Genomic DNA, 72,089 nt, shown 5'->3' with positions numbered 1-72,089 from the left:
CTTGTGCATATTCACGGAGAAGAAGATATAGAATGATGACAACAAATACCGCAGAAAGTCAAAATTCAATTTTAAAGGATGTTAAAGATTTTCCTATTGAAAGTTTGCTTGATTTGCTTAAAGTGGCTTCATGATCAAAGTAAAGTTGTTTCTTTAATGAGAACTATTTTGACTACTTGAGGGATGTATACATTATGTCAAGAACATGAACAATCAAAAAGTTTCTTGGTAAGATTTATTTATTTATATTTGGATATAAATAATGAATGATAAATGTAGATAAACTTCTATCATTGTTTATTAGAGATAAACACTGATTGACTATCTTTGATAGGCACAGATAAACTGCTATCATGGTCTATCGAACTGACAGAGTCTATCAGTGTCTATCTTTGATAGACACAGATAGACTTGTATCCATGGTCTATTAGACAAATAGAGTCTATACGTGTTTATCTCTGATAGATATAGATAAACTAGTATCATGGTCTATTGAAGATAGTCATTGATAGACTTCTATTAGTAACCATCTCTAACAAAGACTCATTTTTCTTATAGACTTTTTAATATTAATTGCATTTCTCGTTTCCATCTATTAGGTTGATCAATATTTGAATATAGATAATGAATGATAGACACAGATAGACTTTTATCATGAAATAATAGTGCCCGACAGTTAATGGATGGTGGATCTCGTGACTAAAGAGTTTAGTAAGCTATTCACTTATCATTGGAGCTTCAAGTTACAGGTCTATAAGGTCCCCTTGGTAGCTCAATGGATTCAAGTTGAGAATAAGCTTTTGGGTCAGTTTGAAGTGTTCAAATTGACAAGAGGTAGTTTGATTATATATGATATGATTAAACTGATTCAGTTATATATGATATAATAGATATGATGTATGATGATACATTAATTAGAGGAAAATGATATAAATATAATTTATATCAAGTAAAGGAGAAAATGACTATGGTTTAAATGTTACATATGATATGATATTAAAACTATAGGTTATAAATATAATATGATAAGTTAGTTATTATATTTATTTATAATTAAAACAATTATGAGATAATTGTGGGTGGTTTCTCCTTAATCGTGCGTGAAAGTGAGAGGTTATATTCAGTTTTCATAACAGAAGGATAAAATGAAAAATGTTTTCATTTTGGATGAGGATATCTGAATCGCTTCATTGAGTACACAACCTATCGTTCAGCTCAGGAGAGACTACACGAAAGCTTCAAGTATTTGTCTAAACAATCGTGTACACGCGTCATTATCTAAATGATAGTGTAGCATTTTACTAAACGATCGCGTGGCTAGCGAGTTTCTCTAAACGATCGTGTAAATGATCAAACATGTTTTACTAAACGATTGTGTTCCTTTCTAAACGATCAAACACCACAGTCTATACGATAGACAATATCCTTCTCCTAGTTACTTGGTCGTATAGTGCGATCGTTGTTTCCTCCTTCCCTCTACCAAATCCAATAGAGCCCACATCTCCTGGATTCTGACTCCGAGAATACCAAGGCTACTGAGTGGTGGTGTCCGAAAGGTTACTTGTTCGTGGAGAAGATTCTTCGTGATTGACCAGACGATTGGGTAGACGATCGTAGAGACAACAAGAAGTGCTGGTTCAAGTCTTCACGAGAGCGAGAGACCTGTGAAAGAAGAGATCTTCAAAGGTAAGTCTCTCACTCCCTTTTGTATTTAATTTCTAAAGAATGCTGTAATTTTGTTAGAGATGCATAACTAGTTTGTATGTTTGTGAATGCTTGTAATTCTATCACAATAAATTTAGAACGATCTTGCTTCCGCTCATGCATTCTCTTTGATAAGAGTTCCTTCAAAGGCATGATCCACTTGTATATCTTACATACATGCTTAAGTTACGTAAAATAACCAGGGATCTTAGTTTATTGGATTGAGTAAATGCTTATAAAATAACACTTATTTTATTGATAACAACATGTTTACAAAGTGTTTACAAACTACGAGATTACCAGATGAATTAGGACACCGATCTAACAATCTCCCATTTGTTCTAATGGCTCGGGAGACAAATGTACAATACAAATAGTACAATATACAATAAACTAGGGCATACTCTATACCCCAGTATCATCTCCCACTTGCCCTAGACAAGGTGCCGCATATCCCATAGACCTAGATTCTCCAGATGATCCTCGAACACTTTAGTTGTGAGAGCCTTTGTAAATGAATCAACAACGTTGTGCTTAGACGCGATTCGTGACTTGATCACCATGATGCACAATCTCCCTAATCAAATGATATTTCCGTTCTATGTGTTTTCCTCTTCGGTGACTCCGAGGTTCCTTAGAATTTGCCACAGCCTCGGTATTATCACACTAGAGTGTGATCGACAAAGACATATTTGGAACAACTTCCAAATCGGTAAGGAACCTCCTTAGCCAAACAATCTCTTTAGCAGCTTCATCAGCGACTATGTATTCGACTTCCATAGTGGAGTCCGTGATGCATCCCTACTTGATGCTTTGCCAAACTACAGCCTCTCCATTCAGAGTGAACACTATCCCTGATGTCGATTTTTGAGAATCTCTATCAGTCTAAAAGTCAGAGTCTGTATCCTGTATGGATCAAATTCTTAACTCCATACACGAGTATATAGTCCCTCGTTCTCCGAAGATACTTGAGGATCCTTTTGACCGCCATCCAATGATCTAATCCTGGATTGGACTGATATCGACTGACAATCCCTACTGCATAGTAAATGTCAAATCTAGTACGTAACATTGCATACATAAGGCTACCAACAGTCCATAGTGAATCCATCTTATTTCCTCAACCTCTTGAGGTGTTTTTGGAAATTGTTCCTTAGACAAAACAATTCCATGCCTGAAAGGTAATAAACCCCTGTTGGAATTCTGCATCTAGTACCTGATCAACATCTTGTCAATATACGATTCCTGAGATAAGGCCAACCTTTTGTTCTTACGATCCGGAATAATCTGGATCCCTAGGATAAACCACGCCTCTCCCAAATCTTTCATTTGGAATTAGGCGACTAGCCACTTCTTGATGTCAGTCAGAAAACCCACATCATTCCCAATGAGTAGGATATCATCCACATACAGCACAAGGAAAGCTACTGAATTGTTGATGGTTTTCTTGTAAACACAAGGCTCATCAACATTTTGATCAAAGCCAAATGATTTGATCACACTATCAAATCGAATGTTCCAAGATCTAGATGCTTGTTTTAGCCCATAAATGGACTTATTAAGCTTGCAAACCTTTTGCTCTTGATTTGGATCAATGAACCCTTCTGGTTGAGCCATGTAGATGTTTTCCTCATAATCATAAAATGTGGCTATGGACAGAAGAATTATGATAGACTTCAACATGACAACAGGTGAGAAAGTTTCCTCATAGTCCACTCCCTTGACCTGGGTATAACCCTTTGCCATGAGTCTAACCTTAAAGGTCTACACCTATCCATATACACCTCTTTTCCTCTTAAAGTTCCATTTACAACTTATAGGTTTTACCCCACCAGGCTGATCTACAAGTTCCCAGACGAAATTGAAGTACATAGACTCTATTTCCTGATTCATGGCTTTTAATCCACTCATTTTTGCCAATATCCTTCATTACTTGCTTATAAGATAATTGATCCTCAACTCCATCATCATATATGATGTTTTGGGCTTCAGTCAAACCCATGTAGCGTTCTGGGGGGTTCGCAACCCTCCCACTACGTCGAGGAAATCTCAACTCTTGAGATTGTTGACTAGATCAACCGACATTAACAACTCTTGTTGATCGATCAGTCTGTTCAACAAATCTTGTTGAACTCTCAGTAGTCTCATTAGAAATCTCATTTAAAACAAGCTTACTTTGTGGCTTATGATCCCTTATATGATCTTCTTCTAAGAAGATAGAATTTATCGAGACAAACACCTTGTTCTCACTTAGATGATAGAAGTATCCACCCCTCGTTTCTTTGGGGTAACCTATAAATAGACAAACTTTTGAACGAGGTTCCAACTTTTTAGGGTTAGCCACAAGCACGTGGGTCGAACATCCCCAAATCTTGAAGTGGCGTAAACTACCTTTACAACCTCTCCATAACTCAAAAGGTGTTTCAAAAACACTTCTTGAGGGAATATTGTTCAAAATGTAAACTGCATTCTCCACTGCAAATCCCCACAACGAGTCTGGAAGATGAGCATAACTCATGATAGACCGAACCATGTCCAACAGGGTTCCATTTCTCCTTTCTGGTACACCATTCTTCTGAAGTGTATCTGGGGCCGAGAGTTAGGACGTGATTCCATGTTCTATCATATAGTTCTAAAATTCGAAGTCCATATACTCTTCACCACAATCAGATCGTAGTGTTTTTATCTTTTTACCTAACAAGTTTTCAACTTCAATCTTATACTGCTTGAACTTTTCAAGAGCGTCAGACTTATGTTACATTAGGTATAGATACCCATATCTTGAATAATCATCTATGAAAGAGATGAAATATTCATACCCACCTCGAGCTCTAACACTCATCGAACCATAGAGGTTTGAATGTATAAGCTCCAAGGTTTCCTTGGCTCTATAACCTTTTCCAGTAAAAGGCCGTTTGGTCATTTTGCCTTCAGAGCATGATTTACATGCCGACAAAGAGTTTTTTTCTAAACCATTTAGAAGTCCACATTTTACCAACTTCTCGATCCTATGGAGATTCATATGACCTAATTTTAGAAGCCAAAGATGGGCGTTTTCTTTAGGACAAACCCTTGGTTTTTTTGTAGTTGTTGCTGTTCTGAACATTTCAGTATTAAGCAAGGCTTTTATGACTAACAACCTTAGTACATACAAGTTATTTTCCATTGAACCAAAACCAATCTTCATATCATTCTTGAAAATAAATACTTTATTTTCAGAAAATGAGATGGAATAACCTTGTTCAATCTGACAAGAAACTGAAATTAAGTTTATCTTGATATGAGGAACTACATAAACGTTATCTAGTAACAGATAACATTTCTTGTCCAAAAATAACTTAAGCTTGTCTATAGCAACAACCGAAACAACCTCACCATTACCGACTCGAAGAGTCATCTCTCCATCTTCCAACTTCTTCCATGAACTAAATTCTTGATGGGAAGAACATACGTGGTTGGTAGAACCTGAATCAAGTATCCAGGCAGAATCATCATTCTCTACCAAACACGTCTACAAGAAAAATAAATCACATTTATCATTTTTAGACTTCTTCCTCTTCTGAAGAGTAGTGGGATCAGTATTAGAACCTATATAAGCTCCAAGTTTTATTTTAGAGAACAATTCTCACCGATGAACTTCATTAGAATCAACAATAATTGCTTTCTCTCTTAGTCCCTTAACATTCAAGAAATACTGGAGATTATCTTTGGAATTGACACTACTGGTTTCTTTGTCATCAATCCCATTTTGCTAAAAAATAAGAACTGTCATTCAAACAATTCTTGCAACGAGTCTATCATCTCACGTGCAATGACCATGTTCTCAACCCTTTTGGCAAATGCATCAGGTATGCTAGCCAAAATGTGAAGTTGAGCCAACGTATTAGCCTTCATCCACATCTCATATGCATTACGAACATTTTGCGGTGCATCAGGAGTCGGAACTTGAGGACACTCCTCAATCATGAAAAACTCAAGGTTGTTTACCACGAAATATGTTTTAAGAGAGTCTTTCCAATGTATGTAATCGGTCAAATTGAAAAAGGCAACTAACGAAAAATCATACAATGACATGTTGCTAAAAAAACAAACATATTGATTTACATTAGATTTTAGAAAATACTCTTGAAAACAAATCCAATATGGTTTAGCAAAATCTAATTGAACCCTATGTGACATCTAGTTTTGCAATGATGTTTTAGGACAAAAGCCACTGAAGGGTAGTCAATTTATCCCTCCTTTGAATTGAGACATTCTCAACCAATCATTACACCAGAACAACTCTTGTTCCAATGACGACTAGCCATCATTGATTTGGTCAAGAAATCATTAACTTGCTTAACAATTTTTCATAAGTGTGACCCTTCATTTTAGATCTTAGAGTTCCACCCCAAGCAGCTAATCCGAAGGGAAAAAAAATTCGATTGGGGAAAAAACTAAAGCGACCCTTTCCATTTCTGGAGTTCACCTTGAAATTGACCAACTGCACAAACCATCTGAAGAGGGATGCTCCCAGGGCCCCACGAGGTCGTGTAAGAAGATCTCATGGTGCAAACCAATGAAGGAGACCGCAAGACATGTTGACACACATCCTTCACCCACTTACTATAAATACTCTATTCATTCACCTTGATATTGACTCATGCAAACACCATCCAAAGGGGGATGCTCCCAGGGCATCACAAGGCCAAGCATGAATCTCAGGGTATGAACATTAAGGGAGAAACGTGAGTGGAATTGACATATCATATATATATTTTCCTCCCACTGAGCATTGTAAGAACCTAGGGTTTAGTTTGCTTAGAAAAAACACGGCTAAATACTTTAACTAAGTGACTGTTTAGGTTTGCCCAAAAGTAACTCTTACTTTGGAAAGTTGAAGAACTTTTGATCATCATTCTTTAAACACTTTAACGAACTCTTTGATCAACTTTTGCATGCTTATAGTAAATCTATCTAATTCACCTTTCCAGGTAGGTTCCCAGGTAGGGGTGTTCCATTTTCGTTAGCTTAAATATCCCAGCCTAGCTAGAACCCGCCTTAGACAAAAGATCCCTTATAAATAGATTTATTACAAATTTAATCTTTTATGGAAATCAGTTTAATCCTATTAAACCGATTTAAAAGATTAAACTTAGGTTTCTAATCTCATTAGAACCATGAACTTAGATTTATCTCAATCAAATTTTAAAACCTTTTTAAAACATGATTTTACCTAAGTTTGCATGCAACTCTTTCTTATTGATTTTAGTTTTGATTTCCATTGTAACCCTTATAAAAGAAAACAACTAAAACCATCCACAATGCGAAGCAACACATTCTCAAGGCATTTATAACTCTTATAAATAAACCCAAGTGTCATGCTCCATGCATTATTCATTTATTACTACTTTTATATAACTCCTATATAAGAAAGTAATGAATCAAGCATACATGTTCTCATTCACTCTTATACTATAACACTTATAATATAACAATGATGCATGAATATGCTTAATGCATGCATACATGTAACTCTTATATTATATGATGCATGAGCATGCTTTCTTGTGATTCAATCATGCAATCCACCATATTATAACACTTATAATATATGATGCATGAATAAATGCATAACCTAAAGTGGGTTTTAAAACTATATGTCATACATTATGGCATATAAACAAACATACATCTTATATACATTTCAAAACAATGATGGATCGGGATAATATGCCTCAAAATCCAAAATAAAACTAACTAATACATTGAACCATCGAGTCGATTGGTTCAAACAAGCGAGCCGGGTCTAGAACCGCCCGGGTGAATCCTTGTTCCACTGATCGTGTAGCTTTTCCTTGTGATCATTTAAACTTGGTGCACTGCACGATTGAGTGGCCTTCATGCTTCATCGCATAGTCAAAGGTACTCGATCGTTTGCTACACGATTGTGGTTACTCGACCAACATTACTAGACGATCGTTTAGTGCGCACGCCTACCATGTAAGGGGTATCATAGACTTTATGCTATCGTTTACCCCATCATTTACACGATCGAGTAGCCAATGCAAACCGATTGAGTAAACACTTTACTCGTTCGTTTAGCATCAGCCATATGATCGTTTAGTAAATACTACACGATCGAGTAGAACTTTTCTACACGATCATTTAGTCAGATTTAAACGATTGTTTAGCCTGAGCTATACGATACGACCAACGCTTGGTCTTCTTCTTTCTCATTGAGAACAACATCTCCATGCTTCTTTAAAACTTCATTACGAACGACTCAAGACACTTCAAACACTTTGAATACAGACTCGATATCAAGTTAATTATGCCAAAAAACATAGGGGCCCTTACAAATTAACTTTAAAATGTAAAAGAAAGCTTTAAAATAGAGGCCATCATCCCGAAACATCCATTAGCCATCCACAAACACATTTAACTCTTAAACGCATTGTAGAAACAAACTTAAAACCCACCATAGAAGTTTAATACAACAATGGAATTTGGAATATTAGAACAACGTGGCTCTGATACCAATTGAAGGAAATCTGAACATAGAGATCCTGTGAGCGGAAGCAGATCATTCCAAATCCTATTGAGAAAGAATACAAACAATTACAGTTTAAACGTAAATGAACAAATTATGCATAAACAGAAAATTATAATTGAAGATACAAGGGATAGAATATGAAAACCTTTGAATAACTCTTTTTCACGTATCTCTCGACCGTTCAACAACTCGTTCAATCAGAACGAACTTGAATGCAATGATCAGAAAACGATCTCAACGAATGTCTAAATGAACCTTGATCCCAATCAAGTCCAACTCGATCCTCAAACGGAATTAGAACACCACCACAATTGTTACCTTGGTATTCTCGGTGTGAGAATCCAGAAGTTATGGGCTCTGTATGATTTTGGATTAAGGAAAGCAGAAGGTAGACGATCGAGTGTGTTGGAAGGTACCAATGTGCAGTGGAAGAAACCAGGATCCATAAGCACTCTAATTCATTAATTTTGACAAAAAAAGAAAACATGCTTCAACAAAAATTAAATTAGTTTCATGACATATCTTTGAAGAACTTCCCCTAAGCTTTGATTTAGCTGCAAATTTCCACAGAATCTTGTTGTAAACCACCCCAAGATCTTCCCTACTATCCTCTTGGAGCTCAAGATTGAGTAGTGGGACTTAAAATAAGCTGGAACTAAGGCAATTTGGAGAAGCTCATAGCAGCAACCAAGTAGAAGAACACCCTTCTTCTCTCAAATTTTTCTCAAAATTTTGTTCGGTTGCAATCCCTCCAAAACACTCCAAAATCTTCTAATTCATGCAAGAAAGTTTGCTGCATGAGATGCACCTCATGCTTGGAGTTAATGAAGAGTTCAAGTGGGTTGTTGGTGAGCTAGTAGAAGAAGACAAAGGAAAACGATTTTTCCACTTTTTGTGTTTTTCTTTTCTTTTTTAATTTTATCTAAATTAATTTCATAAATAAGTTTTAATTAATAAAACTAAAAATATTATTAATTTTACAAAATTAATTCCATAAATTAATTTTTTTAATAAAAAATAAATAACTTATTTAAACAATTTAAATAATTCTAATTAATTTAATATCAAATATTAAATTAATTTTTAACACAATTCCATCTTCAAATATTTAAATCATATTTAAATATTATTTCTCCAAATTCATTTAATTCTAATTTGAACACTTCAAATTAACTTATCACACTATTCTAGAGCTTATCCACTTACGAGCTAGTATGGGCACCTCGCGGATACAGATCATGGGCTCCAACGATCCGAGATTAATCGGCTAAACTCATTAGACCGATCTAACCTCCATTCGTTAACTAATGGGTGATTCTACTAAAGCCCATAGCTGACTCCCCTTACTGTAGATATATTATGTGCATTCGATATAACCATGATTAGTAAGTTAACCCTTCATAAATTGCTTGTAATAATGGTTGGATCGAATCTCTATTCAATTGATTTGTGATCCAATCAACAAATCGAATCCCTCTCAGGCCATGAGAGGGTGAGGCCTCTTGTTCAAGATCCATAATCAGTACTTAAAGCAAACAATCTCTCCACTAACCCTAATTAGGTAGAAGTGAATTCCCTCTTGCACCCTATGTTCCCAGCTATTCATTTGGTCTTATCCCCAAAATGGTAAGCTTATTGAGTAGAGGCAATAGGTCTACTCTCACCGTTTGCAGATCAAAGGATAATCCCGAATAAATAGGAGTTCATAGTTAGCTCAGGATTAAGGTTAAGTTACCTAGGTCACCGCTTTGAAATACCTAGTCTTAAATAGTAAACAACGTTATAAAGTAAGAGTGACTGGTTTTGTGGTTTGATCTTGCACAAAACTCATTTTCATCGGACACCCCCACTCCTCATGTCTCCACATGCACGAATTAGGATCATTTCGTATGTAGAACTTTACAACTCTTGCTAACAACTACAGAGTAGGCCGCATCCAACAGTGTTACCAGAATAAGGTACCCAACCTTATTCGTATACTATAGATCATTTTGACTATTTACTCGAACCTGATCCACTTCTATGTCTCCACATAAAGTTCAAGTACTCATATAATAGTCAAGGGACTTGGGTTTATTGGATTTCTAAAAAATAATATTTCCAATAACAACTTTATCGAATTCTCAGAATAAGTTCTAATGTTTACAAAACCACGAGTTTTAGGACATAAAACCCAACAGAGTAGACAATCGAGTAAGTGGGAGAAGGATATTGTCTATCATATAGATGAAATACTTGATCGTTTAGTAAACGGAAGTTTATCGTATATACTTTACTATCCGATCGTTTAGCAACAAGTAAATGAGTAACTACCGTATAGTCAACTCGTAATTCTATTGTGTATGCTCTGTATGCTATCGTTTAGTAAAACCCTTTTATACGACAGCCTTTTGTGAGATTATATCGAATGAATCATCAACAAATCAATTAACCAATATGTCAAGAACTTGATTTTTGGGAAACGATTTTTCTTTTATCTCACAGTTACCATAACTTCCAATAACCTCCCACTCAATCGGTTATTAAAGAAAAAGAATTAATTATCATATAATTAATATATTATAAATAAATATGATAACCAACTTATCATATTATATTTATAACCTATAGTTTTAATATTTCATCATATGAAACATATACACCATAGTTCTTTTTATATGTTATGGTGTTTAATATAAGTCATATTTATATTAATTCCTCCAACTAATGTATCTTATACATCAAATCAATTATATCACATATAATTGAATTAATATAATTATATCACATATAATTAAACTTCCTCTTGTTAATTTGAACACTTTAATCTAACCCAAAATCTGATTCTCGACTTGAGCTCATTGAGCTACCAAAGGGACTTATGGACCTGTAATTTGAAGCTTTAATGAAACGTGAATAACTGACTAATCATGAGATCCACCATCCGTTAACTGTTGGTCACTCCACTAAAGACCGACAGTTGCACTCTTCGCACTACAGATATATTTATGTGTCCATTGGATATAACCAATCAATAGTGCGATGACCCTTCACAAATCGCTCGTAAGTACATCTGAACCAATTTACCGTTTTGCCCCTATAGTTACATCTAACTCCTTAACTACCACTGATTCCTCTAATTAACAATAAGTCATAGTCCTATTACGACTGAGTCTTTTCTTCCAAAGAGAGGGTGTGGCCACTATGTTCATGTTGGGATTGGTGTCCTAATTCTCCTAGAGTCTCGTTGTTTTGTAAAGATACACATTGTTCAATGAATAAAATAAGTATTATTTAATTTTGGCATTTACTCATATCCAATAAACAAAGCTCCTTGGTTATCTTATGTGAACTTAAACATGTATATGTGATAGACAAGTGGATCATGCCTTAAGTGATAACCTAAATCGGTCTATAGTATAAAGATTAAGGTGGGATACCTGATCCTGGTGACACTACGGATACGGCCCGCTTTGTAGAGGTTTGCAAGTGTTGTAAACTACTACAGATGATAGATCCTAACCATTCATGTGGAGACGTGGAGCGGGGGTATCCTATACAAAGATTTTGTATAAAACTTGTATATAACGTCGTTGATATTAGAGACTTACATCTCACCTAAAGGACCATAGATGACACGACCTCAATCCTGAGTGTTTTGAGAATTTCTGCCTTTGAGGGCAGTCCTTTGATTAGCATGGGTGAGAGTGACCAGATTGCCAACTCAACATGCCTACCTTTTTGGAGACTTGTTTGATCTGGGAGCTGGGAACTCAATCCACAATATAAAATTCACTCCTTTCCCGAGGCAGGGATAAATAGAGAGATTGCTCCCTTAAGGGCTGATTCTGGGGGTTGAACATAGTGGCCACAACTTCTCTTTGGAAAAGAAGACTTAGTCATAGTAGAACTATGGCTTATGTTCATTAGAGGGATCAGTGGTACTTAAGGAGACCGATGTAACTACAAGGGCATAACGGTTATTGGCCCAACTGTACTTACGAGTGATCTGTGAAGGGTTGTCGCACTGCTGATTGGTTAAGATGGACACATAATATATCTGTAGTAAGAAGAGTTCAGCTGTCGATCTTTAGTGGAGTGCCTGGTAGTTAACAGATGGTGGATCCCATGACTAAAGACTTTAGTCAGTTATTCACGTACCGTTGGAGCTTCGGAGCTACAAGTCCATGTGGTCCCCTTGGTAGCTTAGATTCTGTTGAGGATTAGTTCTTGATGTTGATTTGAAATGTTCAAATTGACAAGAGGTATTTTGATTATATATGATATAATCGATATGATGTATAAGATACATCTAGTGGAGGATTGATGTAAATGAGATTTACACTGAGTACCATGAAATAGAAAAAGAACTATGGTTAATATGTTTCATGAGATGAAATATTAAAACTATAGGTTATAAATTAGTATGATAAGTTGGTTATCATTTATGTTTATTATAATATTAATTATTGGATAATTAATTCTTTTTCTTTTAAATAACCAAAGTAGTGGGTGGTTATTGGATCATGGTAACCGTGAGTTTAAAAGGAAAGTGGTTTCCTATTTTGAAAATAAGTTTTTACAAACATTTGAAAAGGTTTTTGAGTTTTCTCTCGGGTAAAAAGAAACTCACGAAGTCGTCAAGTAAATTCGAATTTACTAAACGACGGCTGGGCGAGCTAAACGATCGTGCAGGTGCGAACTAAACGATCGTGTAGTGTTTACTAAATGATCGCATAACTTTGTTAACCGATCGCTGGCCCAAGGTAAACGATCGTGTAGAGTCTGTAGGCGACAAACCAAGTTAAATGATAGAGTTAAACAATCGCATAACTTTTGCTAGACAATCGCATAGCTTTATCTAAACGATTGGACATCGACCTATACGATAGGTCTCAGCCATCTCCCACTTGCCCAGTCGTGTACGCGATCGTTGTTTCCTCCATTCGTCTGCCTCATACCAAGTCTGAACAGAGCCCACCCTCTGGATTCTCACACCGAAAATACCAAGGTCGCCTTGTTGGTGGTGTCAGACTCAACTCGACACCGTCGAGGTTTTCTGGAGGCCATTCGTGGTGCTGTGGAGGCCACTCGTTGTGCGGAGGAGTTCGTGACAGAGGAGATCATTGAGGACGAGCACGAAGTGTTCGTGCGGTGTTGCGGTCGTGTAGATCGAGCGTTCGTGGTCGCTGTTGTTCGATCAGAGTGGCACATCAAAGCGTGGATACTCTTCTACCTATGTGTGTAGAGTTTTACTCTCTATTCCTTTATATTTTCCATGCTGTAATTTCTGTATGAATTGCATAACCATTTGTTTGAAGTCGACTGTAAATGATTTTTTTATTCATGATTGTAATTTGGAATTATCGTTCTTCCGTTGCTCATTGAAATCTCGCTTCTGACTTCCTTCAGTTCAAGACTCGGAATAAGCCCTTAAGGGAGTAATTTATTTACTTATCCCTACTTTGGGGAAGGAGTGAATCCCGTCTTGTGTAGCTGAGTTCCCAGCTCTCCAATCAAACATATCCCCAAAATGGTAGGTTTGTTGAGTTGGCAATCTGGCAACTCTCACCTATACAGATCAAAAGACAACCCTCATGAGTAAGAGTTCCCAACTCACTCAGGATTAAGGTCATGTCACCTATGGTCATCCTACTGAGATGTAAGTCTCAATTATCAATGACGTTATATAAAGAGACTAATCATCTCGTGGTCTGGTCTTATACAAACTCTTTGTATAAGACACTCCTGCTCCTATGTCTCCACATGAATGATCAGGATCATACCATTTGTAGCACTTTACAACACTGTAACATCTACAAAGTGGGCCGTATCCGTAGTGTCACCAGGATAAGGTATCCCTCATTTATCCTTATACTACAAATCGATTTAGGTTATTACTTAAAGCATGATCCACTTATGTCTCACACACATGCTTAAGTTACATAAAATAACCACGGATCTTAGTTTATTGGATTTGAGTAAATGCTTCTAAAATAACACTTATTTTATTAATAACAATATGTTTACAAAATTTTTACAAACTACAAGACTACCAGAAGAATTAAGACATCAATTCCAATAGTTCTTTTATTTATATGGGTGAGAGTGGCCAAATCGCCGACTCAACAAGCGTACCATTTTAGGGATTCGTCTGATTGGGGAGCTGGGAACTCAGCTGCACAAGATGAAATTCACTCATTCCCAGAAGTAGGGGTAAGTAGATAAATTGCTCCCTTAAGGGCTGATTCCGGGTCTTGAACAATGTGGCGCCACACCATCTCTTGGTTCGAGAGGAGTTTAGTCATAGTGAGACTATGATCTATTGTTCATTAGAGGAATCAGTGGAACTTAAGGAGTTTGATGTAACTACAGAGGCAAAACGGTAATTTGGCCCAAATATACTTACGAGCAATTTGTGAAGGGTCATTGTACTATTGATTGGTTATATCTAATGGACACAGAAATATATCTGTAGTACGAAGAGTGCAGCTATTGGTCTTTAGTGGAGTGCCTGACAGTTAACGAATGAGGATAATGTAATTAAAAGTTTAATTAATTATTCACGTATCGTTGGAGCTTCATGATACAGGTCCATAAGATCCATTTGGTAGCTCGAAAGAATTTAGTTGAGAATCAGTTTTTGGGTTAATTTGAATTGTTCAAATTAATAAGAGGGAATTTAATTATATATGATATAATTTAATTGATTCAATTATATATGATATAATGGTTATAATGTATTCGATACATTATAGTTTAATTGGAGGAAAGAAATATTTGACTGAGATTCAAATAATTGTTAATTTTAATACAAATGTGATTTATTTTAAATGCCATAAAATAGAGAAAAAGAACTATAGTTTATATTATATATGATGCAATATTAAAACTATAGATTATAAATATAATAGGATAAGTTGGTTATTATATTTATTTAAATTAATTATTATTTTGAATAATAATCCATTTTTTCTCTCCAACCACCTTAGTGGGTGGTTAAGTGGTTTTTTGTGGCAAATGGGATAAAATAAATTATTTTCTATTTTTCCCTGACTGGTCTATACGACAAATAACAAGACCACACGAAAAAGAAAGTCTATACGATATGCTTATACACTACACAATTGAGAAGCTTTCTATACGATAGTATTCTTCCTCAATATTCTTCCTCCTCCAAACTCAAACTCCCTTCTTACCAAAATAATCAGAGCCTACAACTCCTGGGTTCTCACTCTGAGAATACCGAGGACTCCCTGTGGTTGTGTTTACAAACTTTTGGTTCGTGATTTTCTTGAAGAGGGTTTTCAAGTTCTGTTGCTGTTTGTAGAGTTTGTGATAGCTCGAGGATTTTATGAGAAGAAGTATTCTTCAAAGGTATAATCTTTTAAACTCTATTTCTTGTTTAAAAAGAACGCTGTAATTTTACTTAGATTGCATAATCTGTATGTTTATTGTAAATTCGTGTTTTTAATCTAAATGGAATTTGGACGATCCGCTTCCACTCATGGATCTCTTGTAAACGAGTTCCTTCAATTGGTATCAGAGACAGGTTGTAGTTTTGATTCAAAATTCCATTTTTGTATTGAAATCGTTTGCAGTATTGGTGGGTATTAAGTTTCTGCATTGTGTTCAAATGTTGAATGAATATGGATGGTTGTTTATGGATGTTTCGGGGTAGTAATCTCTATTTTTGGCTTTTTGTTTACATTATTAAGTTTATTTGTAAGGGCCCCTGCGTTTTTGGGTATTAAACTTGCAATCGAGTCGTACTCATTTGGTTTTGAGTTGTTCATAAAGCTTTAGAAGAAAGGTTACAGTGCATTTGGATGGAGAAGACGAAATGATGGCTGCATCGTGGAGCTAGAGCTAAACGATTGTTTAGATTTTGCTATGCGTTCGTGTATAATTTTCTATATGATTGTGTAGCATCTGCTAAATGATCGCATAGCTAATGCTAGCAATCGTGTAAAGTTTGCTACACGATCGTGTTGCGTTGGCTGTATGATCGCATAGGCGCTCGATGGGTAGATGATTGCGTGGTATATGATACTCGACGCAAGGTATGCGTGCTAAACGATCGTGTAGGCTATCATGCTCATCGCATAGTCAGTAGCTACACGATCGCATAGTATACGATACTCGACACTTGCTATACAATCGTGTAGACTATCATGCTCATCTCATAGTCAGTAGCTACAGATCACATGGTATGCGATACTCGATGCACGTTGCACGATCGTGTAGACTTTCATGCTCATCGCATAGTCAAAAGCTACACGATCGTTTATACTCGACGCCTCGTTACTCGATGATCAGGAGATTTGTTACACGATCAAGCTACAAAGGTTTTTGTTGGAGCGGTTCGTGGCGAGTAGTTCAAGACTCGGTTCACTTGTTTTGAACCGGTGGACTCAACTTTTGTAATAGTTTAGCATTTTATTTTTGGTTTTAAGATTATTTATCCTGGTCCATTAATTTTATTTAAATGTACATGTGATGTATGTTTATTTTATATGCCATAATGTATGTCATAAAATTTTAAAACCCACCATAGGTTATGCACTTATTTTCATGCATCATTTTATATTATAAGTGTTATAATATATTAGTATGCTAATTAAATTACATAAAGCATGCTCATGCATCATATAGTATAAGAGTTATAATATATGTATGCATGCATTATAGCATATCCATGCATCATTTATATTATAAATGTTATAATATAAGGTAGAATGTTTGTATGGAATGTATGCTATAGTTTAATTCATTACTTGTTTATATAAAAGTTATATATTAGTAATGAAAGAACATTGCATGAAGCATGACACTACATTAGGTTTATTTATAAATTTAATAAATAACTTATATATGTCTAGCTTGCAATGTTAGTTGGTTTTAATTGTTTCATTTCTTATAGATATTATAATAAATGAAATTAGAATTAAAATCAATAATAAAGAGTTCCATGTAAACCTTAGACTTTAACCATTTTTTAAAAGTGTTTTAAAATTTGATTGAGATAGACCTAAGATTACGTTTCTAATAAGATTAGAAATCTATGTTTAATCTTTTAAATCGGTTTAATAGGATTAAATTGATACCTAATAAAAGATTAAATATGTAATAAATATATCTGTAAGGGACCTTTTGTCTAAGGCTGGTTCTGGCTAGGCTGGGGTACTTAAGTCGATGTAAACGTCACACCCCTACCTGGGAACCTACATGGAAAGGTGAATTAGATAGTTTTGTTATATGCATGCAAATTTGATGAAAGTCTGTTAAAGAGTTTAGACTTGAATCAAAGTTGTTTAATCATAAAAAACAAGTGTTGTTTTTAAGAAAATTAAACAAATCGCTTAGATAAAATAAGTAGCCGGATTTTCTAGGTTTATGAACCTTAGGTGGAACATTCAGTGGGAGGAAAATAGAGTATATGATACTTTACTTTTACCTCTACACGTTTCTTCCTAAAAGTTCACACCGTGAGATCTATCCTTTGCCTCGAGGCACCATGGGTGTCCCCCTACGGATGGCATTTGGGTAGTCAATACCAAGGTGAATGGAGAGAATGCTCATAGTAAGTGAGAGCGGTACATGTGACAACATATCCCTTGGTCTCTCTCATTAGGTTGGATAAAGTTTTATGCATCGCCTCGTGGCATCGTGGGTGTCCCCCTAAAGGATGGCAATTTTGCATAACTCTTTATTTGATCTTCAGAAATGGATAGGGTTGCTTTAGTCTCTTGTTCTAATCGGCTATTTCCTAAGGTTGGCTCATTAGGATGGGACTCTAGCACCTAAAATCATGGGTTACACTTACACATAATTGTTATGGATGTTTACAAATTCTAGACTAAACAATGGTGACTATTAGATTCAGTTACAAGGAGTTGGTTTTGTCTAATGGTTGAAAATGTCTCATTTCAGTGAAGGGGCACTTGATCACCCTACGATGACTTTTTTCCTGCCTCACTGAAGCATCATTGCAAAATAGATGTAACTTAGGGTACACTAGACTATTTTACTAAAACATGATTGGTTTTCTAAAAGCGGTTTAATGCAAGTAGACTTAATTATGTTTGTTCTATTTTAGCAATTTTAATATGGACTTCTGTTTATGAGGGTTGTCCTTTGATGTGTATAGGTGAAGTGACTCGAGTCGCTAATTGAATAATGCTACCATTTTAAGGAGATGTCTGAGTAGGGAGCTGGGAACATAGCTACATAAGATGAAATTCATTCCTTCCCACCTTTAGGGTAAGTAGGTGAGTAGTCCCCTTAAGTGCTGATTTTGAGTCTTGAACAAAAGGTACCTGCCCTCTAACTGGCCTGAAGGGACTTGGTGCATGGTGGGACCATAAACATATTGTTCCTTAGAAGGATCACTGGTACTTAAGGAGTGAGAGGTAATTATTGGATTTAAATAGTAATTTGATCCAACTGTAATTATGAAAAGCTCGTGAAGGATCTACTTACTATAATGGTTAAGTCTATGGATGCAAAATATTCTACATTACGAAGGGTACAATTGCGGGTGTTTAGTGGAGTGACCCACAGTTAATGAATGTTGATTAATATAATTAAAGAGTTCAATTAGTTAATCTCGGATAATTGAAGCTTCTAATCTGTAGGTCCATTAGATTCCCTGCTAGCTCACAACGAGTAAGTAAGGACCGTTAGTTTTAAAATAATTTGAATTATCCCAATTAATTTAGGGAATTTACATTAGTTATATATGATACAATTAATATAATGTATATTGATATATTATAATAAAAAGTAAGGTTAATTTTGAATAAGATTCAAAATTAAAATATGCCAAGAAAATGGTAGGAAAGATCCAATGATGGCATCCCAACACTGTTTATGGAAAATTTATGTTGTTGTGGAGTTTCGTTTGAGAAGAAGAAGAAGTTATTGGATCACGAGAAGAAGGGTTCTTCAAAGGTAAGTTTCTTCTTCTTCTTTGTAGTTTTTATTATTTCATAACCTATACTGCATTGTGGATGCATGTTGTATTTTCCTTTCATGTCTTCTAAATCTCTGAAACAAAATCAAAATCACAGCGATCACTCGCTTCCACTGCGGGATTCGATCCTTCATGGAGGTGATCTTTAGTGAAGTTGGTTATCTAAGGTGAATATTGGTGTTGTCTTTAGAGGTGGTTGCCGAACACCAGAGTTTCTCACACGAAGGTGGTCGTCAGAATTGATCGTCAAAGTGTGACAGCGGTAGTCGTCGGTGGTAGTCGACGGGTGGATCCATTAAAAATATTATAGGGAGGGAGAGTTCGAGCAAGTTGATAAAAATAACCAACTCAACTCCACCGACATTTAAAGTTGGTGGGCCAAACATTGAGTTGATAATTTTTACCAACTCAATCTTACTCATGTTGGTATGCCAAAATCCCTAGAAAAACTATTGCCAATTATAATTATTATATTTTATAAGGATGTGAAAGATTTAAATATTATTATTTTTTCAATGAAAAGAAAAAAAAAAACAGTTCTAATTTAAATTTCTATATTTTAAATGGAACTGGAAAAAAAACTCTTGGCAATTCTTTTTAAAGCAAACAAAAGATAAAATGTAAAAGAAAAAACACAAGTTTCTCTATATTCTCTCTTCCTTCTAAATTCTGGTCATATTTTTCTTTTTTCTCCAAGTTTCATAGTTTAAATATAAAAAACTTGAAAATATTTAATAATTTTAAGAAATGCTCCAAATTTTTCTCTAGAAACAACAACAATATATAACAAAGTAACTCCAATTTTACTGTGTGTGTGATGTGTGAAGAATCCTTAGGATTTAAGTTCGGATTGATATTCAACTGGTCAGTCCAACATCTATTTTATTGAAGATGCACAAGAAGTTAAATGAAATTATACTATTATCCTTCATATTTAAAATATCGATGTTCACAAAAATATCGATATCCTAATTTTACGAAAATTTCGATGAAAATATCGATAAAAGTCATTTTCAACAGATATTTCTGGAAAATTTATAGAAACAAAAATTCAAAAAATAAATTTAAATTAGTTAATAGTCTTAAATGGATAAAATAGTCTTATGAAGGTCCATTTAGTGTCAAAAATTGATTTTTACTTATTTTGGTTGACTTTATGAACTTTTGTAGGAGATTTAAACTGATTTAAAGAAATTGTGCACCCGCATCGCCTGAAGTCAATGTGCCTGCATCAAAAACCCCAATTTCTGAAATTTTGACCAGCCATTTGAAGATGATATTCTCGTGATCTATAACCATTTTTTCAACACTGGAATGGCCTAGTAAACCTTTGGAGCACCATTTTTTTGCCTCCTCTTAACCGACATGGGCTACATAAGGATGAGAGATCTCCTCTTTCAAGGATCCACAATTTAGCCATGAAATTAAGCCACCCTGGGATGAAACCTCACCTTCCCCGTCTAAAAACTTCAAAAACGAAAGTTTCTCTAAAATTTAGTACCTCTAGGTCATCTCTACCCATGAAGACGTGTAGAGAGATAAGTTTCATCCTTGAAAAAGGAGAATCTATACTAGAGAAAGATTAGAAGAGCGAGAGAATGTCTCAAGAAATTCTCATATTGTATTTCTAGCATTTCCTTTGTTTATCTTTGCACTTTTCTATTTTATTTTCCTTTCATTTGTTGAAAATTCATCTTTTAATCATGGTTATTGATATAATGAAAATTTTTCATTTGTTCTTACACATGAGCTGAATTCTCTAAGGGGTTCAGTTATGTGAATACCCTACGAGTTTATGGCTTGAACAGTGCTGATGCTTCATACCTCTTTGATATATGCATTTCCTTTAGTTTATGAAAAAATATTGTTAAGTTAAATTAGCCACTTAATTTAGCAATCTAGTGGAGTCTCAATACTGAGAAAGTTAGAATATAAATGGATTTCATAAAGGAATATGAGACTAAGAACCTAGCAATAGGATTGTCACGCAGCTTTAGAAATAAAGTGTTGGGATTGATTCTCTAAATATAGTGGGTTTCGTAGTTTTTGAATTTTTGTACATAACTTATTTTTTTAATAAAATAAAGTGTTATTTTATTCGACATTTAGTCTATATTAACCAAATACAATAAACTAAGTACCAAAGTTATTTTATGTAACTTAAATATATATGTGGTCGACAAAAAAATGGATCATATTTAAGTAATAACTTGAACGGTCTATCTTATTGACACTATGGACACGACCCACTTTGTATATGTTACGATAATTGTAAAGTGTTACAAACAATTTGATCTTAATCGTTCATGTGGAGACATATAAGTGGGGGTATCTTATACAAGACCAGATCATGAAATGATTAGTCTCTCTTTGTAACATTGTTATTTGAAGAGATTAACATTTTACTAGGATGGCCATATGTGACTTGACCTTAATCCTGAATGAGTTGTGAACTTCTATCTATGAGGGCGATCCTTTGATCTATATGGGTGAGAGTGACCAGATTTGTCGACCCAATAAGCCTATCATTTTGGGGATTTGTCCAAGTAGAGAGCTAGGAACACAACTATATAAGATGAAATTCACTCCTTCTTGTCTTGAGGGAAAGTAGATGAATTTCTTCCTTAAGGGTTGATTTCGGATCTTGAACAATGAGATGCCTCACCCTCTCACTATCCAGAAAGGGGTCTAGTTTATAATTAAACTATAACTAATTGTTCATTAGAGGGATCATTGGTACTTAAGAAGTTAGATGTAACTACAGAGGTAAAACAATAATTTGACCCAGCTGTAGTTACGAATAATTCGTGAAGGGTCAACTAACTGTTCATTAATTATATCCATGAAGATAGAAATATATCTACAGTGTGAAGAGTGCAACTGTCAGTCTTCGATGGAGTGCTCGGCAAATAATGAATGTTAATTAATTTAATTAAAGAGTTTAATTAATTAATCTTGTATCATTGAAGCTTCTAATCTCTAGGTCCATAAGGTCTCTTGCTAGCTTACTTAGCTTGGGCCATTTTATCCTCTATTCGTGAGTTCTATGTTAATCTTCCAAATTCGTTTGATGATCCGAGTAGCTCTAAATACAGAAAAGTACATGTTAGAGGTTTCTTTACTATATTTTAATGAATTTCTTGATCGTAGTGATAGTCCCGCTCTTGGTGCTCTACACCCTTCGACTAAAACCTTGGTGTCTAGGTTAATTGAAGGAACCTACTCTTAGCCTTCATCTGGTCAAATATCTGCTATCACATTGAGTGTCAAATATGATATTCTCCATAAATTCAGTATTGCAAATTAGTGTCCCTCAAACACATGGTTCTCAGGTATCTTCTACGATTGTCAACCTGCTTTATCAAATTGGAATAGGTTCTCGATTTAATTTCGGTGTTTTTGTCTATAATCAAGTGTTGAGACATTCAATTCGCTATCCAACTACCTATTTGCTTCCCAAATCTTCTGTGTGGTATAATGCTTAGTCAGTGCCTCATCATTCTTACTTGATCTGATGCTTCTGGTCCTATTGCCAAGTGTATCAACTTAAGCTACAAACTTTTTTAAGGCTTCCATGTGCCTTATATGATGGAACGAACACATGCGCAACGGAAGAAAAATGGATCTAAAGTACTCAAATTCGGTTAATTACAAAGGATAAACATGCAATTAAATCAAATAAAAAGGGGAAAAGAATTCAACCTTGTAGACTTGAATCTTCTCCAAATTAGCTCCAATCTCTTCACGAACAATTCGTAGACCACCATGAGAGTCTTCTCGACTATTCTACGGCCTTAGAATGGGATGGTGAAATCCAATGAGTGACTAATTTGGAGAGGAAAAGGTTAAGTCTTTGAGAGAAAATTGTTACAAGATTATTGAAGGAACTCTTAAACAAGAGTTTCCATGAGTGCATTTGGATCTTTCCTATTTCATTGTAACCGAAAGCCACACACACATTCTAACAAACAGGTATGCATTTTAATACTAATTATAGGCATGCTTTAATAATTACAATACAACAGACTGGGTAAAGCATCACTTAACAATCAGTTGCCTAGCAGCACCATGATTGTCTACACGAACGGCAGTGCATGAACAAACAGCAACCGGGGACGACACCACCACTTGGAGCCCTTGGTATTCTTGAAGTGAGAATCCAAAGAGTGGACTTTGATGGAATTGGTAGAGGGAGGAGGAAAAGGACAATCGTGTAGAACGATAAGCAAGTGGGAGAAGGCTATCGTATAGTGGGTGCTTGTCGCTTAGAGAAAGTACACGATCGTGTAGGTTTTACTAAGCGATCATCTAGTAAAGAGTAAGCGATTGTTTAGAAAAGCTCGGTGCGCTAAGCAATCGTTCAGAGAAGGTGAGCGATCGTTTAGTGCACAGATGTGCGATCGTTTAAGCGATGGGCACTATCGTATAAGCTCACAACTAAGCGACCGTGAAGTTTCCACACCATGAGCAAATTTTCGAACTCTTTGCAAAATGAAAAAAAATTTCATTTTATTCTTCAGTTACAATAATCGGAATTAATCTTCCCACTTTTGCACGATTTAGGAGAAATTTCCGGTTAATTATCACATAACCAACTAATTAATTAATAAATGAATATAATCATATTATATTCTTAACCTATAGTTTGATATCATATATCTACTATAGTAATTTTCTCCTACTTGATAAAAATCATATTTATATCCAATTTCCTCCAAAATAATGTATTTCATACATTTAGTCAATTATATCATATAAGTAACCAGTTCAATTATATCATATATAATCGAACTCCCTCTTGTCAATTTGAACATTTCAAACTGACCAAAAAACTTATTCTCGATTTTATCCAAGCTACCAAGGGGACCTTATGAACTTGTGGACTTCGAAGCTCCAACGGTATGTGAATAGCTGACTAAACTCTTTAGCCACGAGATCCACCATCCGTTAACTGCCAGACATTCTAATAAAGACCGACAACTGAACTCTTCTTACCACAAATATATTTTTGTGTCCATCAGATATAACCAATCATGAGTACGATGACACTTCACAGATGCTCATAAGTACAACTAGACCAATTTACCGTTTTGTTTCTGTAGTTACATCTCACTCCTTAAGTACCACTAATTCCTCTAATGAACAATACAATATTGTCCAACTATCTGTGAACATCTCTCAGGCCAAGAGAAGGTGTGTGGTGCCACATCGTTCAAGCCCTGGGATCAGTCCTTAAGGGAGCTATCTATCTACTTGCCCCTACATCGGGGAGAGAGTAAATTCCATCTTGTGTAGCTGAGTTCCCAGATACCAAATCAAACGATTCCCCAAAGTGGTAGGTTTGAGTCGGCGACCTGGCCACTTGCACCCATGTAAATCAAAGAACTGCCCTCAATGGCAGGAGTTCCCAACTCACTTAGGATTGAGGTCATGTTACCTATGGTCATCCTATGTCTCTGTCATGAACGTGTTATATAACGAGACGTTAAGACTTTGTAGTCAGGTGTTATACAAACTCTTTGTATAGGACGTCCCGCTCGCATGTCCCCTACACGAATGATCCGGATCAAACCATCTGTGACAAGTCACAACATTTGTGACCATTCCACAAAACGGGTCGTATCCGTAGCATTACCAGGATAAAGTTTCCCTCCTATATCCATCTACTACAGACCATTTTGGTTATCACTTAAGACATGATCCACTTGTATGTCACCACATACATGCTTAAGTTACATACAGACAACCAGGGATTTTAGGTTTATTCGTTTGTGGTAAAGCAAATAAAAAAAACAACTGAGCAAAATCAAGAAGTGAAGTAAAATATCATATATTATACATCACGAGCGTTCGTACAAACTGTTTACAAACTATAGGATACGAGACTTTAGGGCATCAACCCCAACAATCTCCCACTTGTCCTAAAGTAAAGTGGGATGTACAAAAACTAGTACAAAGCAATAAACTAGGGCATAAAAGGCCAGTACAAGAAAATCTCCCACTTGCCCTAGTCCAGCCACGGGCGATCCTATAGACCTATGCTCTGAAGATGACTCTCAAACACTATAGCTGTGAGAGCTTTCGTAAACGGGTCAGCAAAATTGTGCTCCAAAGCGATCTTCGTGACAATCACTATCTTGCGGATCAGATGATACTTTCGCTTTATGTGTTTGCTATGCCTGTGTCTCCTAGGCTCCTTGGAGTTCGCCACTACCCCATTATTATCACAATAGAGGGTAATAGACCTAGACATATCTGGAACAACTTCTAGTTCTGTCAAGAACTTTCTGAGCCAAACGACCTCCTTCGCAGCTTCGCAAGCCGCTACGTACTCTGCCTTCATAGTGGAGTCGGCGATGCACCCTTGCTTAGTGCTTGGCCACACTACAGCTCCTCCGCTAAGAGTAAATACTGACCCTGAAGTGGACTTGCGAGAGTTGCTATCAGTCTGAAAGTCAGAATTAGTGTATCCAGTAAGAATTAAATCCCTAGATCCATACACGAGCATGTAGTCCCTCGGTCTCCGAAGATACTTGAGAATGTTCTTCACTGCGGTCCAGTGACCCTGGCCTGAGTTAGACTGATACCTACTGACTATGCCCACAGCGTAGCAAATGTCTGGTCTAGTACAGAGCATCGCAAACATCAAACTGTCAACGAAAGACGCATATGGGACCCGTCTCATCTCCTCAACCTCTTGAGGCGTCTTAGGACATATGTTCTTAGACTTAGTGACTCCATGCCTAAATGGTAGTAGGCCCCTCTTGAAGTCCTGCATCAAATACTTGAGTAACATCTTGTCAATGTACGGTGCTTGAGACAGTACTAGCACTTTGTTCTTACGATCCGAAAGATCTGTATACCCAGAACAAACAGAGCCTCTCCAAAATATTTCATTTGGAATTAGGTTGCTAGCCAGTTTTTAACTGCAGTCAGTAGACCTACATCATTCTAATGAGTAGTATATCGTCTACATACAACACTAAGAAGACTACTGAAGTGTTGATGATCTTCTTGTAGACACAAGATTCATCAACGTTCTGGTCAAAGCCATACGACTTGATCGCAGTATCAAATCGTATGTTCCAAGATTGAGACGTCCGTTTCAGCCCATAAATGGACCAATTCAACTTGAAAACCTTTTTCTCTTGACCTTGGGTTATGAATCCCTCGGGTTGCACCATGTAAATGGTCTCCTCAAGATTGCCATTCAGAAAGGCCATCTTGACGTCCATTTGCCAAATCTCAAAATTATAATAAGCTGCAATGGACAGGAGGATGTAGATCGACTTTAACATGGTAACAGGCGAGAAAGTCTCCTCATAATCAATTCCCTCTACTTGGGTATAACCCTTTTCCACAAGTCGAACCTTGAAGGTTTGCCCTTCCCATCAACACCCCATTTGTTCTTGTAGATCCATTTACAACCTATAGGTCTAACCCCATCAGGCTGATCTACAAGATCCCATACTGAGTTGAAGTACATTGACTCCATCTCGAAATCCATGGCCTTGACCCATTCATCCCAGTCAACATCCTCCGTTGCCTTCTGATAAGATAACATATCCTCAATGTCGCCATCCGCTACGATAGCAAGGATTTCCGTGAAACCCAGATAGCAAATGGGCAGGTTTGCAACCCTCCTACTGCGTTGAAGTTCCCTCAACTCTTGAGGTGGAACCGACCTACTAGATGAACTACATCAACAAATTTTGCTGATAAAACAGGCTCTTCAACAACTCTTATTGAAGTTTCAATAGTTTCATTGGAAAGCTCACACGACACGACTTTACTTCTGTATTATGGAGGGAACTAATGGCTAATGGCCTTAGCACATACAAGTTACTTTCCAGACACGCTGTACAAATATTAACACCATCTTTATGAATAAACTCTTTAACCACATTAATAGAAACAGTGTATTTACATTGTAGCAAGCACTTTCATAGAAATAAGGTTCCTCTTAAGTTCAGGAACAATATATACATCATTTAAAATAAGAAACCTATTATGTAAAGATAACTGGATCTCTCCCACTGCTACAGCTGAGATGACGTGCCTGATGTCTCACCAGCCTCTAGCTGTTGCCAGGATCTAATCCCCTGAAAAGAAGAATAAACATGATTATTGGCGCCCGAATCAATTATCAAAGCAGAATCATCATTCTCCACTAAACAAGTTTCAAGTATAAATAAATCATATCTACCTTTATCTACCTTAGCCTTAGTCTTGGTGGCCTTCCTTTCCTTCAGCCAGCGAGGACAATTCCTTTTCCAGTGTCCATCCTGGTTGCAGTGGAAACATGTTCCCTTTTCAACTGGCAGCAGACGCCTTCTTGGGGCGACGGACGGCAGGTTAGCAGGTGCCTTCCCTTTTCCCTTACCACCCTTCTTCTTCTTTCCCTTTGCAGAGTTAGAAGTAGAAGGTGCAGACTTTGTTCCTGATGTTGAACCTCTATGGAACATCCTGGAAGATGAAGCAACATTTTCCTCAACCTTCTTCCTCTTCTTACTATTTAGTAAAGATTGGTAGGTCTGTAACTCGTTGAGGAGAGTTGTAAGGTTGTATTTCGCTTCGTTAAGAATCACATTGCTAACAAAGTGCAGAAAGTGCTCTGGCAAAGAATGTAGGATTATGCTAATATGGCTGCCCTCATCGATGGTAGACCCATTCAACTCCGTCACATTGAAGTAGGCCACCATGTTAAGTACATGTTCACGAACAGAGGTGCCTTTTTCCATTTTTGGAGTTGAATATATACTTAAGAGCCTCGTGCATGAGTTGTTCAGATGGTTGTCCAAACATTTCCCAGAGACTCCATGATCTCACGCGCTAAGACCATGGGCTCATGCTTCTTGGCCAAGACTTCACTAAGACTTGCCAAGATATAGGCTCGGGCCTTCTCCTTCACCCGTGTCCATGGCTCATCGCTCATATCCCAAACATTTTGAGCGGCATTCAGAGCTGGAATAGAAGGTCAGGCCTTTGTAAGGGCAAACATGAGATTCTCAATGATCAGTATTGTCGTGATCATGTATTTCCATGTCGCCAATTAATTTCTCGGCGCTAAGCAAAGCTAATGTGGCTGTGGCCATTTCTCAAAAGATTGTTGCTGAAAAACAAACAAAAACTTTATTAGATTTTGCTAAACCACATTTTAACTAATTAATTTTGCAAAACAGTTTCAAGTACTCTAAGTGAAAGACTTCTATTTTGCAATGATGCCCCAGTGAAGCAAGACAAATGTCACCGTTGGGGTGATCAGATGCCACTTCACTGAGATGAGACCTTCTCAACTATTAGGCAGAACCAACTCTTGGAACTGAACCTAATAGTCACCATTTATTTGGTCCATAACTGTTAACTTTTAACATTTCTGCGTAAGTGTGACCCCTCGCTTTCGGTGCCAGAGTCCTGCCCTAATGAGTCCACTGTAGGGAAAAAGCAGATTAAGACGAAAGACTAAGTAACCTTATCCTCTTACAGGAGATCAAATAAAGAAACGCGCAAAACTTCCATCCTATAGGGGGACACTCCCAGGGTGTCTGAGGCGACGCGCAAAAACTTTATTCAATCCAATGAGGGAGACTGAGGGATATACTATCGCACTTCCCGCTTCTACTTACTATGAACACTCTCTCCATCCACCTTGATATTGACCTACCCAAACACCATCCTTTAGGGGGACATTCCCAAGGTGCCACGAGGCTGAGGGTAGATCTCATGGTGTGGACTATATAGAAGAAATGTGAAAGGTTTAAATGAAGCATCATATGCTCCAAGTACCTCTCACTGAATGTTCTACCTAGGGGTTCATTAACTTAGACAATCTGGCTACTGATTTTAGTCTAAGTCATCTTTTTAAGTCCTATAAACAACTTTTGTCTATGAATTATGAATAAGTTCAAGTAGTCACATTTAAACACTTTAATGGACTGTTCTTAACTTGCATGCATGCATCAAATATATCTAATTTACCTTTTCAGGTAAGTTCCCAGGTAGGGGTGTTACATTTTCGTCAACTTAAATACCCCAGCCAATAGAACTCGCCTTAAACAAAAGGTCCTTTATAGATAGATTTGCTACACTTTAATCTTTTATTAGTCAATTTAATCCTATTAAACTGATTAAAAGATTAAAGCCTAAGGGTTGTTAATCATATTAGAACCATGATCTTAGGTCTATGTCATCCAAGTTTTAAATATTTTAAAACAATAAATTAAACCTAAGTGAGCATGCATGTTTTTCTTATTACTTTTAGTTCTAATTTCTCTTTAACCATTAAAAGAAACAACTAAAACACATTGCGCAAAACTAGGTGTATATAGCGCTTATAAAGAAACCTATGTGTCATGCTTAATGCAATGTCCGATTATTACTATACATAACTTTTATATATAAGCGTAATAACCAAGCAAACATGGTTTCCATATAACGCTTATAAAGATGATGCATGTCAATGCTTTTTATATATGCATAAATATAACTCTTATATTATATGATGCATGAGCATGCTCTTACATAATTAAATCATGCTTCTCTAAATTATAACATTTACAATAAAGAGATGATGCATGACCAATGCATAACCTAAGGTGGGATTTACTATATGTGCATATCATATGACATATTAATAACCATACATCTCATGTAATAAACCAAGGATTAATGGATCGGGATGAACTTTTACAAAACAGGAATGAAATAACTCTATCTATTACATTTTCCATCGAGCAAACCAGTTCATAGGCGAACCGGGTCTTGAACCACCAGAAGAACTCCATCGTTTAGTAAACGCCGCACGTAAACGATCGCTCAGCGCACACTAGACGATAGCGCACAAGCTAAACGATCGCTTAGACGACAATGAGGCTATGAAGCCTGATTGTCTAGGCAATCACTTAACGCGACGAAAGGTAAGCGATTTACTATGCGTTACTCCGCGATCGTTTAGTCAGTTACTAAGTGATGAAGCTTGTTGAGCTAAACGATCGTCTAGTGTGCGGGTGCGTTAAACCTGTCTCTTATACACATCTAGATGTGTATAAGAGACAGGCAACAACCCTTGCTTTGAACTTCTTCACGAACGACTCAAAACTCAAACTAACTTTGAATTACATACTCAACATCAATTAATTATGCCCAAAAACGCAGGGGCCTTTACAATTAACCGAAAATATAAAAGAATTAATCAAACTGAGGTTACATCTCAGAAACTCCATTAATCAGCACATCCACAAACAATTTAATAATTAAATAGAGAGCAGATATGCACCTGTCTCTTATACACATCTAGATGTGTATAAGAGACAGCGACGAAAGGTAAGCGATTTACTATGCGTTACTCCGCGATCGTTTAGTCAGTTACTAAGTGATGAAGCTTGTTGAGCTAAACGATCGTCTAGTGTGCGGGTGCTTTAAACGATACCCAAGCACTGTCTCTTATACACATCTAGATGTGTATAAGAGACAGATGTAAAAGAATTAATCAAATCGAGGTTACATCCCATAAAACTCCATTAATCAGCACATCCACAAACAATTTAATAATTAAATAGAGAGCAGATATGCACCAATCGCAAATGTATATGCAATTTGTTGCATTAATGAAATTGGAGTATTAGAACCTGGCTCTGACACCAATTGAAGGAACTCTTAAACAAGAGTGTCCATGAGCGCATTCAGATCTTTCCTATTTCATTGTGACCAAATTACCATACACACATTCTAACTAACATGTATGCATTTTAAAACAAATTATAGGCATGCTTTAACAATTAAAATACAACAGATTGAGTAAACGTACCAGTTGAAGACTATCTTCAGTCGAACTCAATCCAGCAGAAGCGACTCCCCTACAGTTCTTATCGCCCAGTAATCAATTGCCTACCAACACCACGATCGTCTACACGAACAACAGCGCACGAACAAGCAGCAACCGGGGACGACACCACCACTTGGAGCCCTTGGTATTCTTGGAGTGAGAATTCAAAGAGTGGACTTTGATGGAATTGGTAGAGGGAGGAGGAAAAGAACGATCGTGTAGAACGATAAGCAAGTGGGAGAAGGCTATTGTATAGCGGGTGCTTGTCTCTTAGAGAAAGGTACACGATCGTGTAGGTTTTACTAAGTGATCGTCTAGTAAAGAGTAAGCGATCGTTTAGAAAAGCTTGGTGTACTAAGCGATCATTCAGAGAAGGTGAACGATCGTTTAAAAAACACGTGCGATCGTTTAGGCGATGGGCACTATCGTATAGGCTCACAACTAAGCGACCGTGAAGTTTCCACACTGTGAGCAAATTTTCTAACTCTTTGCAAAATGAAACCAATTTTCATTTTATTCTTCAGTTACAATAACCTGAATTAATCTTCCCACTTTCGCACGATTTAGGAGAAATTTCTGGTCAATTATCACATAACCGACTAATTAATTAATAAATGAATATAATCATATTATATTCTTAACCTATAGTTTGATATCATATATCTACTATAGTAATTTTCTCCTCTCCAAAATAATGTATCTTATACATTTAGTCAATTATATCATATAAAATCTAACTCCCTCTTGTCAATTTGAACTTTTCAAACTGGCCCAAAAACTGATTCTCGCCTTTATCCAAGCTATCAGAGGGACCTTATGGACCTGTGGACTTCGAAGCTCTAACGGTACGTGAATAAGTGACCAAACTCTTTATCCACGAGATCCACCATCCGCCAGACATTCCATTAAAGACCAACAATTAAACTCTTCTTACCACAGATATATTTCTGTGTCCATCGAATATAATCAATCATGAGTATGATGACCCTTCACAGATGCTCGTAAGTACAGCTCAACCAATTTACTATTTTGTCCCTGTAGTTACATCTCACTCCTTAAGTACCACTGATTTCTTTAATGAACAATACAATAGTGTCTAACTATGTGTGAACACCTCTCGGACCAAGAGAAGGTGTGTGGTGCCACATCGTTCAATCCCTATAATCAGCCCTTAGGGAGCTATCTATATACTTGCCCCTGCATCGAGGAAAGAGTGAATTCCATCTTGTGTAGCTGAGTTCCCAACTCCCAAATCAGATGAATCCTCAAAGTGGTAGGTTTGAGTCAGCGACCTGGCCACTATCACCCATGCAAATCAAAGGACCGCCCTCAATGGCAGGAGTTCCCAACTCACTCAGGATTGAGGTCATGTTACCTATGGTCATCCTAGTGAAGTGAAGTCTCAGCCATGAACGGAGTTATATGACGAGACGTTAACACTTCGAGGTCAGGTCTTATACAAACTCTTTGTATAGGACGCCCCCGCTCGCATGTCTCCTACACGAATGATCATGATCAGACCATATGTGATAAGTCACAATACTTGTGACCATTCCACAATGCGGGTCGCATCTGGAGCATTACCAGGATAAGGTTTCCCTCCTATATCCATATACTATAGACCATTTTGGTTATCACTTAAGACATGATCCACTTGTATGTCACCACATACATGCTTAAGTTACATACAGATAACCAGAGATTTTAGGTTTATTGGTTTGTGGTAAAGCAAATAATACAAACAACTAAGCAAAATCAAAAAGTGAAGTAAAATATCATATATTATACCTCACAAGCGTTTGTATAAACTGTTTACAAACTATAGGACACGAGACTTTAGGGCATCAACCCCAACAATTATCACATAATTTCATTAATTTCCACTATGGCCAAGAGTTTTCAAAATTCATTAAAAACTCCCTTTTAAAGGCCATTACATGAAAATCATGCAACTTTGAGTTTGATGAGAATTTGACACTGAAAAATCCACTAATTCAATGTGGGATTTAGTGAGACAAGTGTCTTCAAATGAAGACAACACTTAGCCATGCAAAAGTTGGCATTTCCCACTCATAAATGTTTGATCTTTTTACTAACTTGGTCAATGGTCAAAATTTTGATTCTCAAAGTCCAAAGTCAACAAATTTTACTTTTCGACTTTCATGGTCAAAAGTCAACAAATTTGACTTTCAATGCAATTTTGACCAATTCCATTTAATTTCAAAATTAATTCTAATAGTCAATTTTAAAATTAAATTAATATTAAAGAATTAATTAAAGAATTTAATTAATTTAATTTAATATTAAATTCAACACTAATCCCAATGAATAAGAATCCTTATTCATAATCTTGATATTTGAATCTTATTTAAATATCTCTTATTTTCTCTCTCTTTATGTTTAATTCACAATTAAACATTAGGTTAAATATATCGTATATATTTATCGCTTTGCTCCAAAAACCGAATTTGAACACTTCAAACTCGTTTGTCACACTACTCTAAGGTTTAGTCTGATATGAACTAGTATGGGGACCTAATGGACCTACAGATCATGGGCTCTAACAATCCGTGATTAACCGACTAAACTCTTTAACCTAATTAATCACCATCCGTTAACTACCGAGTTATTCCACTAAAGCCCAGTAGTTGAACTTCCCTCACTGTAGATATATTATGTCCACTTCTTATAACCATGATTAGTAAGTTAACCCTTCACAGGTTGTTCGTAATAACAGTTGGGTCAAAAGCTGTTTTACCCCCGAGATTACATCTTGCTCCTTAAGTCCCATTGATCCTCTAATGAACAATTGGTTTATGATCCAATCACTAAACTGAGCCTCTCTTAAGCTAATGAGAGGGTGGGGCCTCTTGTTCAATATCTGAAGTCAGCACTTAAGGGAACAACCTCTCTACTATCCCTAAAAGTGGGTAGGAGTGAATTCTGTCTTGCATTCTATGTCATCAGCTATCTACCTGGTCTTACCCCTGAAATGGAAGACTTATTGAGTCGATGCTGTTGAGCCAACCCTCACCCATGCAAATCTAAGGATCATTTAAGATAAACAGGAGTTCATAGTTAGCTCAGAATTAAGGTCAAGTTACCTAGATCATTGCTTTGAAATAGTCAATCTTAAATAGTAAACAGTGTTATAAAGTAAGAGTGACTTCATTCTTAGTCCGATCTTATGAAAACTCATTGTATAAAATGCCCCCACTCCTCATGTCAATACATCAATGAATCAGGATCACTTCATTTGTAGCACTTTACAATAAATTGTAATAACTACAGAGTGGGCCGCATCCAATAGTGTTACCAGAATAAGGTACCCAGTCTTATTCATATACTATAGACCATTTTGGCTATTTACTGAACTTGATCCAATTTTATGTCTCCACATAAAGTTCATGTATTCAAATAATAGTCATGGATCTTTAGTTTATTGGATTTAAACTTTACAAGTGTATTAACATATTCAACAACAATTTTATTGAATAAACATCAATGACATCTTTATTGATAATAAAATATGTTTAACATTACAAACGGTGAGTTTTAGGACATACAACTCAACATGATATTATGCATAACATTCGTCCACCCAAGACTGATGACGTACATGTACCTGATGATCTTCGTGCTCCTGAAGGTGGTCTCTTAATTCCCATTGATCTTGAAACTCGTATTTTACAAGTGTCGACCTTTGAATCACAGACCTTGAGTAGCATCATTTGATCTCTTACTGATCGTCGGGCGATTGTTGATACTTTAGTTCAATTGTTGAGTTTACTTTGCCTCTAGATGAAGCTCCATCTACTTCACATCATTCTTCATCTCTACATGTTTAATTTTCTTCTTATGGAAATCAAGGGGGAGTAGTATTGTGTTGGGGTTGGTTTCTGTGTGGATATACTGTTTTGTTGGCTTGGCTTTTGTTTTTATGGGTTTGGTTTCTTTGGGTTCAAAACTGTTTTGTTGGTTTGTTTTGTTGGCTTGACTGTTGGTTTTGGTGTATAGGTTTGGTTTGGGTTTATTTTGTTTTGTTGGTTGGCCTGCAAATTGTTGTGTTGTTGTTTGGTCTATGGTTTTTTTTTTTTTTTTTTTGGCTTCTTGCTCCTCTTGTCATCACATGATTGCCAATAAAAGAAAATATTTCTGCCAAAAGGGAGCTTGTTATTACTTTATTGGCACATAAATTTTCTTTTATTTGAATGATGGATCTTTTTCGGTTGACTTCGGGTTAGACCGTTTCGTTTTGCTTTTAGAATGTTTCTTCTGCTTACCTTTTTTTGTATTGACGTTGGTTATCTTGTCTGTATCTTCCTTTTAGAAGTTGTTATAAAAAGAAGTTTTAAAATATAGATTAAAGGTAGGTTTTTGATTGACAGATTTTGTATCTTCATGTGCGGCTGTTACAGAAAGAAGAAGAAAGAAACGCTGCCAAATTTTCATAGGCTGTGTGTGAATCTTGAATTATTAGAAGATCGAACAAGTCAAAAGCTTCTGACTCAGGAGTCTGAGTTGTTACAAGAATTTGAGATAGGTAATATTAGAGGAAGTATAAACTAAATACCTATTTAAGGTTTACTGTATTACTTGATAGTAGTTTTATTAGATAAGTGGACTTTCTTGTAAACCTTTTGAATATTATTATCTTCTTTTCAATTGGGTCCTGAGCCGCCTAGACGTAGGTAAGGTTATATCGAACTGGGCTAATATATTGTGTGTTATTTCATTCTCTACTTAGCTCTATGTTGGTCACGTTGTTAGCATCATTGTGTTCATCAACGTTCCTTTTATTTTGATTACATGTACTTCTTTTTCAGATATAAAAAACTTGAAAATCTATAATAATTTGAAAAAAATGCCCCAAATTTTTCCTTTGGAAACAACAACAATATATAATAGAATAAATCCAAATTTTATAGTGTGTGTGATGAATCCTTAATTTTTTCCCATGGTCAATCCAATATTTATTTTATTAAAGATGCATAAAAACATAAATGGAATTACATTATTATTTCAAAGCCAAAAGCACTAGCTAGTAATTTTTGTCTAGAGATATTGCATTGCATTAGGAAGGGTCTCATGAGGCACATCGGGGCATGAAGCCATCTTTGCTGGCGGTATGCTTTGCTCATGTCGAAAGAAGTTAAATGGATCCACTTTCATTTTCACTTCCACCAACCTTTCAAAATTATTCCCAAAATATGGATGCCCCCAAACGCCTGCTTCCTCATAGCTGGTCGGGATCCCGTCCTCTTTGTTTGTTCCAATGTCAAGGTCTTTATAATTAATATACGCACCTCTCGGTGATTTCGATACAAAAGGAGTCATGTAATCGTGGAGCTCTTGAGTCCATTTCAAGTGTCTCAAATCAGCATCGGGATCTTGCCATGTAACGTAGTAGCCGATTTGTATGGGATATCCAGCTCGATATGCAAAAGGGGTTTCTGTTTCAGAAATCTCATTCATTTTACCTCCGAAAGGGATCAACATGAGCTGCACTGTTTCTAGTTCTTCAATTTTGAACCTTTCCCACATACCTTCGAGGGCAGTTTTTGAGATGGGCTTAGTTGCATAATCAGATTTGGTTTTGTATCTGTCGTTGCTTAGTGGAGTTCTATCGAGCAATAGCTTTACATTATTTGCAGAAACGAACCCACTTGCCATAAAAGCCATTGATTCAATCCAACTCATTTCTAGACAATCTTCTTTTTTAAGCCCCAGCTCTGGGAAAGTCTTCTGCATAAGAGAAAGAAGCTTGTCTGCTTTTCCAAGAAATAAAGAGAAGAATGAAGCCTCCATAATTCTTCCACCTTCTTTGCTTGAATTTGAAGCTGCTAAGATTTAATGGTGCTTTTTTTATTAAGCATACGACAAATGGGATAGACGAAAACACTTTGTCACTATTAGATGACATTAACATGTATTATATGTGCTAAAGTGAGCTTAATTCAATGATAATTGGCATGACCTTCGACTCTAGAGGTTAGAGATTCAATTCTCACCCCACAATTGTTATACTAAAAAAAACAAGGGTGAAAATTATATTGCAACTTATTTTTTAAACTATTTTGAATGTAGTTTAATTTTCACTCAAATGATGGAACATATCATTGATAAGTATGTGATTCTCACATGTATTTTTGTTTATTATAAATTGAATTGTGATCTAAAAAGAAATTAGAAAAAGACTTAAAAAATGAAATGGAATGTAACAGATTATTTTTTAAAATAGAGTGGATTTAAAAGAAGTTAAAAGGTTGACATATCTTGAATAAACCAATTCAACACAAAAAGAGAGCACAATTATTTATTTAATAATGAGTTTCTTTAAAAATGCATTAAATATAATTATAAAGAAAGGTAGAATGTATGTTATATGAACTATTTATTTTTCTCATTTAGGAATTTTCAAACCTCCATTCAATAACTATTTTGTTTTTAATTTTTGAAAATTAAACATATAAATACCCGTTCTATGTATGTTTATTTTTTAAGCTCCTTTTGGTACCATTTGATTTTTTATTTTTGTTTTTTAAAATTAAACCTATTTCATCCAATTTTTCTTGTAATGATTTGTAAGTTTATTAAGTACAATGGTTGAATTCTTAGTTAAATTCCAAAAACAAAAACAACTTTTTGGAAGCTATTTTTTCAATTCCCAAAATTTTGCTTGATTTTTTAAAGCATTCGTGAAAAGAATATAACAAATGAAGAAATTTAGAAATGGTAGTAGTGTCCATAGCCTTAATTTTCTAAAACAAACACCAAAACCAAAATGGTTAGGCCCTGTTTGATAACCATTTCGTTTTTGTTTTTGTTTTTAGAAATGAAGTTTATTTCATCCACATTTCTTACAATGTTTGCATCTTTTTTAAGTACAATGATTGAATTCTTAGTCAAACTCCAAAAACAAAAACAATCTTGTGAAAGCTACTTTTTTAGGTCTCAAAATTTGATTTGGATTTTTTAAATCATTGGTAAAATGTAGATAACAAAGGAAGAAATTTGGAGGTAGTATAGTGTTCATAAAGTTAATTTTCAAAAGTAAAATACAAAACAAAATGATTACTAAATGGGACCTCGTTCTATTTGCCTCGCTAATTCATTTTTTCTTCGATTAGTATGCTAGTACTATTTCGTCTTTCTCAGGAAAACTTTCCAATGTCATCATCTCTAACTCTATTGTAGCCATGCTCCGTTCTCGAACACCACCACTGTTTGCTATCTCCAGTTAAATAATTATCCAACCATAATTTGCCACGTGCTAAACTTTTGTATTTCTTTTGTTAAATAATTTTTAGAGTTTTCATGTGGAGCTTAAGATGCAACCAAATATGGTTCTTTTTATCTAAATAATTAGCCCAAACTATTCTAAGACATGTATGTCAAACACAGTCAAATATTACTTTTACTTTCAGAAATTAAGCAAACCTGTGACCCAAGCGGTGATGAAAAGATCTTCATCTACCTCCGGCGCGACGTATTGCCAGCGATGGATTAAGTCAGCCGCGTTTTGGTCCCAAGTTTTATGGAGAGCAAAGGATGTAACAATGGGAGGGACTGGAACCAACTTCAACTTCCATGCCAACACAATCCCAAAGCTTCCTCCCCCACCTCCTCTAATGGCCCAAAACAAATCCTCTCCCATTGAATGTCTATCAAAAATTCTCCCATTTGCATCAACAACATAAGCATCCACCACATTATCTACAGCAAGACCATATTTTCTAACCATCATCCCAAACCCGCCGCCGCTCAAGTACCCCCCAACTCCAATAGTCGGCGCGAACCCCGCAGGAAATCCAAGGGTTTGACTTTTCTCGGCGATTCTATAATAGAGTTTACCGATAGTCGCCCCAGATTGGACCCATGCACTCTCGTCCTCAGTGTCAATGGTAATTGAATTGAGGTTTATCAAATCAATCAACACGAATGGGACGTTTGCGACGTAAGAACGACCTTCAAAGTCGTGGCCACCACTTCGAGTTCGGATTTGGAGGCCATGGCTTTTGCAGCAAATGACTGCAGCTTGGACATGGGAAGCGTGTGATGGTGTGATGATGGCCACTGGCTTGGGAGTTTCAGGTTCGGAGAATCTAAGGTTTCGAATGGAGAAATTTAGAACATAAGAATAAGAGGAAGAAGATGGAGTGTGGATGAGGGTTGTATTTGAGTCATTATTGTTTGAGGAATGAAGAGAAATACAGTGAACAAAATCTTCCCCATTGTCACCCCAACATCCCAATGTTGCTAATGAAAGAAGAAGAAGAAGAGATATGAAGCTATAATAGGAGCTCCAAAAATATTTCATTCTCTTTAAATTTTTCTGCTTTTAAGATCTTATGCAATTGTAAAACAAAATGGTTCATTATTTATAAATATAGTAGTAGACTCACATTATTGCGAATTAACATCTCTCTCTTCTAATACAATATGAGAGGGTATATGCCCACATCCTATATGGACCCATTTTGGAGGTCATTATCCTATTTTACCGATTTTAATTGTTTGTGGGCCCATTTTCGGAACATATCATCTCAGTATTTGAACATACTCGATCAGAATTCTCCAGACATCAGAATTTTCCACATTCTATATCATCTCAGCACCCTAAACAGCTTTAATATTTTACAACATCTACTTGTTGTGGACCATCAAAGAACCCTAGCTATAAAATATTTATTTGTTTCACACCAACCGAGCATAACATCATGGATAGGATTCTAATTGATAAAAAGAGAGTTCAATTTTATGATGAATTGAAGATTTAGAAGTGCTTTATGTTTATTGCAAAAAAAAAATTGTTCCAATACAATTTCCGGTATGATTTGAGATCAGAATTAATGTTTTTTTTTTGTCATAAATGTTTATTGTTTAATAAGTAAGATTGTTTTGGTTTTTATAATTATAAGTTTGAATAAGTTAATTTTAGTTGTTGGTTTGATTGATTTGATTTAATGTGATAATTCATTACTTTTGGAAAGTTTGTTGTCTTGTTTAAAGATTTGGATATGTTAGGTTTAGTTGTTTGTTTGATTAGAATAATTTGATGTGTTAGTTGAATAATTTTTTAAAGGTGAGTTTAATTTAGCTCCCGGTTGGTAACGATTTAAGTTCTGTTTGGTAACCATTTAGGTTCTGTTTGGAACCATTTGGTTTTTTTATTTTTGTTTTTAAAAATTAAGCATATTTCATCCATATTTCTTACAATGATTTACATTACAATGGCTGAATTTTTAACCAAATCCCAAAAATAAAAATAATTTTTTAAAAGATACTTTTTTTAGTTATCAAAATTTGGCTTGGTTTTTTAAATCATTGGGGGAAGGTAGATAACAAGGCAAGAAATTTAGAGGTAAAAATAGTGTCAGAAGCTTAATTTTCAAAATAAAAACAAAAAACAAATTGGTTACTTAATGATGCTTTAGTTTTTGGGTTATTTTTTAAAATTAGGCCTATAGACACTATTCTCACTTTCAAATTTCTTCCTTTGTTATCTATTTTTTACCAATAGTTTAAAAAACCAAACCAAATTTTGAAAACTAAAAATAGTAGCTTTAAAAAAGTTGTTTTTGTTTTTGGAATTTGACTAAGAGTTCAATCATTATATTTAAAAAAGATACAAATCATTGCAAGAAATCGGAAAGAAAGACTTAATTTTCAAAAACCAAAAACAAAAAACGAAATAGTTACCAAACGGAACCTTAATTTTTATACTTAGAAATTTGGTTAAGTTAATAGTGGTTTGTTTAATTAGTTTAATTTAGGGGACAATTCATGACTAATCAGTTTTTAGTTTTTAATTTTCAAGAAATAAGCCGTTTCGTATAATTTTCTTTTTTTTTTTTTTATTTATTTTGAAAAAGTTTTTATGAATGTTAAGAGAATAAAAAATCATTTCAAAGAAACGGTTTTTTGTTTTCTCAAAAACATGGATGGATTTATCATTTTAAATTACCTCATAATTCTCAAAATGAGTATTATTTAATTAGTACAGTGCTTGTACTATCAACTTCAAAACTAAAAAAATCAGGTTCTCAAATATTTCTGGATTTTGTCATAGAATTTTTTTTTTTTTTTTTTTTAAAGCAATCTTAAAATGCAAAATAATAATAATAATTAAAAAAACAGTTAGAAAATTTTTTAAATAAAAATTAGTTTCTGAACGTTGAAAAACACACAAAAAAAAAAAAGTTAATTAGAGAAAATTTTGAATGTCTTTAAAAATAGTTTTCGAAAATGATTTAGAAATGGAAAGGAATGTTAACTAAAATCAAAATAAATTAAATGAACATCTTTTATTTTCAATAAATCTTAAATTTAATTCTCACTATTAATCATCTGTTGTTGATTTTTTTAAAAAGAAATTATTATATTAGTTTGGAATTACATGCATTGCATGTGTATCATAAATTTTAAAATAAAATTTCAACAAAAAAGTTAAAATGTGACTTTTATTAGATTTGATACAAAAAATAATTTTACTATTACAATTATTTTTTAATACAACAATTGAGAAGTGATGGATTGATCCTCCGACCCTCTTAGATTGAAACACATACTAATACCACTGGACTAAACTCACGTTGACATAATTGCTATAGAGTTGATATTATATAATCTTCATTTTTTATTTGCTTATTTGATACACTTTTCAAATGCTATCTCGAGAGAGTCATTTCTATAAGTATATGAAATGGAGTACAAAAACTTTTGGAGATTCCAAAATTTTATTTTAAATTTTTTAAGAAATCTTTAAATTTTTATAAATGAATTAAAAAATTTATATTAAGAAATTTTATACATGAATGATTCTTTTTATATTCCACATTTTTTCCCTTTTTTTATTATTTTGATATATATTCCCCTTTCTTACTTTTGTTTTCACCAACAATTATTGTTGTATTTAAATTATTTTTAACTCAATCTGATTTTCAATCAATAATAATTGTCATAACGGAAACGTTTTTTCTTTCATAATTTATGTTATTTAATTCCATTAATTGATAATGAATAATTGTATGGCTTAAGGATACTTGGTTAAGAGGGAATATAAATTATTATTGCCGTATTTAAATTATTTTTAACTCTAATATATTTTTCAATCAATTATAATCTGTCTATTACAATTATAAATTATTCAACAAATTATCAATTTATTTTTATTTATTTTCAACATTTAAAACAATGAGTGGAAAAAAATCCATATGTTTAGTGGTATGATGAATTGAGGGTTTCATCACTTTTTGAAATTCGATACTACTGATTGTGTGATGAGACCTTATGAAATTAAAACTTTTCTAACTCTTTACTCTCTTTCCTTGTTAATAAATATGAGATAACTAAAATATATTTTAACTTATTTTAAATTATAATTTTTATGGTAAAATTTAATAAATATAAAACTAATTTTAATTATTTTAACATTCAAAATTGTTTAACATAGAACAAACCGTTAATTCAATCTCAAATAAATAAATTTGAGGAATTGAAGTAAATTAAATTAATACTACGCGTCACAAGTTGGATACATTAATTTATATTTTTCTTGATTTTTTCTTCAATAATCGTGGAGAGTTCTCTTTTGTTTTCTTTGGACGGATCCATGACTTTGACTTTCGAGAACTTGTTTATCTCCTTTCTCAAATCTTACTCTCATATTTCTAAAAGAAGGATAGTATTATGCTAATTTACTTTGTAAATATAATGAAACCAATAAATCTAAAATTTAAAATAACATAAAGATTAAAAAAATATTGAAATATACTTTGAGTCAATTTCTTTATTCAAAGAAGATTTTTTTTTTTTTTTTTTTTTTTAACATTACATCTCCTTACAAATGCATGAAACGAATAGAAGATATCTATAATAATGAATTATTCCATTTTTGGGTATAGAATATTAAAAGATGAATAATTATTGCATTATTTTGAAAACTTTTTATATTCCCCTTTTTAAGCAAATGCCCTTCGTTGAACCCTTTCAACTTTTTTCTTTTTAATAGGAAATATTATAATACAAAAACAAGAGGGATCCCACAGTCCGAGATCAAGGCACAAACACAAAAATAGCACCTATAAAGATGCACAGTGGCAAAAAAACATAACCAACAAAAAGGTCAATACAAACAAATAACCAAATATCCAAAAGAACAAAAAACACCTCACAATTCGGGGACCTCAGAAATTGGACAAACAGGGTTAAAGCATCCAAACAAAGAATGAAGAAATCAGACAAACTAGATAAGTCCATAAAGATCAATCCGCCACGAAGCAGCATGCGCATGAACCATAGATACAATAAGCTGAAACACAATAAACGCCAATTTTGACTGACCGCCGTGTAACCGACGATTCCTCTCTTTCCAAATATAGTAAATCGATGTACACTAGAAGACTTTAAATAACTTACTCCTCACACCCTTACCAGACCCCACCCAACACACCCAACTCAACTCCACATCCTACCCAGCAACACGATGAGACGAACCCAACAAGCGTACCAAACCCTCCCAAATTTCATGCCCAAACACACAGACAAAGAATAGATAATTCCTGGACTCAATCTCACCCAAACAGAGCAGACAAGCATTATCCACCGATTGATCCCATCTCCTAAACCAATCCCGAGTGCCTAACGTATCTTTCACCAGCAACCAGACATAAAATGAATGCCTTGGAATATTACCCCAGACCAAAGCAGACAAACCCAAGCCACCCTAAAACGTCTAGTACGCAAACTCTCCCATACACAGCAACAATGAAACTAGACCCTTCAACTTGCTATAAAATTATTCATTATCAATTAATGTAATTAAATAACAAATGTTATGAAAGAAAAAACGTTTCCATTATGACAATTATTATAATATAAAAAGAGTAATAAGTAACTTAAATCATTCATTATCAATAAATTATTGGTTAATGCTATATATAAATTGAAAGAAAACAAAAATTGAAAGAAAACACATCATGTTTACGGGACTGTATAATAACTATTAATAAGTAATTCCATAACTAAATTAAATAAGAATAGCATTAGGAATACATGCTAGACAATCTCCAACCATCGACACTTCTATTGCATCGTATCCTATGAAACACAGATACTTCATGTGAGGCAAAAAATGTGTATCAGACATGTATCGGATATCGATACTTCTAGATATTTTCTAGATACGTATCTGACATGCAATTTGACTTATCTATTTCTACGAGTACTTTTTTTTTAAAGAAAAAAGACAAGCAACTCATTTAATCTTTCACAATCTAAAACTAGGCAACCTATTTAAAAAACTTACTACTTAACTCCAAAACTAAAAAGAAAAAAATAAATAAAAGACCAAACCCTGGAATCATCTAATCTTCATCTTCACATTTGAGTCCCCACAAAGTCCACTAAAATATAAACTATTTGGATATCTTCAACAACTCAATGAAGATGTTTTTCGTTTATCTTCATACTTCTCTCTCTAATATTCTTCTTCTTCTTTGTAATATGAGTCATTTTTCTATTGCATATTATTAACTATTGTACTTCAACATCTTAAATGTTGCTTTTTTTATATTGTATTTCAGTGTTTGTATTCTATGTTGTGCTATTATTATTATCTTGTATACTGAATTTATCCATATTCTAGATTTTTTTAAGAAAAATAAAATGTATCTTCAATGTATCAGTATCCTCGTTTTTTAGAAATATATATATTAAAAAATGTATAAAAAATGACATATCCTTAGATGTATCTTTAGACGTATCCGTATCTTAGTTTTTTAGAAATTGACGAATCACCGTATTCGAACATATCCATATCGTGTAACCATATCTGTGTCTGTGCTTCATAGATCGTATCTTTTGGTATTATTAACATTGCTATTTTCTTCTACTATCTTAATCTCCACTTACTTATTTTTAAGTTTAAAGAAATTTCTACGAACATGACCCTCCATACGACAGTAAAAGCACTTCTTACCTTCTCAGGCAGTTAGATGTGGCTATTTAACTTATACACAAGCAATGCAACATCCCATAGACAGGCGTTGCTACAGCCTTTCACCAAGCAAAGAGGATTAACTCACTATACTCGCACAACACACACCTCTCGATGGGTTGTTTCATGCGTCCTATCTCTAGGCTACACGATTAAGCATGCGATTGTCTTTGATAAATAAACGTTGAAGATAAACTATGATAGAGATGTAGATGATGAAGAAGACGGCAATGAAGGAGTTAAGATTTGCATTGATTATAAAATATCTTAATAACTTAAGCTAAAATGTAATACAACACAGAGATTAGAAGAGAAAGAAAGGACTCTGCATCAAGGCTCCCGGTGGTGCCATGGTTGAATGGTGGAGATGTCTCTCTCGAGCTCTATCTTCGGCGAATGCTCCGATCGTCACTCGATCTGGGTTGTGAAGATGAAGAATTCTTACTGAAAATCTCTTTCAAGCTCTCATCTGTGATCATAAACTTCTGCCTCGGATGTCTTTTAATGAAGGTCCCAAGGGCTATTTATAGAGTTTGGACACCGACAGCTATAATGATGACGGTATGGCTCACTGCTGCTTTTGTCGTGGTATGGGCATTGTCACATCGCCTTATCTTATTGATACTCCCAAGGTATACGTCCGAGCTTAATTTAGCTGAAGTTATCAATGCTTCTACCCATCTTGTGATCTTCTATTATGGCTATCACTCTGTGGTCGCAATCTCCATTTGGTTACCGCAATTCCCATGTGTTGGACTCATGCGATTACCGTAACTTCCATGCGTTGGACGCATGTGAATACCGTCTGCAATTTCTTAGCTCATGCGTTTATTTTTGCAATCGCCTGGCTTCAGCGCATGCGTTTGTCTGTGATAGCTTATTTCAAACGCATGCGTTTGATTCCTGCAATAGCTACAAAAGTAGAAACTTTGGCATGGAGTAACGCATAATATTGGGGTCAGTGAGGATTTAGGTGCTAATTGACGCAAAACTCAATTTTTTGCAAATTCTAAGTATTATCACCGCGTTTTCTACTTATTAGCCCTCATGATTCTAAATAAAAGGCTTATAATAACGGTCATTTCTGCCAGTTATCACCCCCCAAACTTAGAATCATGCTTGTCCTCAAGCATGCGTTATACTTAAAAAATTCTTAACTCACCATCCGACGTCTCTTTGCGATGACCATCTTCTCAGAATATAATTTACTTGTGCCTCTAACTATGGATGCAATGCTCTCCTCTACTTCGGTTTCTTTTTTAAATTGATCTTTTCTATGTTAAATTCAGCAAGCCTTTACTCAAAAACTTTTTATTCATTCTCCGCAACTTTGTGTTTAGCTCATGAGAATGCGTTCGTTCAAAACAATTCAAGCTTATGCGTTTATTTAATCTAACGCGGCGTTGAACCTGGTTACACTCTTCGTTTTGGCTTACCCCCATGTGTGTCATGCGGGCATCCAACTTCGGTTCTATTCCATATTCAACTCAACTCATGTTTTACTTAATTTAGCTTGCGCCAAACAGAGGAGTTGCACTTTTGTGTTGATCCTGGCGACTTATCTTCGTTTTGGCTTGCCCCCACGGGTGTCATGCGGACATCCAACTATGGGTAAGTGCCTTTCACAGCTCAACTCTTGTTAACATGGGTTTCCCCCATTGTGTTGGCAGTGGAGTTGTAATTTTCAAAAGCTCTTTCTTTTTTTTTTTCTTTTTTTCTTTTTTTTTTTTTTGAAGGAAATGACCGCAATGTTATGAACACAATTCTCCGAGACCGCTGCCACCCCCCCAAACTTAGAGGGTGGCAGCATTCTCACTGCAAGCTAAAAACAAACTCAACAAGAATGTGATAACAAATGTTTGAGCAAGGGTTTGCACACAATAAAACTATAGACTTTCACACTTGAAGAAGCTATTAAAAGTAAGGGGTGCCTTGCAATACTAGTTAGAGGATGCGGTGAATTATTTGTACCATTATAGATGCATCGTAAAGAACCGCAGTCAGACAAAGAGAATTTCAAAAGGATAAGGCATAAAAGATAACAAAAACAGAACCTTAAGTAGAAAAATGCATGCGACAATGCGTTGGAGTTCATGTGATTGAAGACATGCGTTGAAGGATGTAGAGGATTCTTCCGTTGTAACTGTGCACCGAGGAGAGTTATTATCGCACCTACAAGGAGCAAACGCACCACAACCAAGGAAGCAGCCGCATATCCAAAATAACAATAAATAAAAATAATAAACTAAACTAAGAAATCAATGTAAAAGATAGAGTAGAAGACGTCCCTGGAGAAATTGAAGTGTTGTCACCACAAGGAGTCTCCTATGCAGGAGATGGTTCTCAACTGCTTGGGTCAAGGGGGCTCGCCCTGACCATTGGAGCTTCTAGCAATTGTTGGGCGTATGATGGTTGACATGCACCTAAGACTGCTTCCAATTCATGCGACAGATAGCCTTTCTATCTCGGGGTCAATATTTGACTTTCGAGCATCGGTTATACTTCAAATATTGTTTGCATCTTTATCGCACAATCTACAATACGCCTAAGATTGAAAGGGTGCCTGCGAAAACACAAAAACTTCACAAAACATTAGCTGCCAAGTCTCCAGTAACGGTGCGAAAAACTTGTTGATATTTAGGAAACGATTTGTTTTATTTATTTATTATGGACGGATGGGGTTGTACATGAATTCATGCGTTAGACATGGCTTATGCGTTTACACCCATGCGTCTGAGGTCATGCGTCAGAATGAAGATGCGTTAAACTAATATGCAATGACCATGTGTTCCTATCACAAGTTTTCTTACGCTCGCGTCAAGTATAACGCAAACGCAAGTTTCTTGGGTAATCCGAGGTCAAACACAAGGACTTGTCACTCAATAATTCTTGTGAAGCAATGTGTTTGAGGGGATGAAAAGAAAAGTAAAAAGAAGTTGAATGGATGTACACACTATTCTTACTCCTAACTAAATAGATTGAGCAATAGAAGATTTGCAATGAGAATAAGTAGAGACACGACAACCATTAACGTATAGTAATGTTTATTATCTTAAATCGCCCGAGTAATCCCAGCTCATTGCACTAACGCGTCGCACACCTCTCGGTGGTCAGCTGCATGACTATATCTCTATAATGCATGCTTGCATCGAGCATAAGATTGTGTCTATCTCTAGGAACAATGTGAACTTTGCTTTAGTGCTTTCCATCTCTTACCTTCTCAGGCAGTTAGACGAGGCTATTTAACTTATACACAAGCAATGCAACATCCCATAGACAGACGTTGCTACAGCCTTTCACCAAGCAAAGAGGATTAACTCACTATACTCGCACAACGCATACCTCTCGGTGGGTTGTTTCATGTGTCCCATCTCTAGGCTACACGATTAAGCATGTGATTGTCTTTGATAAATAAATGTTGAAGATAAACTACGATAGAAATGAAGATGATGAAGAAGACGATAATGAAGAAGTTAAGATTTGTATTGATCACAAAATATCTTAATAACTTAAGCTAAAATGTAATACAACACAGAGATTAGAAGAGAAAGGAAAGACTCTATGTCAAGGCTCCCGGTGGTGCCATGGTTGAATGGTGGAGATGTCTCTCTCGAGCTCTATCTTCGGCGAATGCTCCGATCGTCACTCGGTCTGGGTTGTGGAGATGAAGAATTCTCACTGAAAATCTCTTTCAAGCTCTCATCTGTGATCACAAACTTCTGCCTTGAGGCAGAAATTCGGATATCTTAAAATGAAGGTCCCAAGGGCTATTTATAGAGTTTGGATGCCAACAGCTATAATGATGACAGTATGGCTCACTGCTGCTTTTGTCACGGTATGGGTATTGTCACATCGCCTTATCTTGTTGATACTCCCAAGGTATGCGTCCGAGCTTATTTAGCTGAAGTTATCAACGCGTTCTACCCATCTTGCGATCTTCTATTATGGCTATCACTCCATGGCCGCAATCTCCATTTCGTCACCATAATTCCCATGTGTTGGACGCATGCGATTACCGCAACTTCCATTCATTGGACGCCTGTGATTACCGTCTGCGATTGCTTAGCTCATGCGTTTGTCTTTGTGATCGCCTGGCTTTAGCACATGCGTTTGTCTGCGATAGCTTATTTCAAATGCATGCGTTTGATTCCTGCGATAGCTACAAAAATAGACACTTTGACATGGAGTAATGCATAATATTAGGGTCAGTGAGGATTTAGGTGCTAATTGACGCAAAACTCAATTTTTTGCAAATTCTAAGTATTATCACTGTGTTTTCTACTTATTAGCCCTCATGATTCTAAATAAAAGGCTTATAATAACTGGCATTTCTGCCAGTTATCAATGAATAATGCGGAGGACGAAAACTAGAATTAAACAGACCTAATTAAGCATGTTTTCCTAACAGTTTAGAGAGGATGAAGGGATTAAAGGATCACCTACCCTTGAAGACCAAAATTCTTCGTGAATCCTCTTCAATCCACGAACAATTCGAATTTGAACTCTTCCTCGAATTTATGAGCATAGCGATGGAACTCCAAAAACTGGACATGACCATAAGCGAATCCTTGTTATTCTCTAGGTAGAAAATCACTGAGAGTTGTGGGGTTCAGTGATTAATTTTTAGTTGAGGGAGAGTTTATTTGTTAGAGCAAAACATAGAGAACACATATAGCAAAAACCTGATATCCAAAATTAAGAAGAAAATTATATTCTCTATCTTATTTTTGTTTTTTCGAAAAAAAAAACCCAACTTCACGTTAGTATATGAGAGAGTGGGTTGAGGGGGTTATTATAACTCCCTCCCCATAATTTAAATTTCGAAAATTCAAAAAATGAAAATTTGAATCTTAATTAATATTTATATATATACTAATTTAATATATATAAATATTAAATCATATTATATTATATCGCATATAATATAACCTATGGTTTATTATCTCTCATATAACCTATAGCTTTTATATGAATCACATTCATATAATTAATAAATGAAACATATTAAAATACTTATTTATTTCATTAAAACTTTATATTATAATGTATCATATACATTATATTAATTATATCTCATATAATTAATTCTCTTTAATTAATTTGAGCAATTCAAATTAATCCAAAAAATTAATTTGATTTTTGTTAATTCTTATTGAGCTAACAAGGAGGCCTTATGAACCTATAGATTGAAGTTTCAATTGTATTTCATTAATTAATTAAACTTTTTAATTAAATTAATTAACTTTTATCAATTGTCAGTCACTCTACTAAAAACTGACAGTTGCACTCTTCGTACTATAGATATATTTCTGTGTCCATTGGATATAACCAATCAATAGTGCATTGATCCTTCACAAATTGCTCGTTAGTACAACTAAGAAAATTACTAGTTTTCCCCTGTAGTTACATCTAACTCCTTAAGCACCACTGATCCCTCTAATGAACAATTAGTTATAATTCAATTATAATCAAACCCCTATCAGGCCAAGAGAGGGTGTAACGCCACATTGTTCAAGCCCTATAATTAGTCCTTAAATGAGCAATTTCTCTATTTACCCTAACACTAGGGAATGAATGAATTCTTTCTTGTATAGCTGTGTTCCCAGCTCCCCAACAGACAAATCTCCAAAATGGTAGGCACATTGAGTCGGCGAATATGGCCACTCTCACCCATACAAATCAAAGGACTGCCTTCATAAGCAAAGTTCACAACTCACTCAGGATTCAAGTCAAGTCACCTACGGTCATCCTACTATAGACTATTTAGGTTATCACTTAAACATGATCCACCTGTATATCTCCACATACATGTTTAAGTTACAGTTGAAACCTTGAATATTATTTATTCATTTTTATGGGTTAATGAAACTTAATTTTGAATAAAATACTTCTTATTTTATTATATAAATAAATTGTTTGTATAAATACAATTAAAAACTACAAGACCAAAAGATTTAGGCATCAACCCCCACAATCTCTAACTTGTCTTAAAGATAGTGGGGTTTACATAATGAAAGTACAGACTAGTATAACAGTACACAAAAACAAGAAACTAGGGTATACAATACGCACCAAGTAAAATCTCCCACTTGTCCTAGACTAGATGAGACCTGTCTCGTAGACCTAGACTCTTCAGGTGACCATCAAACACCTTAGATGTGAAAGCCCTTGTAAACGGATAAGTAACTTTGTGCTCCAAAATGATCTTTGTGACGACAACGTCCCCTTGATGCACAATCTCATGAATCAGGTGATACTTGCGCTCAATATGCTTTCCACACTTGTGGCTCCTGAGCTCTCCCAAAATATGTCACAACATCGTTATTATCACAATAAAGATGATGGGCATGTCTAGAACATCTTCCAGATCAGTCAAGAATTTCTTGAGCTATACAGCCTTCTTAGCAGCTTCATAAGTCGCTACATATACTGCCTCCATGGTGGAGTCAGTGATGCACCCTTGCTTGTTTAGGGATCAAATCTCGAGCAAAAGTGTGAGACGACTTGCATTCATTTTTTCAATTTAAAAAGAAATTAAAGATAGCAAGCATACTGAAATAGAACGAAATAGGATAAACATTAAACTAAACATGCATTGTAAAGGAGAAACAAAGGGATGAACGATTCTTACTTTTCATAGATTCCCATACTTCTCGAGATTCCTCTTAGTCTTCATACGAAGGTCTTCTCAATGATCACTAACACTACCACAAGAATAACCTTCTTATTCTCTAGTATTCGAAGAGTTTGATGAGTAGTCTCTAGCCCTTGGAAGAGGAAGAGGTAGAGAGATTTTAGGAAGAGTGTAAAGAGGAATTGTCTTGGAGGCTAGGTTTATATTTGCACAAATGAATGATTGCCCTAAATGGGCTAATATGATGAATTTATATGGAGAAGGGTTTATCCCTTTGTCCCTTCTCAAAGTATTTTCCTTTTCATCATTGATGCCAATTAATTAAATAACTCCTTATTTAATTAATTGGTACATTAATTAAATAATCATATATTAAATCTAATTTAATATATAGTTAATTAATTAAAATATAAACACCACATGTTTATATGCTTCCCACCTCTCTAACATTATAATTAATTAAATCTTCATGAATCTAATTCACATGAATTAAATATTTGAAACTCATTCAAATATTTCTCTCTAACATAATTTAAATTATAGATCATATCTATAATTAATTATATATTAATAACATTAATATACAATTTTATTAATTGATTTGAACAATTCAAATCATTTCTCATAATATCCTTTAGTGAGCTAACAAAGGGACTTCGTGGACCTACATAACAGAAGCTCCAACGATATGAGATTAATTGGCTAAACTCATTAACAAATTTCGTTAACTGTGGGTACACTTCACTAAAGATCCACAATTGCACTATTCTCACTGCAAATATATTTATGTGTTTATGGATATAGACCAATAACAGTAAGTTAGTCCGTCTCGATTGTTCGTAATGCTGGTTGGGCCAAATTATCATTTTACCCATGAGTTACCTCTATATTCTTAAGTACCAATGCTTCTCTAATGAACAACCTGTTTATGGTCAAACCATTAAACGGAAATCCCTCTCAAGCCAGTGAGAGGATATGGCTCTTTATTCAAGTCTCAGAGACACCACTTAAGGGAACACCCATCTACTTACCCTAATGTTGGGAATGATTGAATTCCATCTTGTATTATTATGTTCTCAGCTCCCAACTCGGTCTTCTCTTCCACATGGTAGGCTTATTCAGTCGATAAACTGATCATTCTTACCCATACAAATCAAAGGACAATCCCTCGTAAACAGGTGTTCATAATACATTCAGGATTGAGACTAAGTTACCTAGAGCATCCTATTCAAATAAAAACCTAATTAGTCAGTGGCGTTACATCTAATGGTTACTATTTCGCAGTCCGTTCTTATGCAAACTCATTACATAGGATACCCCTACTCACATGTCACCTACAAGAACATGGTGGATCATTGTGTTTGTCTCCACATACAGTTCAAGACTCATAAGATACCAGGATAAGATATCCAACCTTATCCCTATACTGTTAACCCTTTAGGCTGTATCTTGAACGTTTATGCTTGTATGTCTCCACATACAGTTCAAGACTCATAAGATAGCCTAAGATGTTAGTTTATTGGACTTAGAGCTATTAAGACAAAATAGAATACAACACAATCAATAAAATTTATTGAAATAACATTGATAACTCTTTATTTAAGATAGTCAATTATTTACATTTACTATCTACGAGTTTTAGGACATAAAACCCAACAACTTAGTGTTTCTGCAAACTATAGCTCCTCCATTAAGAATGAATACTAATATTGAAGTAGATTTCCTAGAATCTCTATCAGTCCGAAAATCAAAGTCAGTGTATCCTGCAAGAATCAAATCCTTAGACCCATACACAAGCATGTAGTCTCTCGTTCTCCTAAGATATTTGAGGATGGTTTTAATGGTTGTTGATGCTTGTATTTATGAAGTGGAAATATGGATGTTATACGTTGATGGAATTGCGTTATGCACTCAAGTTTCCCCAGTGGAATCCAAGTGTAAATTCCTCTGAGTTTCCTGGTAAGTCCAGGGTCAAACACAGGGACTTGTGAAAACCGAATGTGTTGGTAATTTTTATGACAACTTTGCGGTAACCAAGTAAATAAATAAGTGTTGGGTTTGTTGTTTGCATTGATGAAAAAGAAATAAATTAAAACGGCGGATTTGAGAAAGGACAGTTGCGTTGATAGATGCAGTGAGTATGCAATGAACGGGTTGTGAAGATCTTTAGCTAGCGTTACTCGGAAATGCGTCAGACAATGCGATCATGTTACAACCATGCATAGCAAGTCATTTTCCAATGTAAATGCAATGCTCCTAAATCTAGGACACATGTGTTGAATGCAAAATCTACATAGAGCTCATTCTTAAGTTTCTACTCTTGTCCTTATGCGATGATGAAAAATGCATGAAAGCAAGGTGACCGCATACAAATCATATCCTATCTCTAGGATGTATGCGATACGTTGCTAACAAATAGTGCTCATTCCTAAGCGCCTATCTCTTGTTTATGCGTTCTAATCTGGCTCTTCCGAGTCTAGATTCTAACCTGACCTTCCCAAGTCTAGATCCTATCCTTAGACTACCCTCCCGAGTATCTCTAATGAACGAATGAAGCATACATAAACAAGATAATTGCAAAGAATGAAGATTCCCTAGTTGTGCTAGCTAAATACTTTTCAACCCATTCAACTGATCTAGCTACTCATGCGTGAATAACAGAACGTGAACAAATACAGAGAAGGAAATTCCATTTTCATAAATGAGTTGAGTACAAAATGACAATGGAAAGTAAAGGTAGAGAGCCTGGTAGCAATTCCTTGCTAACCGAGGCTTTTTACATTGAAATCTCTATTCTGATCTAAAGATGTTCCCCCTTCCACAGGTGTTGGCCTTCTCTCAGCCCTTGGAGCTTCTGACGCTCTCCCAAGCTTACTAGAACGATCTACCGGCACAACTTTCTCCCTCGCGTCCGCCTTAAATGAAAGAAAACTAAGAACAAAGACGTGCGAACTGATCAACTAGTTAACTCTTTCTTTAAAGAATGCCCTTGGTATCTATAGAGCATCCGCGGTGAAAGACGACTTCTCTCTCCTAGTTGTACAGATGGGACAACTTTAATTCCTGATTGATGCGCCGAATAATTATCACTGATAAAGCTTAATGTACTTTGTGACCGTTATCGGCTGTCAACTTAATTTGGATTCGACTGTCATCAGCTTTCTATCCCATCGCTCTTAATTGGCCTTTCAGCCAGATGCGCCCACCTTGTTGCACTGACCAAGTTGCTGCAATCCTTCTTAGGCGAATGTTTGCGAGCACGATCAACGCAAAGCCTTGCGGTGAAGTTGCGTTCGACCAATGAATTCTTATGATCGCAATCTTTTCATTACGTTAATGCATATTATGCACAAAAATACAAAAATCAATTGTTCTAATGCGTTGGACGCATGCAACCGCAATATTAAGAAACTGATACTTAATGGACGCAAGTTAACATATTTCATCAATGCAATCCAACATTATTTAAGAACTTAGCACTATGATAACGTGCATTTCTGCCCGTTATCAGTTGTCCAGTGATCTAACCTTTGATTAGACTTGTATCTATTGACTCTCCCCATTATATAGAAAATGTCGGGCCTAGTACATAATATTGCATACATTAGGCTGCCAACAACCGATGCATAGGGGATTTGTCCCATCTTCTCAACTTCTTGAGGTGTCTTAGGACATTGTTCTTTGGACAAGAAAACTTCTTGCTTGAAAGGTAGCAAGCCTCTCTTGGAGTTTTACATCAAATACTTGACAAGCATCTTGTCAATGTACGATATCTGAGATAAGGCCAGCGATTTGTTCTTACAATCCCTAAAAATCTGAATGTTCAGAACAAACTGCACATCTTCCAAATCTTTTATTTGAAATTGAGCTGCCAACCACTGTTTTATATTTATCAGTAGACCTATATCATTTCCAATGAGTAGAATATCGTGTACGTATTGAAGGAACCCATTTTAAAAGAGATCCTTGAGCGGAAACAGATCGTCCAAATTCCATTTTGACTGAAAAACAAATTTACAACAAACAAATAGATATGCATTCTTAAATAAATTACAACATGCTTTTAATTAAGAAACAGAGTCCAAGAAATTATACCTTTGAAGAACGTTTCTTCTTGTATATCCTTCGATCTATCACGAACTCAAAGCCTGCAACAAACTTGAAGACCCTCTTTAAGAAATCTCGAACTAAAACAGAAGACATAACCACTAGGAACCTTCGGTATACTCAGGGTGAGAATCCAAGAGTTGTGGGCTCTGACTATTTTGGTTAGGAGGGTGAGTTTAAGTTTGAAGGAGGAAGAAGATTGAGGAAGAACACAAAACCTGTTCTTTATCATATAGTAAACTTCAATCATGCAGTGTTTATGGACCGTGTGGAAGAAAAGAAAACTATTTTTCATTTATTCCAAAATTTTCCCAAAAACTAATTAACCACCCACTAAGGTGGTTGGGGAGAAATTAGAAAAAATAATAAAATAAACATAAATAAATATGATAACTAACTTATCATATCTTATTTATATTAAACTATATGTTATATCAAATATAACACATAATCTATAGTTTTAATATTGTATCATATATAATATAAATTGTAGTTTCTTTTTCTCTATTTTATGGAATTTAATATTATATAAATCATATTTATATTAAATTTAACAACTATTTGAATCTCATTCAAATAGTTATTTCCTCCAATTAAATAATGTATCAAATACATTATAACAATTATATCATATATAATTGAATCAATATAATTATATCATATATAATTAAATCCTCTCTAATTAATTTGAACAATTCAAATTAACCCAAAAACTGATTATCAACTAAATCCTTTTGAGCTACTAAGGGGACCTTATGGACCTGTAGTTTGAAGCTCCAACAGTACGTGAATAATTAATTAAATTCTTTAATTACATTATCCTCCATCCGTTAATTGTCTGGCACTCCACTGAAGAACGACAGCTGCACTTTTCACACTACAGATATGTGTCTATTGGATATAACCAACCAACAGTACCATGACCCTTCACAAATTGCTCAAAAGTACAGTTGGGCCAAATTACCGTTTTACCCATGTAGCTACATCTAACTCCTTAAGTACCACTGATTCCTCTAATGAATAATAGATCATAGTCCTACTATGACTAAACCCTTCTTAGGCCAGGGGAAGGTGTGGCACCACATTGTTCAAGACCCAGAATTAGCCCTTAAGGGAGCAATTTATCTACTTACCCCTACTTCGGGGAAGGAGTGAATTCCATCTTGTGTAGTTATGTTCCTACCTCCCCAATCAAACGAATTCTCAAATGGTAGGCTTGTTGAGTCGGCGATCTAGAAACTCTCATCTTTATAAATCAAAGGACCGCCCTCACAAGTAAGAGTTCAGAAACACTCAGGATTAAGGTATTGTTACCTATGGTCATCCTGGTGTAATGAAAGTCTCTATTATGAATGATGTTATATAATGAGACTAAACATTTCGTGGTCTGGTCTTATACAACCTCATTTGTATAGAATATCTCCATTCGCATGTCTAATACATGAATTATCAAGATCAGATCATTTCTAGCACTTTACAACAATTGTAATACCTACAAACCGGACCATACTCATAGTGTCACAAGGATAAGGTACCCAACCTTATCCATATACTATAGACCATTTAAGTTATCATTTAAACATGATCCACCTGTATGCCTCCACATACATGTTTAAGTTACAACGATAACCTTGGATGATAGTTTATTGGTTTGTGGTTAATGCAACTAAAATATCACATATTTTATAGACAAAGTGAATAAAAATATTATATATTATTAATCACATAAGAGTTTGTTCATACAAAGTTTACAAACTATAGGACCCTATGAGATTTAGGGCAGCAACCCCAACACGTATAACATTAAGAAAGCTACTGAACTGTTGATGATTTTCTTGTAAACACCAAGCTCATTAACATTTTGATCAAAGTCATAAGATTTGATCGCAATATCAAATATTATATTTCAAGATTGAGAAGCTTGTTACAGTCCATTAAAGAACCGATTAAGCTTGCAAACTTTTTTCTCTTGACCTTAGGTTATGAATCCCTCAGGTTGCTGCATATATATGGTCTTCTCAAGATTACCATTTAGAAAGGCAGTCTTGACGTTCATTTGCCAAATCTTATAGTCATAATATGCAGAAATGGACAGGAGTATCTAGATAAACTTTAACATGGCAACAGGTGAGAAAGTCTCCTCGTAGTTAAGTCCCTTAACTTGGGTTTAACCTTTTGTCACCAGCCTAGCCTTAAAGGTTTGCACCTTACCATCTGTACCCCTTTTTCTCTTGTATGTTCATTTGCAACCTATAAGTTTTATCCCATTAGGTTGATCTACAAGATCCCATACTGAATTGAAATACATAGACTCCATTTTTAGATCCATATTTTTGTTCCGGTCATCTTTATCACATCCTCTATTGTCTGTTTATAAAACAATGGATCCTTAATGTCACCATCAGATATGACTATTAAGGTTATAGGCAGGTTCACTACCCTCCCACTACGTCGAGGTTCCCTCAACGATTGAGGTAGATATGACTGAATAGATGAACTAACATCAACAACTCTTGTTCGTGTACTTGGCTCTTCAATAACTCTTGTTGAAGATTCAGTAGTGTCTTTGGAAAATTCATTTAGTACTATCTTACTGTGCGGTTTATGCTCCCTAATGTTGTCTTCTTCTAAAAATATAGCATTTATCGATATAAATACTTTATTATCTTTAGCATCATAGAAACAACCACCTCTCGTTCCCTTAGGGTAACCTACAGATAGGCATCGTTTTGAACAAGGTTCCAATTTCATAGGATTAGCCTAAAGCATGTATGTTGAGCAACTCCAAATCCTGAAATGGCGTAAAGTACCTTTACGTCGATTCCATAAATTCCTAAGGTGTTCCAAAAACACTTTTGGATGGAACACAGTTCAAAATATAGGCTGCAGTCTATGCTGCATAACCCCAGAGTGGATCAGGCAAATGGGCGTAACTCATCATAAACCGAATCATGTCCAACAGGTTTGATTTCTCCTTTCTAATACACAATTTTGTTGAGGTGTACCAGGTGTTGGGAGTTGGGATACAATTTCATGTTCTATTAAATAGTCTTGAAATTTCAAATCCATATACTCTTTTCCTCGATATGATCGAAGTGTCTTTATTGTTTTACCTAATGAATTCTCAACATCTGCCTTGTATTCATTGAACTTTTCAAGAGCTTCAGACTTATGTTGCAATATGTAAACATACCCATACCTTGAATAGTCAAAGGTGATGAAATATTCAAACCCTCATCTTGCCTTAACTTTCATAGGACCACAAAGATCCGAATGTACAAGTTCTAAGAGTTTTTTGGCACTGTGATCTTTTCCAGCAAAAGGTCTCTTAGTCATTTTACCTTCAAAGCATGACTCACATACTGGTATAGAATTTTCTTCTAACTCACTTAGAAGTCCTTTTTTTAATCAATCTCTCAATTCTGACCTAATCTTAGGTGCCAAAGACGAACATTTTCTCTAGGGAAAACTTTTTGTCTTTTACTTTGAGTTACTGCAGTTTTGAACATTTTAGTATTAAGGAAGGCCTTAGATGCTAACACCCTTAACACATAACAGTTCCTATACTATAGATCCTTTAGGTTGTATCATGAACATTGATCCCTATATGTCTCCACATACAGCTCAAGACTGATAAGGCAGTCTTGGATGTTAGTTTATTAGATTTAGAGTTATTAAGACAAAATAGAAAAAAACACAATGTCATTTATTGAATTAAGATCTATAACTCTTTATTGATGATGATTAATTAATAACACTTACTATCTATGAGTTTTAGGGCATAAAACCCAACGGACTGCCACTTGAACTAAAACTCTAGTCAGTGGGTTGTACATGATATCATAATCCAAAAGGCAGGATTATAGTAAATAAATACAATAAACTAGGGCATCCATATACCCATTACACATCTCTCACTTACCCTAGATTATACAACTTACATGTCTCATAGATCTAGATTCTCCAGATGACCCTCAAACACTTTAGCCGAGACAGTCTTCGTAAATGGATTAGCAATTTTGTGCTCTGTGGCAATGTTAGGTTTTATGACCTAAAACTTGTAGATATTAAGTGTTATTAATTAACCGCCATCAATAAAGAGCTATAGATGTTAATTCAATAAATGTTGTCATGTGGTTTTCTATTTTGTCTTGAACTATATGTGGAGACATACAGGGATCAATGTTCAAGATACAACCTAAAGGGTATATAGTATAGGGATAAGCCTAGGTACCTTATCCTTGCAACACTATGGATACAACCTACTTTGTATTTAATACAAACACAATGAGCCAACGCGTTCATGTAGGTGACATGCGAGTGGGGGTATCCTATGCAATGAGTTTGCATAAGACCAAACCACGAAATAGTAACCACTAGTTGTAACACTTTTGACTATTTAGGTTTCTATTTCACTAAGATGACCTAGGCAACTTAGTCTTAATCTTAAGTATATTATGAAATCCTCTTTATGAGGGATTATCCTTTGATTTGTATGGGTGAAAGGTCAGTTTGCCGACTCAATAAACCTATCATTTTGGGGACAAGATCGAGCGGGGAGTTGGAAACATAATAATACAAGATGGAATTCACACCTTCCATTAGAGGAGCACTGGTACTTAAGAAGTCAGAGGTAACCCAACGGTAAAACGGCAATTTGACCCAGTTGGAGTTACGAACACTTGTGAAGGACTAACTTTTGGTTATTGGTTTATATCCGTGGACACAGAAATATACCTATAGTAAGAAGAGTGCAGTTGTGTGTTTCTAGTGGAGTGTACCCATAATTAACGAATATTGATTAACTTAGGTAATGAGTTTAGCCAATTAATCTCATATCGTTGGAGTTTCTGATCTACAGGTACACCAAGTCCCCTTGTTAGCTCACTAAAGGATATTAAGGAGGAATGATTTGAATTATTCAAATCAATTTGAGGAAATAGTCTATTAATATGATTAATATGGAATTAATTATGGATGTGATCTATAATTCAAATTAAGTTGGAAAGAAACATTTGAATGAGATTCAAATAATTAATTCAAGTGAATTAGATTTACAAAGAATTAATTAATAAATAGAGAGATGTTGCACATAGACATACGATGTTTATGATAATTAAATATATATACGTTAAATTGGATTTAATATATAAATAGATATTTAATTAATGTGCAAATTTTTCCTCCTCACCCTATTGAATCATCACTCTATACGTTAAATTTTTCCTCCTCACCCTATATGTTAAATTGGATTTAATGTATAAATGATATTTAATTGGATTTAATGTATAAATAGATATTAATTAATATATAAATAGATATTTAATTAATGTGCAAATTTAATTAATTCAACCATTTTTTGTGCAAATTTTTCCCTAAAACAAAAAAAGAAATCCTCTCTACTCTCCAAAGGTTTTTCCTCCTCACCCTCTTCCAATAGTTGGATATCGCCTATCCTTCTATTGGAATCCTTGAGAATAACAAGGTTATTCTCATGGTCGTGTTCAAGATTGTTCGAGGAGACATTCGTGTTCAAGATCATTGGAATATCGAGAGGAACGTTCTAGGAGCTTGGGAATCTATAAAGGTGAGAATAGTTCTTTCCTTTCTCTAAAGTATGCTATTTCACATATTTATTCTACACATATTCTGTTTTAGTACACTGATTTTGTTTATGTAAAATTCGATTTGCAGGATGCAACACGCTTCCATTCAAGATTCGAATCCCATAAATCTTTATGGTCAACTGAACAAACAAGAGCACCATTCTTGTAAATAAACACTTTATTTACATTAAAAGACAGAGAATAGTCTTGTTCAAGTAAGCATTATACAAAAATCAAGTTTCTTTTCAAATCAAGAACTATATATACATTGTTTAATAATAAATTCAATTTATGTAAAATTAAACAAAGTCCTCTCACTGCCATAGTGGAGATGACGTGCTCAGTTCCGACCCGTGTAGTCATCTCCCTAGTCTCCAGCTGCTGCTAGGAACTAATTCCCTGAAAGGAAGAACAAACATGGTTAATGACCCCTGAATCTATTATCCAGATTGAATCATCATTCTCCACTAAACAAGTTTCCAGTACGAGTAAATAATATTTACCTTGTTTGGCCTTCTTATGTTCTGTCAAATACTTAAGACAATTTCTTTTCTAGTATCCCTCCTGGTTACAATTGAAACAAATTCTCTTTCCAACCTTGGCCTTCTTGCCCTTTTAGACAGCAGCGAGATTAGCTTTCCCTGACCTCCCTTCTTCTTCTTCCACATTTTGGTGCCATAAGAAGAAGGTGTAAACTTTGTCTTAGAGGTCGAACCTCTTTAGAATTTCTTGGAGGATGAGACAACATTTTCCTTACACTTCTGTTCCTTGACTTTCATCAAAGACTCGTATGTCTACAGCTTATTGAGTAGGGTGGTTAGGTTGAAGTCAAGCTTGTTCATAACAACGTTGCTATGGGATTAGAGGAAACTCTCATATGGAATTTCCAAAATGAAGCTAACCAGATTGGCTTCGTCGATGACAAACTCGTTCATCACCGCCACATGAAAGTGGACAATCATGTTCAGAACATGTTCACGAATAGATGTGTCTTCTTTCATCCGTCCATTGAAGATGTATTTTTAAAGCATTATGGCAGAGCTGTGTGGACGGTTGTCCAAACATTCCCCTCAGGGACTCCATGATCTCACGGGTTGTGAGAATCTGCTCATGCTTCTTGGCTAAAACTTTAAATAAGTTGGCTAAGATATATGCTCGGGCCTTTTCATTCGCCTTGACCCATTGCTCATATGCCTCACGAACATCTCAGATTGTATTAGCAGCTGGGACTTGAGGACACCTTTCAACAAAGATGAATTGCAAGTCATTGATTATCAGCACAGTATTAATGGTATTTTTTTTTCAATTTATGTACTTGTCGTCATTAAGTTTATCAATGGAAAGCAAGTTAAATGTAGTGCTCATCATAATGAAATTACTGAAACTATACAAATATTAGTTATACATGCATTATCCAATTGAACAACTAATCAATTTAGCAAAAAATTCTAATGTACCCTATGTGACATCTATTTTGCAATGGTGCTTCAGTGACTCAGAATAAAAATCATCGTAGGGTGAACAGTTACCCCTTCACTGAATTGAGATCAACTAATAATTACATCTGAGTAACTCTTATTCGTATAATTATTAGTCACCATTGTTTAGTCCAGAAATTGTTAACTTACTTAACATTTTCTTGTAACTGTAATCCCTCATTTTAAGTTATAGAGTTCCGCCCCAATGAGCCAACTTAGGAAAAAACTGATTGGGGCAAATATTAAAGCAATTCTTTCCATTTATAGAGTTTGAGTAAAAATTCATGTAGACACCATTCGTAGGGGAACACAAGCAAAGTTGCCTCGAGGCCAAACATGAAAGTTTACTACAAACTAATGAAGAAGACTGTGGAATGTGTTGACACATGTCCCTCTCCCACTTACTATATATACTCTCTCTATTCACCTTATTATTTACCTATGCAAACACCATCCGTAGGAGAAGTAAAGGTGTCTCGAGACCGAGTATAGGTCTCATGGTGTGAACTATATAGGAGAAACATGAAAGGAAATTGAAGTATCATATACAACATTTTTCTTCCACTTAGTATTTTACCTAGGGTTGAATAACTTAGAAAAATTTGGCTAATAACTTTTATTAAAGAAAATAAGTAAAAGTAAAACAAGAATTGAAATGAATTTTTGGTAATGAGAGTAATGAGAGGGATTATTAAAGAAATTTCAACGGAAAAAGAATCTTGGGGATTTTATGTAGATTAACCTAATTCTATCATAAACTTAATAGATTTCATGCAATTCAATTGTTCCATAGTTTATTAAAGTAAGCCCTAATGCCCTAATTGACCAATTAATCAATTAGTCATAATTTAGTTCATAATTGCTTCCTAAACACATTCCACAATTAATCTCTAAATTGCATTAATTCCTTCGGTTTTCTTAACTATGACATTCTTGAAATTCAAAAGATTGAAAAATAAAAAATGATTATATGAATGTTCTAAACTAGTGGATTCTTTCAAGAAAATAGGAAAAGAAGTCCAAACTTTCAATCAAGATCACTAGTTTTTGCAATCTAATTACAATTTTGCTTTAGAGCCATGTAACTTTGCATACAAAAATCAATTAAAATTGAGTCGTCAGTTCATTTTTAACTAATTTTATTAAAATTTACAATAAGAACATTCAAGAACAACAAAATACAAGAAAAAAATTAAAGAAAAGCCTCAAGAACTAGCTAATCTAACATAATCCCCAATAAATGAACTTACCTACTCATGGAGAGGGAAAATCTTCAAGAAATTCATTGAATCTTGCAGAATTCGTATAAAGATTAAAGAAAAATGATAGAATCTTTCAATAAATCTTTCAGAGAAAAGCTCTTCATTTTGTCTAGAAGACATGGAAATAAAAGTATTGTTTAAAAAATTTTGTCTAGAGAAGATATGCCTTATTTGCAAAATGGAAGACATATTGATATAGTTTTCAATCCATTAGGAGTCCCCTCACAAATGAATGTAGGACAGATATTTGAGTGCTCTCTAGGGTTAGTGGGGAGTTTGCTAGATAGACATTATCGAATAGTACGTTCGAATCTCTTCACAAAAATCTGGAAAAGCTGAGTTTTTATTAATTGAAGGTCGCAGTGTTGCGACTCTACGTTGACGCTGGTCCAATGCACTTGCGCAAAGGCGCATGCGCTGATTTTTATTTTTCCATCAATGTTCGGAGTATTGCAACGCTGGAGATAGCATTACGATGATGCACTGTTTTGTAGCTACTATCTTCCAGCATCAGGTAAGTGTTGGATCAAGTTATGTTGGGAGCGTTGCAACGCTTCGATTGTTGCATGAGGCATGTAAATTTGGTTCAGCTGAGGGGTAGAATGGTAATTTGCCATGGTCTATTCTTCTTAGTTGGATCTTATGCCTAGTTTGACTCCATTTAGCTCCAAACTTCTTGTAATGACTCAAAAGGTATCGGGATTGGATTTTTCCTACAAAGATAACATTTTAAGCAAACAAATAATATAGAATTGAGGAATTTTAACATCAAGAACATAGCTCTTTTCAAGACCTATTATACATGCATATAATTAATATTTGAATCATATTCAAATATTTATTTCTCTCATTAAAACTTTATATTATAATATATCATCTACATTAGATTAATCATATCTCATATAATTAATTTCTTTTAATTAATTTGAACAATTCAAACTAATCCAAAAAATTAATTTGATTCTCACTAATACTTATTGAGCTAACAAGGAGACCTTATGAACCTACGGATTGAAGTTCCTATGATATTTGATTAATAAATTAAACTCTTTAATTAACTTAATCAACTTCCTTTAATTGGGTCACTCCACTAAAGACCGACAGTTACGCTCTTCACACTATAGATATATTTTTGTGTCCATTGGATATAACCAATCAATAGTGCGTTAACCCTTCAAAAAAATTTCGTAAGTACAGCAGGGCCAAAATTATAATTTTGCTCCTATAGTTACATCTAACTCATTAAGTACAACTATTTTCTCTAATGAACAATTAGTTATAGTTCAACTATAACCAAAACCCTCTCGAACCAGGAGAAAGTGTGACGTCACATTGTTCAAGTCACAGAATCAGCCCTTCAGGAGCAATTTCTCTACTTACCCTAATACTAGGGAAGGAGTGAATTTCCTCTTGTGTAGTTTCATTCCCAACTCCCTAATCAGACGAATCCCCAAAATGGTAGGCATATTGAGTTGAGAAAGTGTGACGTCACATTGTTCAAGTCACAGAATCAGCCCTTCAAGAGCAATTTTTCTACTTACCCTAATATTAGGGAAGGAGTGAATTTCTTCTTGTGTAGTTGCATTTTCAGCTCCCTAATCAGACGAATCCCTAAAATGATAGGCATATTGAGTCAGTGAATATGACCACTCTCACCCATACAAATCAAATGACCGCCTTCAAAGGCAGGAGTTCACAACTTACGCAGGATTCAAGTTAAGTTACCTATGGTCATCCTAGTGACATGTAATTCTCTTATAGTAACGGTGTTATATAGAGAGAATATTCATTTTGTGGTCCGATCTTATACAAACTCTTTGTATAGAATACCCACATTCCATATCTCTACATGAATGATTATGATCAGATCATTTGTAGTACTTTACAACAATTGTAACAACTACAAAGTGGGTCGTATTCATAGTGTCACCAGGATAAGGTACCCAGTCTTACCCGTCTATTATAGATCATTTAGGTTATCACTTAAATATGATCGACCTGTACGTCTCTACATACATGTTTAAGTTACAGCTGAAAAGCTTGGATATTAGTTTATTGGTTTTTGTGGGTTAATGTAACTAAATATCGAATAAAACCTCTAATTTTATTAGATAAATAAATTGTTCATACAAATACAATTACAAACTACAAGACTACAAGACTACAAGATTTAGATCATCAACCCCAATACAAAGGTCATTGATATTCCATAGGTAAACTATTATGACCGTATTTGATAGCATTCATAATTTCGTTTTAAGTATTAAGCAATGAATTAATAAGGATGATTGACTTAGTTTCATAATCTGATTTCTCTCCTATGTTTGTCAAATTAATAGTGATTCTATTAAACTCATCTAGATTTTTTCAAGGTCTTTTGATGCATCCATCTTGAAGCCAAAGAATTTCTCCTTAAGGTGAAGCTTATTAGTTAAGGATTTAGTAAGATAAATCTCATCTAATTTGGCCCATGCCTCTTTTGTTGTAGTTTGATCATTGACTTGACTCACGACATTGTTCGCCAGATACAAATTTATTGTGCTATAAACAATTCCTTTCATGTCTGTAAATTAATCTTCAATCATTGACTCAACACTTGCATCGAATTCATATAAAACTTTGGCAATCTTCTGTTGTACCAATAGTGCTCTCATTTTCTTTTCCCACAAAGAGAAGTCTCCCTTGCCATCAAATCTCTCCACTTCGAATTTGTTGTCATTTCAGCAACATGAAAAAAAGACCTGAGCTAAAGTAAGAAGATCAACCCAATGATCTTATACCAATTGTTAAATCTCAAAGAATAAAGTAAACACAACTCTAATCGCAACCAAAATTCAAACTACTAGAAGAAAAATATACCAAACAGTGAGTTGAAAAAAAAAAGAATAGAAACAAAGAGAAGAACAGAGAATAAAGAACACTAGATTTATAATGGTTTGATAAAAACATGATCTACATCCACTTGGTCACTATTATTGATTTTTAGTAGCTCAATTAATGAAATAGATGAATGAAAATATAGAGAAGAGTAACAATGAAGAAACTTCAACATCTCTCCAGCTTGAGTGACTGATTGGTCTTCTCATAAACTTTCTTAAGTAAGGATCACCCTCATTAAGCTCTCTGTTAGGGTGTTTTTCATTGCAATATTATTGGCTTATTTATTATAGGAAAAATCGGAATAACATATTTCTGTAACATGAGCAACAAGTCTTACAACATGTTGTGACATTATCAAGGAGATTGTAACGCGATAGACAAAAAAATTTGCATAATATTGTTTTCCTTATATGTCGAGATTTTTATATAGATTTCATGGCCTACTTTTTTCTTTCCTCTAGAGATAATTTATTCTTCCTTGAAGATCTTCTCACAGCCTCCCATATATACTAAGGTTATGTTCAATTTTAGGGTTGGTCGCTTTGAAGATTATTTTTGTGTCATTGTCTTGTGTGGATAATGAACACATAAGTGTGTCAATCCATGCGATTATGAAGCTTTTGCTATTGAAGATCTTGAGTGTTCTTCTAGATCATGTTGAAACATTCTACTACAACCTGAGAAAGGATTTTCATATTTAGGGGAGCCTAAGTTATTCAAGTGAAGGGGCTTCATTTGTAGGTGGAATGACAAACATTCTTGGCAAGAGGAAGTATCACACTCAAGGGGAGCCTAAGTGATCGTTCACTAATATTCTCACACTTAGGGGGGCCTAAGTACGTTGAAAGTGAGAGGATCTCAAACTTAGGGGTAACTTAAGTTTCATTGAGAGGGAGTTCTTACACTTAGAGGGAGTCTAAGTAATCATACGCTAAGTTAAGCTATGCGAGCGTCACTGTAATTGCCATTTAGTTATATATAAGTAATTGTTCTAATTGCTTGACTTTTATATTAACGAAAATATCTTTCCACGGGTTTACTGCCCCTCATATGTAGGCCCTATTGCACTGAACTGGGTCACCAAACTTTGTGTTTTGTTCTGGTTTTAGTTTTATGTGTTTATCTTTGATGTTATTGAATATGTTGTAACATCATGTTTAACATTACTCTTAAGTGTTAGATAACCTTCAAATTTCACTCCATCTTCTCGAAAATCCTAGGATAATAATCAAGTAGATTAATATCGTTTACAACAATTTCACTTACCAATTCTCTTTATTTTATCCTCCATACAAGATTTTTCACACATACTTCTGCAAAGAAGAAAAAACTCCTCAACTTAAAGCAATTCTAAGCAATGAAGGAAGGAATAATCTGCCTGACCAATCACAAAAGCACAGGGAATATGGTGCGCCTCTAACGGTGCAATAACAGAATTGGTTTCAAGTTACTAAGGCCTTGTTTGAAACCATTTTATTTTTGGTTTTTTATTTTTGAAATTTAATCAAGCTTATGTTCTTCTTATTTCTTTGCATCTTTCTAAAGTACAATGATTGAATTCTTAGCCAAATCGCAAAAATTAAAACAAGTTTTTAAAAACTACTTTTTCTAGACTTCATAATTTGGCTTAATTTTTAAATAATTGATAGAAAGTAGATGACAAAGAAAGAAATTTGGAGGTGGAAGTAGTATGTATAGACTTAATTTTTAAGAAAAAAAATCAAAAATCAAATTATTATCCAACAAGGCCTAAATTTTATGTGAATGATATACTATCATCCAACCAGCTCAACAACAGCTAAATGGTTCAAATTAGCACAAATATTAAGCTGGAGATAACTTAGCTATCAGAAAAGTAACAATCCAATATTTAGTTTATTGAAGATGCACAAGAAGTTAAACGAAATTACATTATTATCCCAAAACCAAAAACATTTGGTAGCAATTTTCATTAGAGATATTGCATTGCATTGAGAATGGTCTCGTAAGGCCCATTTGGGCGTGAAGCCATCTTTTCATGGATTCCTACTTTCATTTGTTGGGCTGGATATTTAATTTCAGGCCCAAAACATATGAAGAGTTCTGATCCAAAAAGAAAAAGAGGTAGGTGAATTTAAAAGCAAGGAAATGACCACGTAGATGGGCTTATGAAGGACACACTTGAAGCACTTTCTTCTTCCTTTAGTCGAGTAGGTGAGAAAACAGAGAAGAAATTAATTTATGATAAACACTTCTCTCTCTCTAAACATTAGTCTGAAACTCTCTCAAATCTCTCTAACTTTCTTTCGATTATCAATGACAATTTGTGTGTAATTTTTTATGTTTGTCAACATGCAAGTAACAAAATAGGAGAAGAAAAAGCTGAACAAAATGATATATGTGGTTCTGCCTAAAGATGACCTACATCCACAGGAAGGGAGAAAAATTTAGTGAAGGCTTACAAAAGATAAGGCTCTCACTTTTTACAGATTTGTTACTAACTGAATGAATAATGAAATTTTAGATGTAGAACTATTTATATAGCATGTAGATTTTGATACAATATTTCTTTAAAGATTGTTGTAAAGTGATGAAAAAGTAGCCGTTGAGAACATTTTGCTTCAAATCTCCACTTTGATCTTAACCCTTGTTGCCTTCACCCTTCCAAAACTTATGTTGCTTAACTTTTTTCAGGTAAATCAAAGTCAATCAACTCTAAGCATTTGAGGAGCTTGAGCTTTGAGACGAGCTTAGTAAGCATATCGGCTGCGTTCACTAAGGTATGAACTTTCAGAACCTCAACTTCTCCCCTTTTTATTCTCTCTCACAAAATGATATTTAATGTCTATATGTTTAGTTCTAGAATGGTATTGTGGATATTTAGAAAGATGGATTGTGCTTTGGTTATCACAATAGATCTTACTGTTTGTTTGTTGTCAAAGTCTTCCTTTAAGCCCTTTAACACAATCCTTCTTTTGTAGATAGGGTTGTCATTAACGGTAAATTTGCTTTCCAGCTTAGTAAATTTGGGCCATATAAGAAAACACAGCCTGAAAGAGATCTTATCTTGTCTAGATCTTCTACGAAGTCAGAATCAACATACCCATACAACTCTAGGTTTGTCTCTTGTATACTTTGATAGATCAGTTTAGATTATTTAGACCAAATTAGACACCTTAGTATTCATTTAGTTGCTTCTCAGTGTCTTCTTCTAGGGTTAGACATGTATTTACTCACTAAGCTTGCACAATAGAAGAGGTCTGGTCTAGTAGAGATCATGAGGTACATTAAACTACCCACTGCCTGACTATAGGAAATTGTTTGCATCTGTTTTAGGTGTTCCAAATCAGTTTCTACAGGAGAGTTAGCTGAGGATAGTTTAAAGTGATATGCAATAGGTATAGACATTGGTTTAGCATTGGTTAAGTTGAATTTTCTAATGATTTTCTCACAATAGCTAGTTTGACTGATGCTAAGAGTAAAGGAACCTCTGTCCCTTTTAATTTCAATCCCTAGGATCTTCTTAGAGTGACCCATATCCTTCATGTAAACTTCTCTCTTTAGGAGATCCTTGACATGAGTTAGATCTTCTTTAGAACTCCCAGCTAGCAACATATCATCCACATAGAGAAGTAGATATACCTTGTTCTTATAGGTGGTTGAATTAACATAGGTACGTATGTCATAGGTGCTATTCTGAAAACCAATACTCTCAATGTAGTCTCATCTTTTGTACCAACACCTGGGAGACTGTTTAAGTCCATAGATGGACTTAGTAAAGGTCCTCTTTCCCATTTTCTTCAAACCCCTTAGGTTGCACCATAAATATAGTCTCATCTAGATGTCTATGTAGGAAGGTTGTCTACACATCTAGCTAATCTTGTTCTAGGTTATACTGAGCAACCATAGACAATAATAGTCTGATAGAGGTCTGTTTATAACTGGTGAAAAAATCTCAGAATAATCAATGCCTTCTATCTGAGTGAATCCCTTAGTCACTAATCTTACCTTAAATCTAGGCTTTTCTCCATCAGAAGTACCCTCCTTTAGCTTATAAATCCATTTAGATGCTATTGGTTTGCATCCTTTAGGAAGAGGAGCTAGGTTCCATGTGTTGTTCACACTTGGTGATTGCATTTCCTCACACATAGCTTCAATCTGATTCCTTGCATCAGGGTAGCTCACTGCCTCTTCAAAGGTAACTGGTTCTTGGTCATTCGAAGCTATTGTAGCATTCAAAACTAGGTTCATATAGTTTGTTTCAGTATACCTAGCTAGAAGAACAATCACCCTTTTTTGTTTGTCCCTAGTTAATGAGTATTGACTCAAATCAGGCTAAGCTTTAACATGTTCAACTTGCTCACCTGTGGCTCCCTCTTCTTCTTCTGAATCACTTGGAGGAATGTTACTAGTGGATGTATCTTTTGGGGTCTCCACCTCAATTCTAGTGGTAGGACTCGTAAAAACTTCAAGAGTAGCCTTCTCCCTTTACATAAACATTTCCTTTTCTCTAAAGGTGACATCTCTGCTGATAACAAATCTCATCTCAATAGGATTCCACATCTTGAAACCCTTCACTCATCTGTGAACCCCACAAACATACATCTTACAACCCTAAACTTAAGTTTACCCTGGTTTTGATGTATATATCCAACACATCCAAAAACCCTTAGGTTTTCAAGATTAGGTGGATGTTTGGACCATTTCTCCTCAGGTGTTAGGTAGTCTAAGGATATGTGTGGGCATCTATTTAGAGTATATACTGTATAGGCAGTAGCTTCAGCCTAATATCTCTCACTGAGTAAAGCATCTAACAATAGGCATTTGACCTTTTCCATGATGGTTCTGTTTAACCTCTCTACTACCCATTTTATTGAGGTGTAAATTTGACTGTTTTGTGCCTAGTGATCTCTGTTTCCTTACAAACATTGTTGAATTCTTCACTACAAAATTCCAGCACATTGTTTGTCCTTAGGTATCTGATTTCCTTTAAGGTTTGCTTCTCAATCATAAGTTTCCATTCTTTGAATTTATCAAAAACCTGATCTTTAGATTTAAGAAAGAAAACCCAACTTTTTCTTGATAAGTCATTTGTAAAGGAAAGTAAATACTTAGAGCCACTTAGGC

At 35.0% G+C, this 72,089-nt stretch overlaps 1 protein-coding gene across 2 annotated transcripts; it reads right to left on the bottom strand.

The window, feature by feature from the left end:
- Positions 1-35,958: 35,958 nt before the first annotated feature.
- Positions 35,959-39,357, bottom strand: LOC120082779 (berberine bridge enzyme-like 18). Of its 2 annotated transcripts, none has more exons than XM_039038082.1 (2): positions 38,458-39,357; positions 35,959-36,860 (listed from the first exon to the last, which is right to left on the bottom strand). In XM_039038082.1, exons 1-2 carry the CDS (start codon positions 39,335-39,337, stop codon positions 36,073-36,075), a joined length of 1,668 nt encoding a protein of 555 aa, XP_038894010.1. In that variant the 5' UTR covers positions 39,338-39,357; the 3' UTR covers positions 35,959-36,072. The 2 variants fall into 2 exon arrangements, with proteins under 2 accessions (XP_038894010.1, XP_038894011.1); XM_039038083.1 differs by having other exon boundaries at positions 35,959-36,857.
- Positions 39,358-72,089: the final 32,732 nt, after the last annotated feature.

This window comes from Benincasa hispida, chromosome 8, assembly GCF_009727055.1.
Source record: "Benincasa hispida cultivar B227 chromosome 8, ASM972705v1, whole genome shotgun sequence".
In the NCBI taxonomy this organism is placed as follows: domain Eukaryota; kingdom Viridiplantae; phylum Streptophyta; class Magnoliopsida; order Cucurbitales; family Cucurbitaceae; genus Benincasa; species Benincasa hispida.
Note: the sequence above shows the minus strand (reverse complement) of the source record. Positions and strands in the feature narration are given on the sequence as shown.

What these genes read in the sequence shown, in the direction of transcription:
- LOC120082779 (XM_039038082.1), bottom strand. Translation starts at nt 39,337, where the DNA reads ATGAAATATTTTTGGAGCTCCTATTATAGCTTCATATCTCTTCTTCTT. An exon ending in CATCACCGCTTGGGTCACAG is followed by an intron (nt 36,861 to 38,457) that starts GTTTGCTTAATT and finishes ATTAAATCTTAG; the next exon opens with CAGCTTCAAATTCAAGCAAA.